The sequence below is a fragment of the Homarus americanus genome, unplaced genomic scaffold (assembly GCF_018991925.1).
Source record: "Homarus americanus isolate GMGI-L3 unplaced genomic scaffold, GMGI_Hamer_2.0 scaffold17856, whole genome shotgun sequence".
NCBI classification, from domain to species: Eukaryota; Metazoa; Arthropoda; class Malacostraca; order Decapoda; family Nephropidae; genus Homarus; species Homarus americanus.
In genome coordinates, this window is record NW_024738735.1 from 1,086,793 (window position 1) to 1,158,881 (window position 72,089).

At 41.7% G+C, this 72,089-nt stretch overlaps 1 protein-coding gene across 1 annotated transcript; it reads left to right on the forward strand.

Annotated features, from left to right (window-relative positions):
- The first annotated feature begins 15,509 nt into the window (after nt 1-15,509).
- LOC121874334 (GATA-binding factor 3-like) lies at nt 15,510-41,576 on the forward strand. Its single transcript, XM_042378456.1, has 6 exons — nt 15,510-15,614; nt 17,156-17,276; nt 27,298-28,005; nt 31,396-31,541; nt 32,113-32,238; nt 40,817-41,576. The coding sequence occupies exons 2-6, from the start codon at nt 17,156-17,158 to the stop codon at nt 41,162-41,164; spliced, it is 1,449 nt and encodes a 482-aa protein (XP_042234390.1). The 5' UTR covers nt 15,510-15,614; the 3' UTR covers nt 41,165-41,576.
- Nucleotides 41,577-72,089: the final 30,513 nt, after the last annotated feature.

A 72,089-nucleotide genomic window follows, 5' to 3' on the forward strand; every position in this document is an offset into this window, starting at 1 on the left:
CTAAAACAAAACTCCTTTCTCCTATAGGCTTAACCCCACCTTAACCCTGGGTGTACTTCATAGTGCTGAGCAGGTTAAATTGGGTCTGAGGCCATGTTGATGCTGTAGAGGCTCCTTACTAGATGGCGGTGGGCAATAAAGTTGATCTGGTTCATCCATCACGCCTCCAGACCCTTCCAGACCCTGAGCTTGTTTTCTCCTCTATACCGCCTGTTATTTATGGTGCTAAGAAATATATTGATGGTGTTTTTAAGCTTATTTGTGGTGATAACGTTACTAGGACAACAACACTAACAACCACAACAACCATAATAATAATAAGCAAGGTTGACCCACCATATTCACCATACCCACCATACATCAACAGATCTCCCTCACCCCACCACCAGGAGCACCCCACAACCATACTACAGCTCTGTCTGATGCTGTACCAATTGCGTCACAACACCTACAGTAGCTACTGATGGGGGCGCTGCTCTACAACCAAGAGTACAGTGTAAGACAAGCACCTCTTCATCCCTCTTCTTCGCTTCTTCCCCTTGCGCTCTTCTCTCCTCCATTCCTTCCTCTTATTTTCCTTCATCTCCTGTTCGTTCCTTTTCCTTCTCTCCGCTTCCTCCCCTCCTTTTCTATTTCCCTTCCTTTTCTTACTCACTCTCCTATCCTTCCTCTCTCTCGTCTTTACTCACTACGAGACATCACACACCACTCACTATGTACCATCACTCGTAACCACCCACACCATATTCTATACCACATTGCCATTATACAAACATTACACCCATGCTATATACCTACCACACTACCACCACCACCACAAAGTTCTCATCACCATCACTCAATCATTACCACCCCCTCATCAACATCACCACCACACGACCACCACCACCACTACCACACCACCACCATACCACTACCACCCCACCACCATACCAATATCAAACTACCACCACTACTACCAACATTACCACACCAACACCATCACAACCACAACATCATAACCATACCACAACCACATCACCCCTACCACCACAACCACACCACCACCCCACCATCACTACCACACCACCACCATCAACCTCTACTAAGACAACAGTCGGCAGAGACAATGAGTAAGGCGACACAAGACGGATGGTTATAACGCCTTGTTACACCTCCTTCACTCCCAACTCGGATAAGGTAGATAATGATCCTAATGTACGCTGACTATAGTGGTCCTCCTCCACTTTATTTTCCAGGTTGATTACTTTCGTGTTTTTTCTTTGTCATTCTTTTTTTTTTAGTTGTGTTTCTCTTCGTTTTGTTGTTTTTGTTGTTTATTTCTTTTTTCCCTTCTATTTATTTTCCTTTTCTTTGTTTATTTTGTTTATTTTACATATTTTCCCTTTTATTTTGTTTTCTTGTTTTTTCGTTTTTTTTTATTATTTGTTCTTTTTGTCTTTTCTTTCATTCCTTCTTTACTCATCTTTTCCTTTCGTTTTTCTAATTTTCCCCTCCCCCTTTTTCTCTCTCTTTTATGTAAGTTTTCTTTTTTTTTTACATTATATTTTTTCTTCAATTACCTTATTTTCATTTTTTCTATATATTTTTTCTTTCATCCACTCCCCCAGCTTTTTCTTCTTTCTCTCTCTCTATTCCTTTCCTCTTCCCCCGTCGCTTCATAGGAATATTAAATATGATAATAATAATAATAATAATAATAATAATAATAATAATAATAATAATAATAATAATAATAATAATAATAATAATAATAATAATAATAATAATAATAATGCTTGGTGAAAGTAAAACACTATACATCATATTAATCTTTTACCAACCCGCCCTATGTATCTTGGCACCTTCAGGCTTCATAAATCACTCTACAGTTCACCGAATTATCAATTAGTGTTTTAAATTCCAAAATAAATCACTAAATCTCTTTTACCAATCTTTTAAATCACAGAGAAATATTTTCGAATCCTGTACCAATCCTTTTATTTTTTATTTTTCGTTATTTTAACACATTTTAAGTCGTTTAACAGCGCTTCTAAATCATTTTATAGCCGCAATATCCACAAAAATGACGAAGTTCCCCCGCCAGGGATATTCTTCTTCCCCTGCCAACCCCACCATTAAAACCGCTTGGCTCTGAAATTTCCCCAAAACTCCCTTCATTTTTCCCTGAATTGGCCGAGGCTCGGGAACCAATATCGATGCTTGATGTACCGGAATAATATCACATAGACGGCTCGCCTGGCACCTTCTTGCCCCGAATCCATCTACGCCTGAGACTGGAAGGGGTCTGCTCTCCCCCACCCCCCTAACCCCCCCTTTTCAATCTGCCTGGTTGATGTGGTGGAATTATCAGCGGGTCCAGACGGCCGCGCTGACCGTCGGAGGACCAGTGATGCCAAGGCGGAGCGACACCCTGGAAGGCGGCCGTCAATCATCCCACGTCAGTCCCTTATACTGTAGGTGTTACAGCGAACGACGAATATTTTAGTGTTACTCGTGTACCCGTTACTTCAATCCTTGGCTATAAGACCTCAGTGCTTAATGTTCCTTGAGCTCACCAGAATACAGTGGTCATCTGAGGATTTTTCCCCCTCTCGATTCTACCAAAAACATCGTGAATTTCGAGTTCATCATAATCTGGTAATTTTGCCTCTACGTCTCGTGTTCACTTACAACATGTTACTTTGTTTGCTGAAAATTTGAGACTTTCGACTTAGTTTTAAATACTTTACTTCTATATCCACTAGAGATGTGTTTATTGACTTCACTCTTTAAACTCACATCTCATGAACACCAAAACCAAGTAACTTAACACACACCCACCCACGACCTCCCTCCCACACCTACCCCAACAATACCTAATTTATCATTTCACAAGTTTCTCGCTACTTTAACAGTAATGTAACCCCAAATTTGGTTACCCACTTTAGTCGTGCCTCAATTCATACTTGACTACTTCACCAACCCGCAAATTAGGTCATCCAAATGAGGTAATTTGCACTAAAATTATCCTTAATGCATTCTGTATGTCCAGAGAAAAAGTGAACAGTTTTAACTAACAGGAAGAGAAAAGGACAAAAATATATACAAATGACAGAATTTCATAACAATCATCCAGAGTGTGTGGTTCAAGTCCAGGAAAAAAGAGAAGTAATTTAGGTAATAACAGGAGAACAGGAAAACATTAAATTCTAAGTGTTTCCGCGACCATAGTCAAATAACTTTACATAATTAAGTTTACTTCTAAAATTACATGATATTTATAGATAGATGTACGAGGTGAATGAAGCCGCTGAAATTCGTATATTTGTTGAGACTCTGAAAAGTTTAATAACCATTCCCTTCTCAAGAGAATTAAATCTTATTAACTCACAGTGATGGAATTAATCAATCAAAAATTATAATTTGATTCCATATTATCAGCCGCGTCTTCTGTATTAAAGCTTTAAAAAAAGGATCCATGAAAGGCGCAATAAATTGGGTATTTCATCTTCCGAGGCCGTCTGGAAAAGCCGGGTAAATCTGTGAGCTTCCAGGAGAGACCTTCCAGCATCCTCAGCAGCAGCAGAAGAGAGGATCTGAGCTGCTGGATTATGGAAACGCCCTGGAAAGAAATACTCATTTTTTATGAGGGGCTTTGAGGATGAAGGGATCTCCGGGGTTTGTTATTCATGGTGTTTTTATCTCTAGTAGTGAAGCCGGGACGTGATGAGGGGAGTGAAGGACGTGAGGAGGGGGGTAAGGGACGGGAGGAGGGGGAAGGAGTAAGAGGCGTGAGGAGGAGGAGGAGGAGGAGGAGGAGGAGGAGGAGGAGGACGGGAGGAGGGGGTGGGTGAGGGACGAGGAGAAGGAGGGTGGGGTGAGGGACGTAAGTAGGAGAAGGAGGGAGGGGTGAGAGGCGTAAGTAGTAGGAGAAGGAGAGTGGGGTGAGGGAAGAGAGATGGAAGGGAGAAGGAGAAAGGTTATTGGAGGCGTGATCGGAGGAACAAGGGGGGTATAGTGAAGGAGAGTTTGGGCTGGTCCGTCTGATGGTGTCTTTTGTCTTACTGTATAATAGAGCTGTTCCTGACTTGACAAACAGACTGTATAGAACTACTCACACTGCAGTAATTAGCATCAACATGTGTATACTGATGTTATTCGTCCCACAAGCAATATCGTCACCTTATGTTACAACCTGACTTTTAGTGACGAATTGCAGTCGCTATATGTCACTCACCCTTTACCATCGTTCAATATTATCATCTGTTGTTAAGTATCCATCACCCATCAATCATCCCCATGATCAATCATTTGTTACTATTGTTTATGAACATCAACTATCGCTATTCATCGGTCATATTCATTCTTAATCGTTACCCATCAACATTATCCATCACTAATCACCATAATACATAACCATCACCCATTATCATCATCCATTAACCATCACCCTTCACCATCACCCATCACCAATCACCTTTCGCCAACCCGTTTCTATCATCCGTCACCATCATCCGTCACCATCACCCGTCACCACAGCCGTCAATAGCACCTTTATATCTAATTCACACTATGACACCCTCACAGGAGTGGTCTAACATCCAGGTAAAACACAGGTGAACAAAATATCCCAAAATCATAATTAAACTGCACCTGACCAAGAGACCAACTGAGGCTGGATGGTAACTTTATATCTCTAAGTTATGACTCCATGACCTTTGACCTAGGGATTGTCATAGTAACCATAGACCCAAATAGAAACATTGTTAGTCTCCGTACTTGAATTACCTGGACATCTCTAAAGGCCTGACACCACTAGCCGGCCTACTAGCTAGCCATCATTAATACCAGTGCATTTTTAAGTTTCTAGTGTTCTCGTGTGTGTTGCTCTCTGGCTAATTACTTTACCGGGATCCATCTTTATCATGTTGTTAATTACGAGAACACAATCATATGGGAGATATGATGTTCTACAGTAACAAAAATATTACAACTTAATTTCTTAATATCTCTACGAAAAGAATATAGTAATGGCTTATTTATCAGTCTAATACACTTGTTGTTTTCGGTAGTTGCAGCATTTCAATATATGGACCAATAACCATATAGTATTTGAGTATAGTAATTTATATTGAATGAAATTATAAGGGGGAGGGATAATATTATATAGTTATATAAAATTGTTACATATAATTATTTTTTTGTGTTATGACTGCCTCCATAACTTAACCTGTAACAAACACTTGGGTTTTATTACTCTGTGAATCATAACCTTCCAACGGGTGTATATTTTAATAGATCTTTTTTTTCAATTCTATACACACGTTAGTTTCTATATATACGTACATTCACACAAACACACACACAGAGACGTGATCCGCTTCAGTCCTTATACAAATAAATCTATGTTTGATCCAATTTATGTGATAATGTCTGCTGGTGGGATCCTGCAGCCCATTGTGTGCTCTGTATAATCCTGTATAATTCCAGATTATAGGAGAATCATCCGCCGTGCCTACTTGTAGCCGGGGAATTATAGATGTGTGTGGGAGAGGTGTGAGAGCGGTGTGTTGGGCCATGCGACATGTTGGTGAAGGTGTCAGGGAGATTGGCTGCATAGTGCGAGGGTTGTCTGCTGCGAGTGTCTATTCCAGCAGCCAGGGATATTGGGAGGGTCGAGGAGGAGGAGGAGGCAGAGAAGGAGGAGGAGGAGGAGAAGGGAGGGAGAAGAAGGAATAGGAGGAGAAGGGAGGGAGAAGGAGGAATAGGAGGAGGAGGAAGGGGAGGAGGAGGATGTATGTTAATGTGTGCACTTTATTATGTGTACGTTAGTAGGTGACTTAGAGACTGTGTACGTATTTTTTTGTCGTTTATGCATGCACGTATACAGCCTTGTCACCCTTCATGCTAAGGTGATTTGTGTACATAATATCTGACCCAGTGCGTGTGTGTGTGTGTGTGTGTGTGTGTGTGTGTGTGTGTGTGTGTGTGAACAATTTCCTTATCACATTCTTCTTTTACCACTATCTAGCTCACAACCATCCTCCGTAACCACTATTCTGATGGAGAAACGCAGACAAAAGACGGAAAGTAGAGGAAGGGGGGGAGGAGGTGGAGGAGGGGAGGAGGGAGGAGGGGAGGAGGAGGGGTAGGGGAGGGGAGGAGGAGGAGGAGGGGGGAGGGAAGAGGAGGGGAGGGGAGGGGAGGGGAGGAGGAGGAGGGGAGGAGGGGGAGGAGGGAGGGGAGGGGGGAGGGAGGGGAGAGGGGAGGAGGAGGAGGAGGAGGAGGAGGGGGAGGAGGAGGAGGGGGGGAGGAGGGGAGGAGGGGAGGAGGGGAGGAGGAGAGGGAGGAGGAGGAGGGGGCGTGGACGTGAACTAGAGTGAGGTGGACAGTGTGAGAGAGTGTGTGCCATTGTTGGCACACACACACACACACACACACACACACACACACACACACACACACACACACACACACACACACACACACCCTTATCTTCACCACCGCTATAGTTCTTCACCAATAGTCGCACATGACGACCCACTCTACACCTAATATTGACTTGAAAAATAATAATTGTACAGTAGACGAGATTTTCCCTGCCACGGACCCAACTTTTCCCTCGCCACGGGCCCAACTTCTCCTGCCAAGGACCCATCTTTCCCCTGCCACGGACCCATCTTTTCTGCCACGGGCCCAACTTTTCCCGCCACGGACTCAACTTTTCCCCTGCCACGGACCCAACTTTTCCCCTGCCACGGACCCAACTTTTCCCTGCCACGGACCCAACTTTCCCCTGCCACGGACCCATCTTTCCTGCCACGGACCCAACTTTTCCTGCCACGGACCCAACTTTTTCCCGCCACGGACCCAACTTTTCCCTGCCACGGACCCAACTTTTCCCTGCCACGGACCCAACTCTTACCTGCCACGGACCCAACTTTTCCCTGCCACGGACCCAACTTTTCCCTGCCACGGACCCAACTCTTACCTGCCACGGACCCAACTTTTCCCTGCCACGCACCCAACTTTCCCCAGAAGTCTTGTAAACAAAGATTCTCCTCCCGGAATCCTAAACTTAGGAGTTGCAAAACAATAGCGTTGATCATTATCGTCACTCCGTAGTTTACAAGGGAGGCAAACAGACAAGCAAGGAACCTAACATGCTGGGAGTAAACAAGCAGAATGATCCTATCCTGCCATTTATTTTGTCTTTATATATTTTTAGAGGATGTTTATGTCCTCTATCTTCAGACGAAATCACAGTAAGAGTTCCATCATAAACTGTTATATGTTTTGATGAACTAATTATGTCAAGATAGAATGATAGATAAATGAAGGCTAAAAAAAATATCTAATAAACCAAGTAATATATGGGAAGGATTTTGATGACGCAAATAATGTCCAATGAGAGGTGAGGATTACGATGAGGTAAATAATTAATAACCAATGAAAGCGAAGGATTCCGATGACGTACATAATAACCAATGAGGGGCAAGAATTCTGATGACGTATAAATAATAACCAATGAGAGAGAGGGATTCTTAAGAGGTAAATAATTAATGACCAACGAGAGGCAAGGATTCTGATGAGGCAAATAATAACCAATGAGAAGCAAGGATTCCAATGACGTAAGTAATGACCAATAAGAGGCAAGCATTCTGATGAGGTATGGAATGATCAATGACTACGAAGATTATTCCCTCTCCATCATTCTCACCATTTTCACAGTCATCATCTATCTATACTCATTCATTTCCTCACAGTCATCATCTCTCCCTCATTTCCTCTCCCCTGTGCATAACTTCAACTCATCACTCACCACCAATAGTACACGTCCCTTCACCTCCTCCACTACCCCCCTCCCTACACCTCATTTCTCACCCCTCCCACCTCCCCTTACCCTCTCCTCACACCCCTAGCCTACCCACCCACACACCACCCCACCTATTTACCTTTCCTCACACCCCCCCCCCTTACCCTCACCACCCACACCCACCATCCCCAACTGGTCACCTCCTGCGCCGCCCGGCCACCCAGCAGCAGTGGCCACCCACGCCGCCCGGGGCAGAAAGACTTGGTGACGTAGGGGAGTCACGGAGCGCCCTTCCTGTATTGCCACCCCCCCACACCGACCCACCCACCCTTAAAGCTCTACTCACCAGGACAGTTTCAAGCAAGGGAGGAGAGAGAGAGACAGAGGACGTTGAATCCGTTCCTAAGGGCGAGGAAAGGGAGAAGATGGACGAAACGGGAAGATAAAATGGGGAGGTTCAGGGGGACAGAGTGGGTAGACTTGGGGAGAGAGTTGGAGAAGCTTGGGCCGATGGTGTGAGAAAGCTTAGGGAGATAAAGCTGGAAAAGCTTGGAGAGGTTGAATGGAGAGACTTAGGAAGAGAGGGTTAGAGAGATATAGATAAGAGAGTTAGATGCTTAGAGAGAGAGAGAGAGAGAGAGTTGGAGAGGCCTTGAGAGACAAAGTTGGAGACACTTAGGAAATCGAAGACCTTAAAATAGTCAAGAATAACATCACGAAGGAGACACAGAACAAGGCCTTCGTCAGTAGAATAAAGGACGACTGGGAACGATCCTTTTCCGAACAACAAAAATAAAGAAAAAGAGAGAGAGAGAGGGGGGGGGGTGAAGTGGGGAACAAGTAGGAGTTATGGGACTGGTGTGTGCTACTGTTAATTAACCATAATGAGAGTTTATAGGACCGTTGTGTGGGGCGAGTCCTGTGTCGCTACCGTCCTGTATACACACACACACAGACACACACACACACACACACACACACACACGCGCGCGCGTACACAAAAACATGCAAACACACACATACACAAACACATACAAACACACACGCACGCGTTTACCCGACAGGCAAGATTATTTTTTTATTTACTCTATATTTAACAATACTCACTAAATGGTGAGAAAACACACACACTCCTCTCTACCAAGACCAACTGTGATGGATGAAAAGTATAAGTACACCAGACAATTATAATGGGATTAATTTTAATTAAGAGAAGTGCCTCCGCCGACAATTAAAATGATAAAACTCTCTCAGGTGTAATTTATTCAACTAAATTAACCCCTGATTAATTAGAGGTAATATTTTTTTAGGTGTTGTTTTGAAATTTTATATTCAAGTACTTCAGCAATTCACTTTTTTTTTATTACAACAAATATTTTTAAAGGTATATGATAAGATATTGTTATATATTACCTGAAGATAAGACACCCAAGTTTATTTTACTTGAATGTTAAACACCGTAATCTTAACCTAACCAAACCCAACCCAACCCAACCCAACCTAACCTAACCTAACCAAACCTAACCTAACCAAACCCAACCCAACCCAACCCAACCCAACCCACCCCAACCTAATCTATCGTAATAACCATCCTCAGTAAAATCCGTATAAGTACACTCCTCTTAATACGAAATATCTCTAACCCGAATTATCTCCGTATTCTAGGAGTAGTCCGGATTACTGAGACTATATATATACCGTATTGTATCTCACATCCCGGTCACTGGAGTCATCAGGATGGTATCAAGAGTTTGAGAATAGCTTCACTTGTGCCGTTTATTCTCGTTTCCCCAGACAATTCCTATAACGATTATTTAACATTCTTTTCGGTGATTTTTAACAATTTCTTCTATTTTATACTTTTTTATTGTTTTTAAGTTCGTGATTTTTTTTTTCCTTATCTTAGTAATTTTTTAATACATTATTTAGGGTAATTTTATTTCCCGGTGTTTTTTAAGGAAGTTTAATTTTTCCCAACACATTTATTCCTTTTTATCATTAATGTCAAAATATTCTGATTGTTGACATATCCCAATATATCCCAAAATTAATCCCACCGCGTCCCTCATTTACTGGGCCAACGAAAATATTAATGACCCCGCATGCGGTCACTCCCATAACACCTATCTCACTAATGGGACACAATAATGCAGGATTTAATCACCCCGGCCTCCCTAATAAGCAACTGCGGCAACTAACTACCCTACAACTGGGCACCCACTCAATTATAGTCAATTATGCGCAATAATTATGTAGGCACCTAATTAATTATCAAGCAACGGTATAGTAATATGACCGGGTAATTAAGGACGGTGAGAGCATAATGATATTAATAGAGCTTCCACCATTGAAACTTAATGACCAAGGGGCACATTCCCAAACATACTTAAGGTGTATTTCCAAACCCTTAACTGAGGATAATGGAGCACATCTTCTTACAGTCTTTGTGGCGCATAGACGTATCTTTGGGTTTATATGAGCCAGTTAGATACGTTCTCACATACCGAGTTGAGAAAAAGTGAGGTTTATAGTCTAAGAACATATAAGAATCTATCCTTGTGTTTTCGTTTAGGGGAATAATATGTTTCCTCATTTATCTGAGACGAAAGATATTTACCTACTTCGGATTTTTTTTAAGGGTGAGTTGAGTACATCTAAATTTTGACAGTACTGAGTCTTTGATCGTCTAAGTGTTGCCTTAACGTAAAGTCTATGAGAGAGAGAGAGAGAGAGAGAGAGAGAGAGAGAGAGAGAGACTCGGAGTATTGCCATTGTTCATGAGATCGAGTCAAGGTTGTGTCACACTCGTCAGGGAAAAACTGTTGGTAGTGTCACAATTCATGGACAGACACTATTCATGGAAGATACTCATGGTAGTAACATTATTCATGGGAGAGACTAATAGTGTGTTCACATTCTTGGAGGATACTCATGGTAGTATCAATATTTATAGGAGAGAATCATGGTTACGTCACTAATCATGAGAGAGATTCATGGTAGGGGTCACAATTTATGGAAAATATTCATAGTAGTTTATCTATTCATGGGAGAGATTCATGGTGGCATCATTGCAGCAGGGAACCGTAACATTCTTCATCCTCTGCGAAAATAATAATAATGGAAATATCAAGATATATTTGTACACAATAGATAATTATCTTGTGAAGGTAAGAATGTGATTAATATTTTACAGTATTCAGATGGAAGATAAACATCATCATTGTTACTCCACGAAGCAGGAAGTTTTCACACACACACACACACACACACACACACACACACACACACACACACACACACAGAACCATGTCAACATAGTAAAGAAGGGGATGTATATAAAGGTGAATCACTGTGGGAACTTTATCCTACAGGTGTATAGAAGATGAACTCTCGATCTAAGAAGAAGGAACAAATTAGAAGTAATGGAAATCAGGTGTTTGCGAGTCATATGTGAGGTAAATAAGGAGAAGAGAAAAATGTATGTGAGAGTAGTATAGGTAAGGCCTTAGTCCAGGATGTATAGACATTTTGAGAATACGGGAAGTGAAATATTGATAACAAGAAGATATGGTTGGTTAGGGAAGATTAACAAGGACAGGAGTGAAGAGTGTACTAGGAGAATGAGACACCCATGAAGCAGTATGGGTGTGTGTGAATGAGTGGAGAGCACAGCGTCACCTGATTTAGGGGGAAGGGCGGTCTGCTAATGGGTGAAGTGACATGGGTTAACCAGATGGGTGGTGGTTGTGGTGGGGAGCATAACGCTTCTACTACTGCAGGAAGATTGAATGAATGACAACTGATAATGGGGGAAAGTTTTTGTGTTTCCTCTTGACTCCCACCATCCTGCATTAGAGGGAGAAGGTCATTGTGAAAGTGGCAATGTATATTTATATATATTATGAAGTTTCTATTGTAATTTGTTTCAATAGTTAACCTCAACACATCATCCTGTATTAAGGAAGTTAGTGTATTACAAAAATGTTTCATGATTACTTTTTTGTTTAATAAATTTACATAAAATGTATATCAATCGTACTTATTATCTTTAAGCTATAAATATCAGGCCAAAAGTTATACACAAATTATCAAAATTATCAGTTCTCTTTAATAGGACCAAAATTATCCTCCATTTATTATTCTTTTTTTTCCATGTATAAATATCCAGTTTTTTTTCTCCTAAATCGGATGATTGTTTCATTGCTGGTAATTTTGTTTTTTTCTAGCTATAACTTTTGTTCCATTTCCATTTAAATAAATCTTCGTTTTCACTTAACCTCAACTTTATCACCACTTGTATAAAGGATACTGTGTTTATATATAAAATCAGTTAAGAATTGTAATAACCTCGAGTTTTAGCTTCACCTAGAATGTATGAAATTACGGAAATAAATTATCAGACATCATCGTCACCCGGCAATGACTTTCATCAAATTTCCTGCCACTAAACATCACTTTCTTCTCCTCCACTTCCGTCTCACCTTCACCAAACATCACAATTCATCTCCATTTATCATTATAGACTCTTCATCACCATCCTCCTAACACACACTCCTCCATCATCAACACCTTCACTGCCGATTAAGACATAAATCATGAAAATATATAAATTATGCAAATGGGATGACCACTGTATTTTACTCCACTAATTCAGTATAAACACATAAAAGTGGCATTTGCATGTGTCTGACGTTTATCATTTTTTCAACTTTTCTTCACTTTCAATAATTATGTTCTATGCTTTATATATATATATATATATATATATATATATATATATATATATATATATATATATATATATATATATATATATATATATATATATATATATATATATATAATTTTAAGGGACTTACAAAGCCTCAACACAATTTGTCCCTAACAAATAAATCCGCTGTATTGCTTTGAAGATAAAATCTCATTTAATTTTAAGAGAATATTCCCCGAGTTCCTTGTAAAATAATTAAAATTGTATATAAGAATATTATATCAACATACAGTATATAATTTAATACAATATTGACAATCCTTTCTACTAACAACGAAAAATTCTGCACATATATATTTGCTTCCACAGTTTCTTCTCTCGAATAAATACTGATTATATTCTTATCCGAAAATAATTTTATTTTTACGGTTCTTGTTTATTTCTCTCTTTTCCAGTGGTGGCTGGTAGAAACTCCCAGTTCATCCTGTGTTTGGTAAAGTTTACCTGAGACGGATTGAAAAGTGTTATATAGGCGAGTGCTGTTGTACCCCCAGGTGAGTGTTGTTGTACCCCCAGGTGAGTGTTGTTGTACCCCCAGGTGAGTGCTGTTGTACCCCCAGGTGAGTGTTGTTGTACCCCCAGGTGAGTGTTGTTGTACCCCCAGGTGAGTGTTGTTGCACCCCAGGTGAGTGCTGTTGTACCCCCAGGTGAGTGCGCTGTTGTACCCCCAGGTGAGTGCTGCTGTACCCCAGGTGAGTGCTGCTGTACCCCCAGGTGAGTGTCTTGTACCCCAGGTGAGTGTTCTTGTACCCCAGGTGAGTGTTGTTGTACCCCCAGGTGAGTGCTGTTGTACCCCAGGTGAGTGTTGCTGTGAATTCCCAGGTGAGTGCTGTTGTACCCCAGGTGAGTGTTGTTAAATTTCAGGTGAGTGTTGTTGTACCCCCAGGTGAGTGCTGTTGCACCCCAGGTGAGTGTTGTTGTACCCCCAGGTGAGTGCTGTTGTACCCCCAGGTGAGTGTTGTTGTACCCCAGGTGAGTGCTGCTGTACCCCAGGTGAGTGTTGCTGGAACCCCAGGTGAGTGGGCGTTGTTGAACCCCCAGGTGAGTGCTAAGCTGTACCCCAGGTGAGTGTTGTTGAACCCCCAGGTGAGTGCGTTGTTGCACCCCCAGGTGAGTGCAAGCTATAAAATTCCCCATGTGAGTGTTGCTGTACCAGTGAGTGCTGTTGTAAATTCCCAAGTGAGTGTTATTGCTGTACCCCACGTGAGTGCTGTTGTAAATTCCAGGTAGCGCTGTTGTACCCCCAGGTGAGTGCTAAGCTGTACCCCAGGTGAGTGTTGTTGTACCCCAGGTGAGTGTTGTTGTACCCCAAGTGAGTGTTGCTGTACCCCACGAGTGTTGTTGTACCCCCTGTGAGTGCTGTTGTACCCCAGGTGAGTGCTGCTGTACCCCCAGGTGAGTGTTGCTGTACCCCCAGGTGAGTGTTGTTGTACCCCAGGTGAGTGCGTTAAGCTGTACCCCCCAGGTGAGTGTTGTTGTACCCCCAGGTGAGGCTGTTGTACCCCCAGGTGAGTGTTGTTGTACCCCCAGGTGAGTGTTGTTGTACCTCAGGTGAGTGTTGTTGTACCCCGCGAGTGTTGCTGTACCCCAGGTGAGTGTTGGCTGTACCCCAGGTGAGTGTTGTTGTACCCCAGGTGAGGTGTTGTTGTACCCCCAGTGTTGTACCCCCAGGTGAGTGCTGTTGTACCCCCAAGTGAGTGTTGTTGTACCCCACGTGAGTGTTGTTGTACCCCACGTGAGTGTTGTTGTACCCCCAGGTGAGTGCTGTTGTACCCCCAAGTGAGTGTTGTTGTACCCCACGTGAGTGTTGTTGTACCCCCACGTGAGTGTTGTTGTACCCCACGTGAGTGTTGTTGTACCCCACGTGAGTGTTGTTGTACCCCCAGGCGTCACTTCACTGCTATGTGAGGGCACTGCACGGTGAGCCTCATCCTATTGTAGTTTATCCATTAAGCTCACGTGGATACAGAATTTCCCCCTGTTGTACCGATGATCTCAATTCATAAGGTGGTACCATTGTTGTACTACAGAGCTCACACAAGGCACATGAGCTCCAGGTTCCTGTACTACGGAGCTAACCTGAGTAGTCATGCTTAACTCCCCGCTGGCTACTACAACCAGTCCTTCTACAGCTATCAATTTCACTACAGCACGTGAACAAGTTTAGTCAAATAGCCTCCCTAAAGCAACATTCATTTCCGTTTCCTCTGTTGGGTCCGAATGAGTCCGCCCAGTCCCACATGTCTTGGCACAACAACCGCCCCATGACAGGGAGTTGGACACACCATTGTGGTTGATGCGTATCCAGCGCTCTCAGAATAAGTCCACTACTCAAAACACACACACACACACACACTAACACACACTAAAAATACTAACTAATCTTAAAACATTCTTCCTCACACAATCATGTTTACACCCGCACGTCTCTCTCCCATTACACTCTTTAAGTAAACAAACCTCTGTCTCACTGTATCTATGTCCGACCTCGCTACCAGCAAGTGAGGGAAACCTCGCACAAGTTCCCAAACACTTCCGAGAATTCTATGCGGCCGACCCTTGTGAACAACTGGGCATCATGGTGAGCCGCCTCGAGTGGCCGCCTGGTGGCAGCACCGTGCGTCGCTGGAGGAGGAGTTACGGTTTTGTGGGTGGAGTTCTTTGGGGCTGACATGGATTGCCACTAGCGTCAATATTACTTTATGATCAATTATATTACGTAGTAGTGTTTCAAATATATATAAGCAATAAAATTGAATGCATTATCTTATATTCAATACGCAGTACTTTTATTTTTTGATAATAGATTTAATTTTACATAGAAATAATTAAAAATAAAAATGCTAAGGTACACCATCCCTTGCTGACCGCAGATATCGACGATTGGGCGAGGTTAAGTGGTGGGCGTGTCCTCTGGGCTACAAAGACACACACGCGATACCCTGACCACGTTAGTTGAATATCTGCAAGTGGATAGAGCACATTGAAACGTTGTGTGTCCTTTCCCTGATAGTATTTCCTAGCTCTGATCGGGAAAGAATCAAGGTAAAAAGCATTCCTCGGACAGTTCACCGTGGAACTTAAGTTAAATGGTGTCGTTAAGTGTTTTATAGTGTTATTGAGGAGTGTGTCGGATACAGTGGGTGGTGTAGCAACTGAGTCTTGGGTACAGTAAGTAACAGGTTAATGTTCGAGCTTAGCAACTTGTATATCCCTGCCAGTACACGTGTGCTGGGCCCGGCTAGTATGCCTCTATATCATCCACAACGTCTAAGTTCATCATAATTCAATATTCAATTCTATATTTTTTTTTAATATTTTCACGAAATTTAATGAACCGGAAACAAAGAAAAAAATCAATACCCACATTGACAATATCCGGGACAACACCTCGTGGTTGTGTCATTTGATCTCGGCGAGAGAATATCCGCTATAAGTAAGAGCAGCATCCACAACTATTAGCGGTCCAGGTGAGGCGCGCTAGTGGCCGCTGTCGCACAGGTATTCAACAACACCTGCGCTTTTAACGCTCCCGGCGGGGCTGTGCTCCCCCACATTATCAGCAGGACTGGGATGTAGCACAAGTGTGAGTGTAGGTGCGTAAGTGAAGTAACCTGGCTCTACATATTTCATGGTCATTTATTGTATTATTATTTGCCAAGCTCATCATGGGCATGTTTCGTTTGGAATATAAAAAAGTATATATATATTAATAATTTTCGTTGTTTTGAAGACAATGTGGGTGAAATATTACTGTAAAGACGGGGAGGAGGACAGTAGACCTACACTCTATTGTTTGTTTTTTATTTATGTGCCTCAGCCCGGGTAGGATTAATTCACAGGTAGACGCAACACGTCCTGGCGCCAGTAAAAGCTGCACAATATATACTCGTCGCAGATGCATCAATAATCACTTTTGTTCAGTCAAAAGTTTTCTTATTTCAATTATATCATTTATACCTGATTGAAGGTGTTTGAACCGAAAGTCGAGATAAAGCAAGTAAACAGAAGTTGATGTATTAATATGGTGTGCGGGGCTCGCCACCAAGCTTACATGCGCGATAGATATATAACAAGGAAGGATGGACACGCGTATCATGGTCCTGGTAGTTAGGGTCGTCGCTAACACCTCGGATCACCTGTAGCACCTAACAGTAAGTTTAAATAACATAAACCCACTGAGAATAGGATTGGCCGATTGTGAACTCAGAGAATACTGTGTCACTTGCGCTTGAAAGTCGGAGGCGGGACATCGTGGCGCTTCCTTGTGATTATAACCCAGAGACTATAGTGTATTATGACGATTTAGTTTAGATTTTTGTAAATGATAAAATTATTAAATTTTGATTTTGTCCAATTGTTCGATAAATGAGACACTAAGTTAAACACAGTTGTTGCCATAAAGTAGAGCTAATTTATACGTTCATATATTGTAGAGTCTGTCATATATATATTTTGACAAGGATATTTCAACCTACAAGACCCACTCCGTCCAGACATTTTTTAGACTAGATATATTGGTGATATATTATATACTGTGACCTCCTGATTGACCTGGTGATTGACCCTTGTGCGTGTGCCCACAGATGATGGAAGTCGGGAGTGGTGTGGAGGGCGGACAGGCCCAGTACCCCACCGGCTATGCGCCCATGTCTTCCCTGCAGGACTTCTACTCCAACACCCAACACTGCTCCTACTCCAACCCTGGTGAGTCATGGCTTCCCCTCACCTCCCACCGTTATTGACATTATTATATATATATTTAAGATAAACATAAATTTAACAAACTCTTACAACAAGAGTAAATGTAAAAAAATAAATTAAACTTACGAAGAACATTTGTTAATATCACATTAGTGTTGTAGGGAAGTTAGAATGTATTTGATGTTTACAAGGATGAAAAAATTCTTTTTTCATGAGATGCCACCAACCCTTAAGCCTCCACATACAACACACGCCTCTGTTACCTCATTAACGCCAACATAACCTTCACAATAGGACCTCTGTTTATTATACTGTAATACCAAAACGCATTTTCATCAATACACTGTAAAAAAAAAATCCAGAACTACAATATATACAATTTTTATAGAAACTTCCCCTCATCCGTGGTCAGTGATGTAACCATATTGCCTTGACCATTGTTGTACAGTATGGTAAAACAGCTCCCATCACAGACCTTAACCACCCGGCGGAGTCCATGACCTCTTTCTCGCAAGATCATTTCTGGAGACTTGTTTTATTATTCCACTTTGGACCTATCTTGTGTCTATTTGAGTTTAATGGATAAAATTTATTTTTTTTTCTTAATAATACATATTTTATTTATTATTATTATTATTATTATTATTATTATTATTATTATTATTCACTGTTAAATCACGCCTTCCTGTGATAATATTCGAAGAAAGAATTAGATATTTTTTTTTATTGAGCGTGAAGGCTGGTGGGTGCGGCTTCTAATAGATAGTGTATGTCTCCTAACTCTATGTCTCTGGGTGAGTATAGCACAGCTTGATATATCGTAAATAATATATCTATAAATCTTGAAATACATTACGAGTACCAAACAAGCTAATATAAACAACCTTCTGCTTATTACCCCCTAGACAGCCTCCCCTTAGCCACCTCCCCAACCCACCGCCCTCCCTCCCCCACCACCCAACAACCTCCCCCAACCCACCGCCACCCACCCTCACCCACACTCCCTCTACCCCACAAGGAGACAACAGTGAGCTCCTTAATTCAAACATATAATTACAGAAGGACATTAATGCGGCGAATTAGTCCCGTCACGTAAAAAAAAAAGGGACTTAATCGCTTCCACACACACACACACACTCAAGCTGCGGCGGGAAGAGCTCTGGTCCGCCCGTCCGCCCGCCCGCACGCTGGGGACCCACTGCGACAATTACTAGCCGCAACTGTGCCGTTTATGGACCGCAAGTATTGTAGTTATGCGGCCAGAGTATTGTAGTTATGTGCCGCAGGTAGTTTTCATTATGGGTACAAGTGTTTAGCTTATGTAAACATCTGTTCGTCATTATGCGGCCTTGTTAATGTGTCAGGCGTCTGCAAGTGTCGTAACTTTGGATACTGTTGTTGTGATTAATTCCTAAGTCTCTCATTTACCGAAAATATAAATTACGTATTAAAACACTCCAGATTATACAACAACCTAACGCGCAGAAGAAAAAAAAAAGGATGCGGTGTAGAGTAACGTAATTATGCCATCCAAAGTATTGTAATTATGCCAAGACAACCAGTGTAATTATGGTCATAACAAGTGTTAGCCGGATAGTTACAGCTGCTGTCTGGCATCTCTTATCCTGCAACACGTCACCCCTTGTGCTGTCAAGATCTGTTCTCTCTTGGTGGATGGTGTGATGGGACATGTGTTGACGCCGGGACACGGATCATGATGACGACGATGATGAACACGAGCATAAATACATCTTAATTACAACTCCCAGGAAGCTTGACGACTCACCAACCCGACATTTAACAGCTGTTGTGGTGGTTGTTATTGTGGGTTATGGGAGTGCTTTAACGCGCTTCATGTTGGAGGAAAATTACCGGGAAGTTCTTTTAAGACGTAGCAGTAGTAGGGAAGGTTTAAGTAGATGGCCGTAGCGTGACCTGCTGTAGATAGTAGGATTATATCATTCGCGTTTGGAGTAAGCGAATGTAGATGGCGCCGTGGGAGTAAGATCAAGGTCCTTGTTGGTGAGGTTTTTAGTGGGAGCTGCGGCAGTGACAGCGGTAGGAGGAGACATCACATACACTCTCTCTCTCTCTCTCTCTCTCTCCTCCTCTTTCTCTCTTTCTCTCTCATGGGTAGACAAAAACCTGTGTAACGTGAGGAGAGGACATACGGACCAAGAGCGAGGCCACAGTAAATTGTAAGGCAGCGCAGCGTAAGACGTCCCGCGGCCTCCCGAACGTCACTACCGCCACCCACTACAATATGTCACACCAGGTCCACCACCACCACCATACTCCCACGCACACACACACGCACACACGGATTATGACGATTATGACGCATTAATTGTCTCGTGTTATATCGCCAGGAAGAGAGGAGGGAGGGGAAGTAATTGAGGCGAGGGGCAACTATGTCGAGGGATGAAGCAGCGTTAAGAGGGATGGAGGTGCAGGGTGGGTGATGGTGGGAAGTTTGTCTTGCTCCCGGGGGATGTTTTGCTGCTGTGTTGTGTAGTCAGTTGTCTTCTGCGTATGAATTAAGGATGTTAATATATATATTGATTTGGGGATTACAATGGGATCAATGTTACTTTGGTGGTTTGTGGGTAGTGTTAAGGATTGACAAAAACGTAACTATAAGTAACTAATCACTCTCACACACACACACACACACACACACACACACAATATAAATAATAAAATCAACATGTGTCTCTGTATATTGTAAGCAATTATCTAAACATATGTCAAAACATCTTTTAAAGGTCACTTGTAGATAAAATAAACAACTCTTGCAAACAACATAAAGTAACAGTTATGCTTGTCAACAATAGCTGCCACAAACAACACCCCCCCCCTTGATAATATTTACCTCAACAAAGAGTTACAAGCATCTTCCACCTTCATTGTCAACAAGTGTAAATAAATATCACAACCAGATGTGAAAAGCCATTACCAAAATAACATGTTGCCGATACTTAATGAAAGGATTTCCTTCAGTCAATTATTTCAACTTATAATTACACAAAAACTAGTAAGGTATAATACTGCTTCTGGCTAATGAACCAACCATCATGTGGCAAAAGTATATTTGAACTGAAATATAAACAAACATAACAATAATTATTTAATGTATAGTTTCCTACGAGTATTTTAATCTATACTATAAGATACTTTTTATTATTTTCCTATTACTGTATATCCCCTTCATACAGTACCAATAATATCTTCTCATTCACCTTTTTTATCTATATTTTTTTTTACCTTTCCTTATTTTCCTTCTAATTCTTTTGAACATAATTACATTCACACTCGCAAACAAACACAGATATCGACAAACAAACCTTAACACACACACACACACATACACTTTATTTTTTTTTTTTACATATAGTTAATGTATGATTTTGAACACGTCATCTGCTGTACACCTCCCGGCCATACCACGACCCTCAGCCTAAACCCTCCTCAGCTGCTAACGCATATAGGGGCCATAATTCCCTCCCCCGGGGGTCCAAAAGTTACGTAAATCCGCAAACACTCGGCCCAAGTTAATCTCACTCCTGCCGGCGATACCAGTAAATCCTGAGTAATCCTCGTCGCTCCAGGGATATCTGCTGGAAAGGTTAGGTAGGTGGGGGGTGGGGGGAAGGGATTTAGGGAGGAAACTTTTCATAATTCATAAGTTTTGTAGTTTATAATTTATCATATCGGTTGGGAGGGATTTATCGGATTTTCCCTCAATTTCTTTTTTTGTGAAGTTGAGGGAGTTTTTTTTAATTCGTGAGATTCATTTTTATTTTTTTTAATTCATAAATCAGTGGGATTATTTTTTTCCCATTAGGGGGATTTTCCTCATTACTCATAACTCCTCGTTACTCATAGGTAATTTTGCGTAGGATTTTTTTAGATGTGGATTTACCTCATAAGTTATAATTCACTGGTGCTTGGATTTTTTTATTTCTCCATCTTAAGGGATTTATATCGTAACTCAAAATTAATGGATATTCATCTCATAATCTTAGCTCATAATTTTCTCTCTATTCCATTAACGTGAAGTAACGTTTTATGCTGTAATTCATAATCGCTCAAAAATATACCTTAGAGTTTTTTTCTTTAGTAAATTCTATTATTTTCTTAATATTGAAGAAAATAACAAAATAATCGTAGATGACATAACTGGATGGTTCGTATAATATATCGTAATATTTATTATTTTTTTCGCTATTTACATTAACTTTTATTATCAATTTTTTTATAATTTATCGTTGGTATTATTTCTTTCTACGTGTAATCATATAACGAACCCTCTAACGTACCTTCCTCTCCATATAGTTCGTTTAATAGAGCTTTTACTGTAATGCTTAAACTTATAATTTTATACTTTTATTTATTCGTTTTATTACTGTTTTTGTTAACTTTTCTTGATTTATTTATCTAGTAAAATAATATTATTGTATCTACGTTTTATTGATTTTGTTATTAGTTTCTTATTATATATTATTTTTACAACGAGTTTATGTTGCTTTTATTACTAATTTGTTTACCGTTTATTTTTCATTCATTAAATTTTATTTATTTTTATACATCAAATTGTTTTGCTATTCTTATTACTGATGTTATTAAATCTACTCGTTTTTATCGCTATATTTTTATTATTAATATCTGATAAATTTATTGTTAATGTACGATATTCATCAAGTTTTATTATCATATTAATATTTTTTTTTTCATTGAGATGTTTTGATTCGTTCATGAAGAAAAAAATATTATAAATCACCAATAATTTAAAACAAGAAAACACAATGTCTTATTTGTCTTGATTCTCAACTCCAGTATATTATAATCTTTTGTGTTTTAAGAGTATAACAAACACATGAGATATTATTCATAAAATTAACTGACCTCCAAAAAAATATATACACAATTCCTCACCTTTTACTTGAAATAATTCTGGTTTGTTAATTCTATATTTTGTTGTCTGACGTAAATTAATTATTAAAATTAATTAGATACAATCATATTATTTGGGCCGGTGTGGGTGTGTGGAGACGTTGGTCGCCATGTGAATATTAGACAAGACAATGTTTCTCTCTGACTGTCGTGTTTATACTGACTGTTCCGTCATCAGACACCGACTTTTATATTATTACATAGATATATCTTAATCAACTTCGAAAAAAGTATCAGTTCTTTAACAAATATAACAAAATACTTATTAGAGAACGGTAACTTGATATATTGGAAGAAATGTATATTATTTTTTCTTTTGTTTATAATTATTATATTTGCGTCATAGTGGCTTTACGCAAAACCTGCTGCCATTTTTTACTTGTTCCGGATACTCGTAACTTTTGAGCAACATCACGGTAATTTTTCTTAATGAGCAAAATGTAAGATAGAGTAAACTAACACTGGGGTAACATCGGGCTGCCAGGTAGAGGCCTCTTGGGTAAAGGGATACTCGTGTACAAGGCTACTCGACCGGGTATAAGAGAGAGAGCCGGGCACCCAGGGCCGTGGTGGGAGTACCTGCGTATCCCGAGCTGCCACCGCCCTCAGCAACACCCTGGGCCCCTCCTCCTGATGGATCACGGGAGGGCGTGGGGCTGGAGGAATGGAAGGCTTCATGTAGGGTCAGGTGACTAGGTCGTAAAGGGCTGGAGAAATGAAGGAGCGGCAAGTATGGCTGCGGAATATTGTTTGTGTTCATGGTAACGAGCGACGCTACGGCCCAGATATTTCGGAGTAAACAGTTTAAGTTTAATTATCGTCATGAGAAGGTGTGAACTTCACTATATGAGTACTACATTATAGTCCTGTAAATCTAGAGCCACTTTCATAAACGTATAAGTAATAATATTTTAGAGAATGTCTGTCTTAATACGAGAAATGTAACTGTGTCGCTCAGCGCGGCGGCCGAGACTGGGCGCTGTATGGTACCATTGAGCGACAATCACGGTAATCACATACCTGGCGGGGACTGTGTCAAAGGTCACCTGGCGTCGCTAACGAGGCTGTCCGCAGGTGTGGCCAGAACGAGACCCGCTGTACGACACAGGTAGAACGGCTGTAGTAGCAAATAAATTAATTTCTCAGTCACCTGTAATAGTCCCTACCTGAGGCACCACGCCCCTACGCCATTGTTGTCCCAAAATGACCATTCGTCTTCAGTTTTCCTTGTAAATTCAATTTGTCTCGTGGACGAAACGGAGCGAAACACTGTGGCATCCGCGGCGGACAGCAGGATCTGATGTATTGGCGGTCTTGGCTACAAGTTCCCTCGGCTTTTATCCACAGAAAGCCTTAAGCCTGGAGGCCAGGTTGGGACTGAGGCTCTTACCTAGCAGCTGGGGAGGTAAACACGAAGAGACGGTGTTATAAGCATCTTACCTAAGGGAGAGAGAAAGCGACGTGGAGGTCGAGCAAGGGAATGAAAGCGAGAGGGACATCCTATTCGCTGGGGTAAACACGAGAGAACGGTGGTGTGAAAGAGATGGTGAGGGAGAAGAAAAAATTGAGGAGTAAGAAGGAAGGAAAGAATGTGGGCACAAGATATTGAGAGACCGTGAGAGAAAAAGAAAGACTGAAAGGGAGGAAGAGAGAGAGAGAGAATGGGGTGTTTTACGAGTGGGTTTAAGCGTAGAATTTGGTGGTAATAAACTCCGTCAGTAGAGAGAAGCTCCACACCCGAGGCCAGCCACCTCCTCACTGTAGCTTTTTATGATAATCTACGAGCAATGAAGAGGAGGAATGTAAGCACTGTGTAGAAGCTGTGAAAACCTGTGTCTATATCGCCATTAGCCCGTTTCTATAGATATTGGTCTGATCCACCATAATCTCTTTTTTAATAGATTTTTATTCCCATTCATTCGTTTTCTATAGCCACTTATGCTCTGCTATTAACTCATTTCTATACACACTTATCCTCCGCTATTAACTCATTTCTATACACGCTTATGCTCCTCTATTAATTCGTTTTCTATTGACACTTATGCTCCCTTAATAACTCGTTTTCTATAGACACTTATGCTCCGCTATTAATTCGTTTTCTATTGACATTTATGCTCACTCTACCATCAACCCATTTCCCGTTAAGTTCCGTTCAATACATTATCATTTACTCATTCAAATAAATTTCTCAAATATTTTCGTCATTTAAGAATCCAGCACAAACTCGTATAGAAAACAAGTACAAGTCACTCGTATACATGATTTCTCCGTTAGTGACCAGTTTTTTCCCCGTCAGCGAGTGAGTGAGTCAATCAGTCAGTGGCCGAGTTGGGGTATAGAGCTACTGACGCAATGAAGATAATGCTATAGTTGTTTTTTGGGGGTGTTGATTTGAGTGGCTCAGTGGGACGGTGTTTTGTCTTATTCATTGTAGTGCGATGTTCAGTGAAGGGAGTGATGAAGAATGGGTTAAAAGACAGCATAGAGGAAGATCAGAAAGTCGTAAGTGAATGAAATGAGGGAAAATTAGATAAAAAAAACAGTAAGAAAAAACAGGAGATAAGGAAAATTAGAGTCATAAGAGATGGGTAAAAAATATGAAATTGATAAAGAAAATGATTAAAGAGGAGATAATGAAACGAAGAAATAGACGAAGACGTAGAAATAAATATGCATAGAATAAAAAAAAAGACGAAAGGAAAGTAGAAAAAGTCGACAAAGGAGGAGGAGGAGGAGGAGGAGGAGACAGGCCCCACTGCGACACCATCACCTTCGACGTCCTCCTCACACTCGGGTTTCTCGGGATTGTCATAAAATCAAATCGTGTTGGCTGTAAGAATGTGGTGGTGCGGCGGCTTCATTGTTGTCGTATTAGGTCCTGAGTGCTCCCACAGTCTGAGGGGATTGGAGCCGAAACAGGGGATTAGACCCTCTTTTGTTATGCTTTTTTTTTGTCGGAGCGATGTTGTTTACCGACGATATTTCGTCTATTACTTTATATAATGTGTTTGTTATTTTATCTAATTCGTGTGGCCTTTTCTGGGTGTTATTAATTTGGTCGCGGCTCTCTTACCCATTGTTTTTTTTTAACATATTTTGAAGGAACTACTTTTTCAACAGTAAACAATAATGTTTTCAGTTAAGGGCGATGCAGTAGACACTCTTGAGAAAATAGATGTTTGCGGAAGGGTCGAACAAGAAAGAAAAAGTTCTCAGGCCATTTCTGCCTCGGGGTGGGCGTCGCCCGAGGGTTGGCGAGCCATAACTTCAACTTAGACCTATTAACTCTGAAAGCCTCCCACCACAGTCATTGCCAAATACAGATGTTAACTGTCATTCCCCATTACCCTCAGCTGAGCTCCCCCTCTTGGAAAAAGTAAATGTGTCTGAGGGAAATAAATGTTTCGCGGATGTTTTGGGTTGGAGCGGTCATTCTTTGAGCTGGGCGTCTTCAAGAGCGGCTGGGACCAAGACTTGTGGTTTTGCGGCCTTTCCCACACTACTCTTGCTGGGGAGGGGAGGAAGGATGACGCTTCTTGGCGCTTCTGTTTCTGAGGATAATTCACGAATACGCGTCTTGAAGTATCTTTCTAAAACGATATATTTAAGCCAATGAAATAATACATTATGTTATAAATATTTGATAATTACGAGTCAGAAGAGCCAACAGGAACACGATGTAGGAGGGAGAACGGGTCACGCTTCTCTCACTAAGTATAATAACGAATATCCATTACCAAATCACCTTCTAAAAGCAGCACGAGGCAGCCAGAACGACCGTATATTATGACGTAAATGTTTGATAAATACAGTAGAGACTCGAGAGGCAGCAAGGGGAAGGTACTCTGGAGTCGACGGGATGAGTGTTCAAGGAAGAACTAATACCTCGGCGGGCCTCGGGGTCACGTGGGAGGCACCAATCACTTGTAAGGGCGTCCATCCGTAACTCCCGCGCCCCTATAATGACCTGCCATCAGTGCCCACGCATTAGCACCCTCGTTTGGCCTCACCCGGCACGTGAGGCCAGGGAGGCTGCCTGAAGATGTGGAGCTGAAGATGCTCTCTCGCTCTCTCTCTCTCTCTCTCTCTCTCTCTCTCGCTCTCTCATTTTTTATCTTCATTTTTTTTATTCATATCCCTTCGTTTCCATTCGGATTGTTACAAAACTGACTTCCTAAAAGTGAAGGAAGTCCGGAAGGCCGGTCTTTGACTTTCCTTTCACACCACACAAAGAAAACAACCCGCAAAAAAAACATAGCCTTCTCCCCCTCCTCTTCCCCCCCTCTCTCCCCTTCCTTTTCCCAGTTTCCTTTTCACCCCCTTCCTTCCTTGTCCCCCAACCTTCCCTCCCCGACACCCAGACAAACAATGGCATCGATTACAAGGAAAACTTGGAGAGGTCCCAACAAGAGAAAGCACACACACACACCCACCCACCCACCAACACACACACAGACCCCCCATCGCCACCCAACTAACCACGCGCTTCCAAACAGTACCAGACAATAAGACCACTAACCACCCAACCGCCGAGGCCCACACTCACACTTCACACCACTGCCACCCACCTGCCACTCAACCCGTCAATTGACTGTCAACCTCCATTCTTTGTGAAATTGCTCAGGAGCCGCAGAGAAAGAAACATTGAGGGGAGAGTCGCTTGTGTAATCCAGATGTCTGTGGTCCTTACTGTGAGGCTCGCGCGAGGTTTGGGCGGGTCAGGGATTAACATGTTTTCCTGTGTGTGTTTTTTTCTCTTCCGGGAAAACATTATTATTATTATTTATTATATTTGAGTGTGTCACGGTCGATCTAGGAAGGTTGTGATTGTTTGTGTGACGTTACATAGTGAATGTTGTACCGAGGTTATAGTGTCGTATGTTATATTTCGTTGGTTGTAGTATTGGTGATGTGAATTTTGATTGATTACAACTGAACGCTAAGGATATATTACTTAATGCTGGTGATGAAAGAACATGTGTGTATATTCATTAAGGGTAAGTGTATGTGCAGTAGTGAAGGGAATTTGAAAGTAAAAAAAAAATAATGTATATTTTTGTTTCCTCCGCAGGTCGCTTCGCCCAGGGGGGGATGTACCGCTCGCACCCCCACTTCCCCACCCCCCTCCACTCCTGGCTGGGCGCTGACAAGATGGCCGCCGCTGCCCCCTCCGCCTACAATACACCCGCCTCTTCCTGGCACACGCCCTTCGCCAAGACCTACCAACCCACGCCCACACCCGCCCACCAGACCCACCAGCCTACCCAGGGGTACGTCGGATATGGGTACCCACCCACACCGCCAGAGGAGACCCCCACAGCAGCCAACACCCAGCAGGCACCACCACCACCTCCCCCACCACAACAGCCACAGCCCCAGGACCAGCCCATGAGCACCAGCCCCATCCCACAGCAACAGCCACAGCAAGACACATCTGCTGCACGCATGACCCCAGACCGAGTGACAGCCTCGCCAGGGGGCGGCGGCGGAGGCGGCGTTAGCGACATCAAGTCCGATTCCGCCTACACGCCCGTCTTCAGTTCCTTCGCCTCCAAGCCCTCACTCTCCCTCTCTCCCACCCACCCCACCGCCCACCCCACAGGTTACCCGGGCTACCACACCCATTCTTCCATGGACTTCGCCGCACACACGGGATACTCAGGCTTCTATCCTTCGTCGGGGATGTCCTCCATGTTCACGAAGCCCTTCTCCACCGTCCCCGCCACCGCCATCTCCCCCTCCCACGAGAAGTCCAAGAACTCCAAGAGATCCAGCACAGGTAAGCACACGTTCGTTGTATCTCTTAGCAGCACGAGCGTCTGTGTAAAGGGTCTTTCCATAGTACTGTAGCTCTGTAATAGTAGAGGCTAGGAAGTCTCAACATCTCTCGTAGGGTCTTCATAAACATACAGCATCGAGTCTTTCCTAGAATCTTTCGTAAGGAATATTTTTTATGTAGATTGACTATCGTAAGGCGTCCTGCATTATGTATCGATGGGTCTCATAGCAGGAATATCTGACGTCTCACCTGTAGAAGGGTCTCCTATTTACCCAGTCAAACTTGTGTCCCCATCACTTAACTAACCAGCCATTCAAATTCCCATCTCCACTACTAATCTTATCCAACTTCCAATCCTAGCACTCAGTTCGCACTCACTCAGCTAATTAAACACTCATTTCCCACTCAAGCGGTTTATCCATCACTCACTTCACACCCACTCAACTTATCAAGCACTCACTTCACACTCATTCACTTAATCAGACCTCCGTGTCTCCACCACTCACAAACTTCACCTAAACCTCCCATCTCAAATAGTCATTCGGATGATCAGCTCTCCACCCTCCACTCTCCCACAAATCCCTCAATCAACCAGACGTTGTTATCCTACGTTAACTGACTCTGGTAGTGATAAGGCCATCCCCTCCTCACTTCACCACTCCCCTAAACCAATTAAATCACGAGCAGTCCAGCAGAAGCACCGCTAACATTCCATACTAAACACACACACACACACACACACACACACACACACACGTACCAAGCCACGCACAAACACTCAACCCTAATACTATCCCCTCCCTCCCTCACCCCCTCCTTTTCCCAGTCCCTCCTTTCCCTCCCCCTCCCTCCATCCGCCAAATGCGTGTTCAACATCCACAAACAACATTAATTTTACTTCCTTACGCCACCGTTCGCCGAATTCGCGCCAGTGCTTAATAAACTTGGCTAGCGGGGAGGGAGGGAGGGGGAGGAGGCGCACGGAAAGGGTAATGACGCCAACATTAACCATGGTCGTATAACAGTGGACAGACAACCACTTGATGTTGTTACTCGTCTGCCAACAGGATAACTGAAGGTCTGTTGTCTAATGTTTGTCTGAGGCTTTTCCATGATCCATCTTCGCCACCATGTTATCGCCTACTGACATAGCGTATCATTTTTGTTGTCATAGTCTTAATGATGATGAGGGTTTTATGAGATACACTAATGAGGATAAAACTACTGGAGTGATATTCTTGATAATGATAATAGCAGGAGTAATGTTAAATAAATGAGGATTATAGCCAAAAAAATAAATAAACAATGAGATTCTCCCACTAATATTAATAAACAGATTCATAATAATAATAAAAATAAATAATAATTATAAGAATATTTTCACCCATAAAATAACACTGAGTGATATTAATAATAATAACTATGATAAGAGTATTGATGCTGATAACGATTAATAATAAAATAAATAATAATAGTTCAATAATAACAACAAATATTATTAGGACTAAATATAATAGTAATAAAATTTTCAATGATAATAAGTTATAAATTATTTTCATAACCATAATAGTAATAACTATACAACTCCCTTAACCCACTATAACACGTCGGGGGAAAACAATGTCATGCGTCAAAGGAAAACAATATTCCCAATAACATAACCATTACAAATAATTACTTAGGGGAGGGGAGGAGGTACGGGCAGATACCCATTACCCCATTACAGAAAAAATAACATCCACTTAAGCGATAATGGAGACAGTAATCCATTCTTTAGGGTGATTGTTGTTATGAGGACCTGGTCGTTATATGTAAGGTTAATAATAGCCGGTGGTTGTGATGCGTTTGTTGTGGACACGGAGGGGCGGTCGACGCGAGGTACACACACACACTGACAATAGACAGGTTCGTTCGTTTGTTGTCACTGTTCGCTTCTGTTTGCTGGGATGATGTTTTTGTCTTATTTGATTCCGTCGTTTTAATCCATAAGAGGACTGTAGAGTATTCTTTATCCAGTTTTAGAGTACAACCGACCACTCAACACGACAGGTATACATTTCATTATTGTCGTAACCTTGGTTCTCTCTCCACCCTTCCTCCCACCCCCTACCTTCCTCCCCCCCGCCAGTCGTTTAACCTCACAACACGACAATCACTCCCACCAATTAATAGGAGAGTCGTTCTATCCCTCCCTCCCTCCCTCCCTCCAACACGACATTCGTTCCAGTCCCTCAACACCTCATTAACTAGCTACTCACACCTGATTATCCCCAATTACCACCCCGGCCTCCCGTCATTAATAACACCTTGCACACTCTAATTGAAATTTAGGGTAAATTATTTGATCTCTCCCCTCTTTACACTATCCTTTACCCTCCTCCCTTCCATTTATGCATTATACTATCCGTTCCTCTTCCTTCATTTCTCTGCCTCTGAGCCCTCTACTACCCAGTCTTCCCCTCCCTTCAATAACACTCCCAATTATCCTCCCTCCACCTCTCACTACCCCTTCCCTCCACCCCCCGCTACACCCTCCCGTCCCTCCACCACCTCTTCCCCTACACCCCCTGAGGGCATGAGTAGACACCCTGTGGGACCTATTACATGTGGTTTGCGTCCCTCGTGCGTCCCTGCGGGGTTCGGCTACCTCGAGGCTGTCTAATCCTATTACCTGGTCCTGTGTCGGGCCATTAATATCAGTTCTATCTCCCGTAAATGAGATCTTAAAGGGACTCCAGAGATTTGGCTGTTAATTTACTCAAGAATTAGAAGGATAATTAATCTTTTTCTGTTTGGAAACAAAATTAACAATTAGAAATAAATGATTACTTAATGTCATGGGCTCCTCCTGGTCACCCTGGGCTATTTGTCTAGGGTGTGTTGTGGTAGTGTTATTGCTGCTACAGCTGTTGGGACACCGCGGGACACCACCACATCACTTGTGGACACCCTGGGACACACACGCACTGTAGTTAATAACACTGTGGGCCGCGTGTGGCTGAGTGATGCTGTCCTGGCGGGGAGGGGTCGTGGCGTGGTCAGATAAAAGGACAACTTAATTTTAAGTAGCGGATATATTGTTAATTTATTTTTATTAGCAATTTTGATAGTTAATTATTCTGTTGGTGTAGAAAACGGGACAAGTCGTGCCTAAACTTTGATGTGTTTATAATTTATTTTACTAACAAGTCTTTTTAACGGAGACGTTCATAAAAAAGAAAGGCGTGTTTATTCAGGGAAGAAAATATGAATATTTGACATGATTTCGAAACCATTTTTTTTCTACACACACACACACACACACACACATACATACAGTATTTATCCGATATTTATTTAACTGTTTCCTGAGCTAAATAACTTAGTGTGTTCTTTCTTGCTTGTTAACAGAGGGCCGTGAATGCGTCAACTGCGGCGCCACGTCGACGCCGTTGTGGCGACGCGACGGTAATGGTCACTACTTGTGCAACGCCTGCGGCCTGTACTACAAGATGAACGGCCAGAACCGACCCCTCATCAAGCCCAAGCAGCGCACGGTACGTCCTAATAAATAAAATGTGTCTAATCTCCCCCAATCATGTGTTATCCCCCAATCATGCCTTATCCCCTGAATCATGGGCCGCCTTTCCTATCGGTCCATCGGCTCCCACTGCCATTGATTAACCTCAGGACAGCCAGGGGAGGGGCGGGGCCACTGGAACTCAACCCTTGTTTGGTCCACATATTTTTGAGTGGCGTCGAGGGATGATTTAGTCACAACTGTATTAAAATCGGTCACAAGTTCCTCCCTCCTCACACACACACACACTCTGTCCCGTGGTTGTTCGTCTTGTTTACGGCCTCACCCTCCGGTTATCAGCACTCACCCTTGTCTTTGATGGATGTCATGTTTTTAACAAGGCTGCTTCCTCTGAATTATTTCTTACGTGACTGAGTCTTGATATAAATTCTTAATATGATTCACAGCTTTTTAGTAACAGTTGTATTTATATATAATTTGTTGAATTTTCTGATCACGAAATTTTTCTTCATCGAACAATCTCTCTCTCTCTCTCTCTCTCTCTCTCTCATTACGCCTTTTTCTAACCAGCTTATCTCTTCCTACAGTCCGCCAATCGTCGTGAGGGAACATCTTGCGTTAACTGCAAGACACAAACCACGACGTTGTGGCGACGCAACCAGAATGGAGAGTCAGTGTGCAACGCCTGCGGCCTCTACTTCAAGCTGCACAACGTAAGTCTTGGCCTCTCCTGTGTTATATGTCAGAGTCTTTATGTGACGAGGTTCCGCAAACGTCTGACCCTCCTGGTAACTCTTCTCCCTTGTTAGATGTTGTTCCCTGGAAGTGTCGAGTTAACTCATGTGAGGGAGGATCTCGTTGTTAGATGTCGGACGTAACTAGTGTCTGGAAGTCTGTTGGAGAGAGAGAGAGAGAGAGAGAGAGAGAGAGAGAGAGAGAGAGACTTAGAAAGGTCTGTCCTGTTACATAGGCACGCCCGTGGCCGTCACTTTTGCCTAATACTGTTGTTCACGAGTACTTTGCATCACCCTCTCTGGCTATCCTGGGACTCCTCTACCCCACTTACTCATTCAGGACACATCTGATCTCTGACCAACCTCTTAGTCAACTATCCAGTAAGAGTAACGCGTGAAAGATTCTCATCTCCCACGAAAGATAAATCAAATAGAATAGACAAAGCCTTGATACCGCTAGTGTTATCTCTGCTAATATACTTGAATACCCAACAAGATCGACCAACACTTCTGAGGTAGCGTATTAAACCTCCCTTAAGCATTGTATTAGGGAAGGCATGAGGAAATTATATACTGTATACAATTCAGTTCAACGGTTTAATGTTAATTCACGTAAACATCTTATGACCTTCAGTCGGAAAAGTAACGGGAGTAAAAACACAGAAATACAGTAAATGAGCAGTTATTGTGTAAGGGAGTGTTGTATCGTGTTGCTGACCCCTTCAAGGTTCGACACAATAGTATGTGTGTATGTGTGCAAAAGAATTATACTTCACCGTAATACCGGAGAAAATGTAACGGGACAAATAACCAAGGAAAGGAAAACACGCCAAAAAAAAACAATGTGTCCCCCTACGAGTAGACATAAAAACACAAGCGTCACTTTGACAACACTATTACTCTGTTGCATAACACAGCTGGGCCTCATAAATCATTATGAACCTCAATATCTTTCCCCTTCCCCCTTACCTTCTCATTTCCCCTTCCCCCCTTCCCCCAACCGCCCCTTTCCCTCCTCTCCCCTTTCCCTCCACCCCCTCCCCAACCCGTCCGCCCCCTGTGTGAGGGGTGTAAGTACACTGGCCGTCATAACACGATAATATGATCATAACAGCTCAGTGTTTTGGTGTGACGCTGTGGAGACCGCAGCCCAGAGCCTGAGTCCCAGTAATCAGCGAATGTTTTGCCACGGGTCAAGACGGCTTGATTTACCTGGCATTAACGGGGGGAGTTTCCGCTTTATTGACGCCTGATGATTATGACTCTATCATCCCGAGTGTGTGTTGGGGATTTAATGCCAGCCCACAAATCTTGAGAGATCGTCTATATTTACCCTCGTCGACAAATTATGGTGATCGTGGCTGATGCTAATGTGGGCAGTTCTTCTTCTCGGTGGGGAGGGTAGTGTGTGGGTGTGCGCTGTGGGAAGACGGCCCGGCATCACCTCTCACACCGGGGGTCCTCCTGTTCTCAAGGTGAACAGGTGGAGGAAACTTGTTCGAGAAACAGTGTGAATTAGCTTGGAAGTTTATCATCTTACCTGACGAAGTAAACTTTTTTTTTTTTTAAGAATTGAGAAAAAAAAAGAGTTGACCTGGCCGCTTTATGGACCCAGAGGAGCGTGAATTAGAAGAAAAATGTGATATATTAAAATAGAACATTCTAAAGCCCCCAATGAATAAACAGAAGTAGTCAATAATGAAGCACCTGTAACAAAAAGTCAGTTGTTGCTCTCAGTACGTGAACGGACGGGGAGGTGGAAATGGCCACCTGGCGGGGTACACAACACAGTCCACCATCTTGCCTGTGACTCCCACAGTGCAGAGCAGTGAGTCATGTCTGCTTGCCACGCCCCCCGGCTCTTCTGCCACTAGTCACTATGTGCTGGTTTATTATTGACAGCCTGTGCATAGCTAAACCTTCGGTGCATTGTGGCTCACGACTGTCATCGCCCCGGCATTGCAAATTATGACTCTCTGCTACCATAAGACACTGAGCGAGGTTCATTTTCCTGGTGCATTTTGGACACAATAGACTACCGTCATTAGGGCCAATGTCGCCTGCAGGCAGGAGCGACACCCGCTGCATAATTATTCAGAAGAAATGGAAGATATATCACCGCCCTTCAAACACATGTTCCTTGAAAACCAGAAGCCTCCATGTGACTCCCGCCGCTGGCTAGTACACTTCCGCCTCTCTAGTCTCCTACCACAAGGCTCAAGTTGCCCGGGTAGGGTCGGGTGTCGCGTAGGGCGTAATTATTCCAAAGCGATGTAAAATATAGCGTCTGCCGTCAAACATCTGTCCGTGGGTAGACTTACTTACCTCTCACGTCGATCGTCAGGGCATCGTCTTACATACACACACGCGTTCCTGTTGTTTCTGGTCGTCGTGAGTGGGTGTGGGGTCGTCCTGGTGGTCTTGGTAAGGTCCTGGTTGTTTCTGGTAGTCATCAGTGGGTGTGGGGTCGTCTTTAGGGGTAATCATGGTAGCTTTGATGTATATCTGGTAGATTTTTGGTTGTATTGAATGAGAGCTGCGTCGTCTTAGTATTTAAGGAGCGTACTTAAGAATCGTTGAATTATTATCCTGATAGATTTTGAGTCGTCCTGAGTTGCCTTGTGTTGTTCGTAGTCACTCTGGCAATTCTTTGACAGGTGTTCATATAAATGGCAAGTCCTTGTTGTGAGTCAGTATTGAGTTTGGCAGATGTCTCTTCCTGTCATTCATAGCCGCTCAACATACTGTACGTGTTTGGTAGCTTTGAGTTGTATTAGTTATCCTGAGTCGCTCCTAAGTCGTCTCCAGTCACTACCCAGCTGTTGTTAACCCTCTCTGGTTATCTCTGGTCGCGGTGGTTGTGGGTGAGGGGTCGGAGTGGGTGTTAGCGAGATGTCCACATGTTTGTGGTGACGCCCCAGCTGACTGATGCCCTGGCTCACCTCCTCCGTTCTACGTCTCGTAACTTACTTGTCAAAGATCAATACCCTCGCCTAGAAGCTTGAATTTAATATATTTTTTTTTATTTGCCACGGTTTATATTTTCCCTCAGACAATGTTTCTACGGTTTTCAAAATATTAAATCACCGTAAAGTGGCCCGGACGGCTGGCCTCCCAACCATTTCACTTTTTCATTATTTTTCTCCCCTCTGAGACAGACCGCAAAACACTGGCGTCTGCGTTTCCCCTTTTCTCCTAATGTGCCTTCGTTTCCCCGTCTTTACCCCTCTTTCTCTAGTAATTATCATCGCCAAAACCCCTCATTTTCAGCTTCGGGTTACGAGCAGGAGTCACGGGTATGACTGAACCTGGAAATGTAGAAACGTTTTTGTGGGTCACTTTTTTTTCTATCTTGTTTATGCCTTGAATTCCTCGATATGGTCGGATGAAAATGGGAACTTGAATGTAATTATACAGTTGTTTTCTTTTATTACAGTTTTTCTGCTACATTTATCATCAATTGTTCTCATACATCACAGGTGAAAAATAAACGCGGTAAAGTGAGGGAACAAAAAATGCCAGGCTAGACTTCAAAGGGGAAACTAAAACGCCGAAAAAAATGCGGGCGGGCGGCGGGGTGGAGCGGCAGAAGTGGTGGCGCCGGCCCTGAAACTCGATATTACTCATGCTTGTCTTCTTCCCCTCGCCTCATCTTATACCAATTTTTAAATTCACCCTTCTATATAATTCTGATAGATTTACATTTTTTATGTGAAAATGGAAAGAGTTTCAAGTTTATAAACTATTCTTGTGCAATAATGATTTTTTTTTATTCTGAATTATAAAATCCAGGTGATTGTCGTAGTGTACCAAAAACAGAATTTTTGCCAATATCCGTCTTTCCCCTTCCAAGCCTATCAATTATTCCCGTCACCCCCCCCTCCTCCTTTCCCATCAACTACCAGTAGACTCACTTAAAAGCTGGAGTGGCCCTTACCGCGAGTCATGTAAATGTTTGGCTAGTTTGAAAAGAAAACGCGCCGAACAAGCTTGTCCGGACGAACCGCCTAGCACGTCGGCTCTTTTGTTTACTTCTAAGGTTTCTCGCGGGTTCTTTATTTTCAGGGTGGTCGAGGAGCCGCGCGTCAACCCTGATAACTCATCCATTTTAATCCAGTAATATCACTCTAATCGTTATCTTAATGTTAGTTTTAGACATCCACATGTGTCGGAGATTTGTAGACAAATCAGTATCTATTACAAGGGAAGGATAACCCCCAGGAGGAGATAAAGCTCTCCTAACCCATCTCCGTGAGGTGGTAAGGGTAGGCTTATGGTCTCCCGCCGCGCGTCGCTCCTCGTCACATGACCGCGGCACGCGATACCCCCACCGTGACCTGGCTGTGACCCCAGAGCGTGCCCTAGGTCAACCCAGGCGGTCACAGTGGCGTCAGAAACACGCCCCAGTGTTTACACTCCATTCACTAATGTGTTTACGTCGATTCAGTTATTTTATACTTTGCTTACATTTGATCAGATGATTAGTCGAGGGACACAGTAAGCACTTAATATTTTGTAATTCATAATTAATTGTCAGCCTAAACTAAAAATTATGGCTAGTTCAAATGCTGATTATATACAAGGGGGATATATACTGTGTATACCAACAATGACTCCCCCCCCCCCCTTCCCTATGGCGTCACATCCGGGCCTAGCAGCTTCCGTAGGCGTCTCTCTCTCTCCTCAAAAATCTCCGTCAAAGTGACGTCGTTCCTGAAAATATCTGGGACGTAGAGATTTACGTGCCTGCACTGTTACCAGAGCCTCGTGAACCCTTCCCGAGGGAAAATGTGTCCGCTTATAACACTTGCTAATGACACGTTGAACCAGGATCTTGTCAAGAGGCGACAGTGTATCATATTACTGTAAATATAAAACGTAGACCGAGATGACCGGAGGATTTGGAGAATATCTCAATTAGTAGCGTGTGAAAAAGGAAGTACAGTGTATGGTGAGGAAGTATAACTAGTTGTGGCATCACTGGGGGACGTACCTACCCCGTCATGCTTCTGGTAAGTCTGGCGACGGCCGCACCGCCCTGGCGCCACGGTCTTGTCTCCACATCCACTCCCACGGCTAAGACTTAGGCTCCACCGTTGTAGCTGATCTTGAACTTTCTAGTTTATGGCAGTATAAAAGACTTCAAACAGAGTTGTTTATGAGCGAAGAAGATATTCTGCTGGTCATTTTATGTGAAGTTTGGGTTTATTACAATTGGATAATTACCACTGTGGGAAAAGTTGAGGAAATCGGACAATCCATCTCGCCCTGACGTCGGCTCGGTTGAAGTTGGGGAAGGCTTGCGTCTTGCCTTTTATCTTTTTATCTTGTTTATCTTCTTATTTCCTGCTGTAGTGCTCGTGTCGTCCGGATGCCGAGCAGACCTTATGCCAGTCGACGAGCCTTGATAACGACGCAGTGCAGAAAAGACAAGAAAATACCTTGAAAAAATCCTCCATTACCGGGAACCAAAATACGAGTACAGGAGTCATTCATTTGTGTGTGTGTGTGTGTTTGTTTGTTTTACACGTCACATTTTTTCCCCATGAGTGAAGTAGAGAAGTAAATAATTAAAGTGTGTGTGGAGGAGGTTAGTGGTGGTGATGGTTGGCAAGGCTTGTTTGCTCAGAGAGAGACACACATTATGCACGGATGATCTGATACCCGCTTCCTGTACACCTTTTTGTCCGCCCGCCTCGGTTCAACCTCCGTTTTCTGTTAAGACTCCTCTCTCCTGCCCACTCGTAATGGCGCACGAAATTCCTCCGAAAAAATCGTAATGGCTCACGGTCTGTCTCTTTTGCATTGAGATGGTGCGGTAGTGGACGGGTAAAAAAGCAACGTAATAAAGGTTTTTTCCCCCGGCGTTTGACATTCAAAAAATGTCTTCACGCCATAAATTAAGTTGGAGCAATTTGTTTAACAGTCGAGCCACCAGGATCGTTTAGTTAATATGTTTGGTATAATGATGCTGAAATTATTATCACCACATTTGGAGGTAGAGAAAAATACAAATATATAAACTTACTTGTTAAGAGCCCCGAGGCCTCCCTCCCTTCTTTCCCTAACCCCACGCCCTCTGGACAACCTCACCCCACCTAATATAATTTCTCGCCACCGAGATTCATATTAGTCACGTCCCTCACTCACTCGTCCCTCTCTTATCTCTCCTCTTTATCGAAGCATCTCCCACCTGCATTCTTCGCTGGCCTTTCAGGCCTCCACTCCTAATTAGCCACAAGACTGATCAAAGAAAATGAGGGAGAAGCAGGATGCATTCTAGCGCGCTCTTTAGACTCCTCACCGACATGGGACATTTTGTAAAAAAAAAATTCTTTGTGATTCACAGTAGCTAGTATTTAGATGTACTAATTTTTATCTGTAAAGTTACTGAGAATTATTTTGGTCCATGTTTAATTTTGAGCGCTCGCCGATTAGCATCTATCTTAAACTCGTGAGATTTTTTTGCCTTCAGTTTTTCTAAGACAAGTGCTCCTTAGTGTGTGTGTGTGTGTGTGTGTGTGTGTGTGATTTTTTTATATAATTGGAATTCTTTTCAAGTCAAGATTTTTTTTTACAATTAAAGAGTCTTCTAGGAATGACGGCGAACATTCGTTTTTTGGGGGACCAGCGGTCTCTTGACGTTACTGCTGTTGGTGGATGATATTATTGAGACGAGAGATAGAGATAAGGCAACACAAATTCTTTAACAAATAGATGTTACAGGGATGATCGAGTTCATTGATATCTTTTATAATGATTTTGTATATATATTTACTTATTTCTGCATTTTTTATTCTTGGTTTTTTTAAATACGTGACTTATTTTTAATTAGTCTTTCGTAGACTAACACCTGTCTCCTACACGATCGTTCTCTTAATTGTTTCTATGTTCTTTAACTTACACTTTCCCTCCTTATATTTTTCTTTCTCGTGGAACTACCCTTCCTTCCCCTAGCTTTCCCTTTTACTTATACGTCATCGTCTCCCCCCTTCCCACCTTCAGATTTCCCCTTCCACATAGCACCATTACCCCTTCCCACCGTCCTATTTCCCCCTTTCCCATAAAATTACCCCTTCTCTCTCTCCCCTACCCTCTCTCTCTTCCCTCCCCTACCCTCCACTTAACCCCACTGGGAGGAGATTAGCGGCGAAGTAACGACTCATTTTGACTCGGGCCCACGACCCACAAAGGGAGTTCACCCAAGTGGAAGCGAGCCGAACGGACGGCGAGAATGGCGGGTGACAAAACTAGGGTGTGGTGGATCGTAAAGCTGACAGACAGACGTAGACAGGTCAATACAATCCCCGTCCACCGCCTCACGCCCGCACAATACCTGCCCCATCCCTCTCCCTCTCTCCCTCCCTCCCCACAGACCAAAAAGCTCTACCGAACTCAATGCCCCGTGCGGCTACCTAGGCTAATTAACGTACCTGTTCGATTTTCCTCTCAAGGAGGTTCAGGGAAGAGGGTCGTCTTGGGTGACTTCGTTTTCGTGTTGGGCGTCGATGATGATGATGCGGCCGCCACCTAGCCTTTTCTCTTTAGCTTGTGGTCTTGGGTAATCGTTTGTTGTCCCTTCCGTTCCTTTTGTTTTACTTGGCGTGTCTCGTTTGTTTTGTGTTTTTCTGTTTGTTTATATCCTTTATCGCTTGATATTTTTTCTCTATGTTCCTCTCGCCGGCCGCCCAGCTCTCAGTGAAGGCTTGCCGGTAGCCTGGTAACTAACAGTCCAGTCGTGACGTCTTCCTCGGCCGTTCTGCGGTAATCTTGGTGTGAGAAATGATATGCTGCTCTTGTGTGGGTAAATTAGACTTTGCGGTCCGTGGGTGGGACGCGGGCGTGGGCAGGCGAGCGGGGCACAGGTAGCTGCTCAGGTGCGTGTGGGCGTGGAAGTGGGGGGGTGGTCACTGGTGGGGGGTCCCGCAGACCACAATAGGACCTCCCCGGGGGGGCTGCGACCCCGCCGTAGGGTGCCCACCCTGACACACACCACCACAATACGCTCAAATGATGCCCACTTCTACCTGACGCCTGTATGGTAACCCGCTGGGGCAGGAGAGTCGGGGCTGTGGGCCTTGTAGCGGGCGTTAGCAAGGGCGGGATTGGCTTGGACGTGGGTGCTGCCTCAAAGTTAATCTTGACGTAAGGTGTGGGCGGGGGGCCGCGGAGCGTGGCCAGCCAGGCAGCGGGGACAAGTGCGGCGCCCCACGGCTGCTAACCTGACACTGATGGAGGATCCTGCCTTGACCTCGCACGCCCGCGCCGCCCACACACGCCCACATGTCCACGCACTCTCTACACTCACTACACCACACTATTTATACATTCATTTTCCAAGCACTTTATTCAGGTCTAATGGATAGCTTCATGATTATGCCAAATACAGTAAGGTGATACAGAGAGGCGGGCTCACTGCTTCTTACACACTGATAGATATGTACTGTAGAAGTACTTTAAGAATGTATTATTTTTTCCCGAAATCAATGTTGAAGGGTTCAGTTGTGACCGTATATGAACTACGATAATTAACCAGCACCTTTTCTCTCTCCCGCAGGTTGCACGGCCGCTATCCATGAAGAAGGAAGGTATCCAGACCCGCAACCGCAAACTGAGCCAGAAATCGAAGAAAAAGAAGGGTATGCTGGGCTTCCCGGACATGTTGAAGCCTCTGGACAAGAGCGGCTTCGGCGGTTTCGGGACTGGAGGCTCTGGGTTCGGCTCCATGTCGCACTACATGTACGGCGGCCAGATGCACGGCTCATCTATGGCAGGAGGCTTCATGTCGGGACCGCCCGTGCACGGCATGTCGGCCATGTCGGGAGGCCTCGGAAGCCTGGGCCTGTCCTCCGCCTCTGCCGCCTCCCTCGGCTTCAGTTCGGGCTTCTGCACCGTGGCCGCGTAAGACCCCGCCCTAAAAAGACGCCCAATGGGGAAGAAGGTTCTTACCCATAGAGCCCGACACCCCATTGGATAATGCCCACAACGGGTAACTTTTGGGCACCCGCCCGCACAGTGTACAAAGGAGCGCCTGTAGCTGTTGCAGCAGAAGTATCTACAGCAGCCGCAGTGAAGGTAGCAGCAGTAGGAGATGAGGAAGAGACAGCTGAAGCATCAGGAGAAACTGTAGTAGCAGCTGTTATGTTGGCGAGCGACCAGTGTGTGTGTACAGTGTATATAGTGTACCATAGATCACATAGAGACTATTTAATGCATCATCATTTTCTTGTCCTTAATGTTAAGTTGAGCATCATATTGCATATTGTAATATTGATAAATGTAATTATGTGATACAAATAAAGAGAACCTTTTGAGAATACTTGTGTTATTTAGCCCGGTGCCTGTGACCACACTCGTGCAACTCACCACCACAGTTGCCTCACCACACCACAGCGGATCACAAACCCCTTCATCACCACTACCACATCTCTGATGCCACGCACACGCACACGCACACACACACACACACACACCACAGCTCTACAACAACATCCACACACCACCACCACCGCAATCACACACCACCACCACCGCATCCATCACACACCACCACCACAGCAACCCACACACCATCACCGCACCCACACACCACCACCACCGCAATCACACACCACCACCACCGCAATCACACACCACCACCACAGCAACCCACACACCACCACCGCACCCACACACCACCACCACCGCAATCACACACCACCACCACCGCACCCAGACACCACCACCGCACCCAGACACCACCTCCGCACAGACACCACCTCCGCACCCACACACCACCACCACCGCATCCACACACCACCACCACCGCACTCACACCCACCACAATCACACACCACCACCCCAGCAACCCACACACCACCACCGCACCCACACACCACCACCGCACCCACACACCACCACCGCACCCACACACACCACAAACAGGAAACACTACCTTCCTTTTCATGGTAGGGAGAATCCTTTCTTGTCCCTCCCCCCACCCACCCACCAAACCCTTCCCCATTGCTCTCCTCCTCCTCCTCCTCCTACCTCTTCTCCTCCTCTTTCTCCCTCGCCTCATCCTCCTCCTCCTCCTATCTCTCCTCCTCCTCTTTCTCCCTCGCCTCATCCTCCTCCTTCCTCCCCTCCTCTTTCTCCGCACCCTGACAATGGTTGACCTCACACAGCGGTCCAGTAAGACTGTGTTGGCTGCTCACATAACAAGAGGTGTTGAGAGAACCGTAAGTAAGAATGATTGTGAATGAAAGTTAATCGTTCGAGTGTGGACCCGATCTTGTCCACCCACCCACACACACACACACACATGGATATTAAATTTTCTGCACTCGTAATGACATTCACCAGTACTTATATGAATGTATGTATGTATGTTTGTATGGTTTTAATCTTACAAGTTCATACGAGTCTTCATGAACATTTTATAAGAAACAGGTGTTCTTTTGTTCAGTACCGAGTTCAGAACATCAATGGCAGTAGTAGTCATAGTGTTTCCATTAAGAGTTCTCCCAAATAGTTACACCTGACAGAAACCAACTACAACAACAACATCCAATCACAACTAACAACAACAACTATAGGGGAGAGTAGAACAATAATGTCATCAATAATTACAACCAATAACCATAATAACTACCACAGACAAATAATACACCACGGCAACAAAGATTATCATCACTATCACAATAACACCACAACCACCATCATAACCACAACAACTATCACCACAATCACAACTCTTGCCACAACGATAAAAAGCAAAGCAATTTTTATCACAACTTCAACCATAACAACTCATCAACCACAATATAAATAGCAACAATTGGTTTATTGCCATCATTAACCAGAACGATTGTGATCACAACCAGGACAGCCTTATAAAACAACTGCATCAACCAAAGCAGCTACCACAAGCCAGCACAATCGTCACAGTTCCACCCATTGCTAAAAAAATCAGCCGAAACTAATCAACAATTACCTAAACAACCAAAACAAATATCTAATCAACATCCAAAACAATCACAATGACTATCATTTTATAAAGGCAACCTAAACAACAGTTACTTTAACAATAACAAAAATTACTTAAGACAACAACAACAACAATCAATAACACCACCATCAATGTTATTAAGCTTTACCAATAGCTACAACAATTACCACTACCACAACCACTAGGAGGTTTATACCACCAAGTCTGGTAGGCTCCACCAACAAATACTGTGAAACCAGCAGCCGGTCATGTGAGACACGAGCCGCCAACCTAGGCCGCTCGGGCCAGGGACACACACGACCTAACCAAGACACCAAAACAATAAATATATGTCCCCACTCCTTCATTTTCTTACAAAAGAGAAAATTATATCCTTAAATTCTTCTAAATGTGTAGAATTTTTATGTAAAAGGTTGGGATGCTAGTATTGAAAGTATGTTGATAGGTTTTCAAGAGACTTAAGGTGGCAACAATGAGTGAAAGATGCCGTTCCGGTGGCGTCGTACAGGAAGTTGTTATTATTTCTGAGGACAGTGAGGGTCTTGTGTTGACGCCGCCACACACACAGGAGGAGGCTCGCTTGAGTTATGGACCTGTGAAGCTGTAAATGCTCGCCTCCAACCCTCCACCCTAAACGTTCGACATTTCTGAGTTACTGATGCATAAAATGTGATTCAAAACGTATTCTTTTTGTGTAATATCTACTGGTTTGTACCATATCTTGAAACTACTGTACAGGGAAAATTGCAACTTGTCTGAGTTTAAGAAGCATAGAAAGGAAGTTAAACGTATTTTATTAGGGTACCTGTTTATTATATTGATGCCTCCACCTATACTGTAAGTTAGACAATCTTGAATACATTAACTATAGTATTTAATCGTTAAAAGGTGTAACTATCTTAATAACGGAAGTTTATTGAGGGGTCTGCTGTTAAACCCTAAATGTTCAGCATAATTTAGCATAAAATGTATAGTTAAGTGTATTTGCAGGGGTGTGGGAATACTTTGTGTAGTTTTCTGTAAGTTGACTACGATGTTTCAGGGTGACTTACTGTAGGAGTTAATGCACAACAGTAGTAGGAGTTTAATTATGTTTGGTAAGCTGGTGAAGTACAAAACGTAAGCGTCAAAACACCTGTTATTTTTTCTTTAGGTTTGTTGTCTTGTTTATCTTTACATCTTCGACTTAGTGAAGCATGAAATATGAGTTAAAACTTAAAACACTTATTTTTTTCTTATTCGTGATGGGTTTTTTGTATTAATGATTCAGTAATTACAGGACAACAATTTAGTTAGACATTTTCTATCTAAATATAATTTATATTTTTATTTAACGTGTGAAGGTTCTTTAATGGCTCGGTAATTAGTCCAATAATTTCGACATTTTCCAAACAAATACGCGGTAAGACATATTCTTTAATGTGACTTATCAAAATACGAGGATTATGAAAATACAAGTGAAAACGCGTACATTTTATGATAGCTGGAGGCTCCTTAATAATCAGATAGTTACTGAATAATAATTTTTATATTGTCCAGTCATTGAGAAAATTACTATGTTAAATATAAGCCAGGCACAGAGTTAAGTGACTGGCTACAGCATGTTCTAGCGCCACCGGCTGATTCCTGGAGAACAAAAAAAGATAAATAAAATGTGTAGATCGAGGGGTAATATTTTTCTTACAATTAGACACCGACGGAAATGTCAGAAAATTTCCTCTTTTTTTGGATAATATTTTTCGATGTATTTTTTTCCTTCTATGCCGAGAGAGGGTTGTGGTGTTTGTTGGTGATGGAGCCTATCCTTTCATTGTAGTAAGTATTTAGTTACAGTCGGTATTTTTGTCCTTAGTATCTGCTACATTCTAACTAGTAGTGATTCTTAGGTTGTCACTTCTTCACATATATCAGTTAGTGAAGTGTAATCGGGGCTAATTACATTGTTAATTTTTTTCGTCATTTCTGGTGTTACTTACTGCTTTAAATTGAGGAATTTTGGATCAAGTGAAGCGTAAAATGGTGCATTTAGGATATACATTATTATAGGAATTTGTGAAGCATTGGAAACGATTTGGACGTCGTGGAGGAAGATATTCTTGGACGTGTTAATGATCCACTTGAGGTATAAAGTATAGGCCACCTTATTCATGTAATTGGACATTTTTTTTTCTTCGGGATCCCTGGGCATGAAGTTGGCTTTAACTTCGAAGAAATCACTGAAGATATTCTTTTGTTTACTTACACTGTTATGTGCAAAATTTAGGGATTGTTTATAAGGCTGTTGCCTTTTTTCCCATCAATCAGGAGCCGAAAAATTCAATAATTTTGAGCCCTGAAGAAAAAAGGACCTGTTGTTTAATACCAAAAGGTCTATGATGTTGTGAGTGGCCCAAAGTTCAGAGACTTTCAAAACATTAACTAGAGTTGAGAAAATAAACACCCTTGGTTATTTCTGATCTCTACAGGGATCAGATGCGATTATCTATCATGAATACCTGTCAACACGCTAATGAGCATGTGCCTGCTTGTTAATCAAACACGCCAGAGCTGAGAATAATAAATTAGTCAGGCCATGAATCCTTCAAGAGGAAGTAGTTATTATTCCCGGATAAAGACGGGGTCTGTGCGGACAGCCAGACCACACCAAGGGACGCTCATTTGATTAACGGGACAGAGAAATTGTAAACATTGGCCCCTCGAGGCTCTTGACGTTAAAAAAAGTGATCCAAACTATAGAACATTTTCTGTTCGAGTAGCTTTCGTAAATGTTTTGAAACCTTAAATAAGAATTGCTTTTAGATCGTTGTCAGGAGAACCAGACTTCATGGACTCTCATTTGATACAGCGTGATAGGCAAAGGGTAAACATTGTCCACTTGAGGGTTTGATGAGCGAGGATGGTGCCCGTGGAGTGGTTTCTGTTCAGTTAGTTGTGTTCAGTAATGCTTAGGATCATATTTTGGTTCAGGGCGATAGTAATTTTAACAGAATGTTTTTTTTTTCATTGTTTTTATTGCCTATCCCAGAAGTAAACTTAATACAAATGTATATTAATCTATATCTTTGAAATAATATACGATTCTTGGCAAATGATTCTTTCAAAATACAAAATCATTATGTATGTTTTGCTTCGGTTTTAAATCCAATGCAAAATACCAAGAAGAAAAAAGAAAACAGACTTTAACCAAAATTTACCAACAAGCACTATTAGGAAAACACAGGACAATCAGCCACTTCAGAGCGGTTGAGCAAGTAAATGTTGAAGGCAGTGCAATGAGACACTGACACCGAGGCGAGTGGTGTTATATCTCTCGTGTTATTTTGTCAGAGAAATGTCATTCATTTCCACACACCATCAACCCCTTTACTTTTCCCTGTTCCATCCATTCCCTTCAGCTTCGTTAATGCAGAAAATATCATCACATGTACAAGGATATTAAGAGAATCACAATACAGAGTACACCGTATACCTATAGTGTAGATCATAAAGGTCATTTCGGGATGATGTAATTATTTATCTTTTAATTGTCTTTATTTATTTCACTATTATCTATCTATTCGCATATTTTTTTTTTTTTTATCTTCGTCTTTATTTTCGGATTCTAACACTACAGTAATGATCTACGATAAACAGATAAATTTAGTCTCTACTCGTGTTGTTTAGTCACCACACTTGACCATGACAGCTCGCCCTCACAATGCAGTGTCAACAACCCTCCCCCGTGACCCCACCCTCAGGCACCACGGGGAGATAGACAACATGATAACATCGCCACCCACTCATCTCCAACGATGGAAATTATCTCCCGTTGAGACCCATCGCCTGGGGGTAACAGTTTTCTCACTCTGGTCAAAAAGATGTTCAACCCCAATCACCATTAAAAGTCAAATTAGTAGGTTAAGATGATGGAATTTTCATCCTTAGATGCAGTCGTGTTCTGGGACCGAGGCGGATGGGGCAGTTTAAGGTCTGAATGGTGGCACTATCCGGGAGAGTGCTACCTCTGTGTCAGTGGGTCATGGTGGGGTGGTGCCAGGGGATGCCAAGGGAGGGGGATCAAGGGGGTAGTGCCATTACCCTTAGTGTCAGTGCCAATGATGGAAGACTCTACAGAGGGACTTACCCACGTATTAAGATAAAGATGATGACTAGAGGTGGACTCTGGGGAGGTCTGCGGTAGGTAGTTGGTGAGACGAGACGGTAAGGATTGGGAAAGAATGAAGAGGGAAAGAAGGAAGAGGGAAGGAAGAGAAAGAGAGGGAGAGCAATTGCGAGATAAAAAGAGAAAAAAATATATAAATAGTATGAAATTTAGCCCATATAATTTCTTCTATTATTTGTCTTTGTTAATAAACTGTCAGTCTTGAATCAACATTTCTCCACATCCTTCCCCCCCCCTCCCCTTTATCCCTCCACATGTCCCTCATCCCACCGTCTCTTGGGCCTCCTTGACCAACCATCCCCCCACATCTTCGTCTCCCTCGACTCTTAACATCACTCCTTACTCTTCGTTCATAGTTCCACCTCTACACAACACTTCAGACAGCACTAATATTAAACCCTAAAATAACTATCCATATTACCTACCATCCACCGTGATCTCATCCCTGTTAGTCAACTGTTGTAGACTCTATTGTTTGAGTGAACTGTTTACTACCTGTGTATTTAGCCAGAAAAATGTAGATATAGAGTCGATAATAATAACAATATTACCAAGGCAGAGCCAGTTGAGACCCTGAGCTCTCTTAATGGCACCTGATATATATATTGAACATATATTCTCGAGGAAGTATTATGTAACATCTAGTATCATCTAGAAGAGTACAAGTAACAGGGTGTTAGTAAGAACATATCAGAATGTTACCACGATTATCATTTCGCTAGAGATCATTGTGTAGGATAAATATGAGGAAAAAATAAAAAATACGAAAGTCAGAAAAGAAGATGACAAGTGTGTGGGAGAGGAGGCTAGCCAGGGTGAGTCAAGAAAGTGTGAACATATTAGGATAATGACCAACATAAAACTGATAACATCATTTTGTATAATAACCTTAATCGTTCGATCATTTTTCAAGTTATGTAAGTTCATATGTCATGGAGGAATGATCGGAGACGTGTGAGAACAATAAAGAAATATGTCAACAGAGCCCCGGTGACACTCTCCCTCGTACATACGTAAATAAACATATAGGAAACAAATACAACTTCAAATTTTCCATGTGTGTATAATTTGTTATGTATGTGTGTATGTTTCAGGAGACGACGACAAGAAGAAGAAGAGGGCACAACAATAAGTGTAAATATCTTCGAATTTTAACATTTCCAATTTAACAAATTGTTAGTTGGTGTGATCAGTTTTTTTTTTTCAAGTAAATCATTGTCCGCACAACTCTCTTCTGTGCAGCGATCAGGGGTTGTGATTTTGTGGAGCCGGAGGTCTCCAAATAGTGTGTGACATGTATCAAGTGTTGGTAAAAAAGATCATAATAGATATCTTTCATTACTGCAAGAGTGAGTGACTGACGAGTCTGATACAGGATACCGCATTGTTTATTGAATTGCCTGTATGTGGTTTTTCCAGCTCAGTTTATCATCAACAATAACCCCAAGGAATTAAGTATTTTGTTCACGTTTGAGAACTGTATTACCAAGGTAAAGGGAGTCCAACTCTGAAGGTAAATTTTTCCTTCTGTGAAAGATCGTGTAGTGGGTTTTGTCGAGGTTTAAGGTCAGTTTATTACATATTACCCAGGTTCTGGCTTTAATTAATTCAGTGTTCATAGTTATTAAGGAATGGAGATTTGAGTTGCTGTCATAGAGATTACTATCGTTTTTAAATAAATTGTATTTTACGAGTGTGCTGGAGTGGACTATATCGTTTATGTACAACAAGAACAATACAGGACCGAGAATGGAGACTTGAGGGACGCCATACAAAATTGGTGAGGAGTCAGAGGAGCCAGATTGATGATTATTATAGCAGACATACTGCTTCCTGTTAGAAAGATATGAGGTAAACCAATTGTGGGATAAGCCCCTAATTCTGTAATGTTCAAGCTTTGCCAGGAGGATGGTATGGTAGACAGTATCAAAGGCTTTAGAGAGGTCCAGGAATATTTCTACTGTGAACTGACTGTCATCAAGGGGGTTTAAGATGTCCTTAGCAAAGGATAGAAGAGTACTCCCAGGTGACCTAGTTCTAAATCCAAACTTAGAGTCTGTAAGGTTGTTATTGACACTGCAAAAGGAATTTAGTCTACTACATGCTAGCTTCTCCAGTATCTTACTAAAGGCTGCGAAGACTAGCGGGCGGTAATTCTTGAAGTGTTATACTTAATATCAACATATTGCGCGACACCACCACTGTGTCGTGACGTATTGACGCAGTGTCTAGTATAATTAGGGATGTTATGCAAATGTTCTATATCGTCAGTGAGTTTGGTCTCACAGAACCCAAGTACATCAAATTTGTGGGCAATAGAAGATAAACACACATCTAAAACGGTATCTAAGTGAAGGGGAATACTGATGATGTTATAGCCAATTAAGGAGAAGGAATGAGGTAATAGAAGACGAGAGCTAAACTCAGGAGAGTCAGGAGAGTAATAGTTAGTTGGGGTTGATGTAACCCAGTGAGTTGTGTTAAAAGGCATCAGGGTCAATATGAGGGAGTATTGTGTCGACACCATCGGTGAAGGGGGGTGAAACACATACGGTCCAGTACATCTAAGGGAACGACACTCGCATCATCAGTGTAGGAATATTGGTGCTGATTAAGTTACAACAAAAACTCAGGGTCACTGAGGTGGGAAAAGGAAGGTCAAAGAAAGTTATAATAGTAGGGGGGGGGGGGGTAACGTACTCACTGGTGCTCGTGTCATTATAAGTTTTAACATGTAAATACTGATCAAACAAATAAGCAAAACCCAACCCCCACCCCCAGCACACACACAGACTGTCACTCACACGGGCACAACATCGCGTGTGGATAATGTGCCGGTTCATTACATCTTATGTGTTCCTTACTTAGACCATGAGTGACTGTGGTCATCATTTTATGTTTCTACGTGGAAGATCACTACTGTAATTATACACTTAGATCACCGTCACGCACAGTACAGATGGATTAGTTTCACTACAGCTCGTGAGTAAACAGAAGCATCGTACAGGCTGCGTGTTCCTCATTATGTTCATGGGTGTCTGGTCGTCAGTTCCTGGAAGCTGACATCTTGTTTTTATCTCAGAAACTTTCAGTTAGTATCTGTTTTATCTGTAGAGTGTGATCTAAACAATATGTTGTGCCTTTTGTGGTGTATTTTAATGAGGATTATCATTATGGGACTATAGTAATTATCCTTGTCTTTACCATCATAATCATTTTCTCTTTCAACTCATCAAAGACATTAATTTGGTACTAAGGGTTTATGCTTATACATACATCAAGTAGAGGTCATATCGGTGGTTTGAGATGGTGGACCAAGAATTGATCTTCAATAACGTTATATGCTGGTGACTGGTGCTAGGAAAGCCGTGGGTGCACTGAGGAGCCCGCGGTGTAAATGGTTCAGAGGCAAAGGAGATAATCTTAGGGGGAGGGAGGTGTCGAACATGGCTGATAAGGAGGAGCACAAGGGTTACGGGGGTAGGACCTCTGCTAGCTGATATGAGTTTTCTGTCAGTCAGTAAAAGTTTTCATATAGCTACTGATGCACCTAAAAAAAAAATCTAGTACAAATTATTAGGTCCAGTACATTATATATTGACAGGTTGCCCTTACTAGAAAACTTTAGATGGTCGAGACGTTGATAAATTACGAGACAGGTGTGAGAATTATCTCTGTTCTACATCCTACATCTTACGAATATTGCTACAGTTTACGTTTACGTTTGTAGTTTTCCGTCAGTTGTATGTTTTATGGGATCATAATGCACCGAGCGTTACCCCGGAGCGTGAAGCACCCACCTCTCATGCCTTTCACCTGTTTACTCACCCGAAACTCGGATCACAGCATGACAGGAGAGAGAACCTTACTCGTTCGTTTCTTTCAAGAATAAAAACACAAAATACATGAAGACAATAACACATTTCACTACATCAGTTTACTCCCAAATCTCCATATTTACATGAACCATCCCTTAAGCATACACATCACACAAACCAGATCGTAAAATAGGAGCCTTGGACGATCGTTTACGATAAAATAAGAGCCTAAAGGAACGTTTACGATCTGTATTTACATAAAACGACAAATCAGGCATGCCAACATTGCGCGCGCTGCCAACCTTACCGCGTGACGCCCACCTCCATAATTAAGCTCATATGCATCCCGCTTCAGCTGGGGATATAAAGAGAACTTCATTAAATAAGAGGAGCGTAAACTCTGCAGGGGCCCGCCACTGCTGGACGCAGGAGAGGCGACCCCAGCGCCACTCTCCGCGGGCGGCTGATTTGGCATTCATTGGTATAGCCGCATGTGACGTCATGACGCACATATCTATATATTTATCTATCCATCTAGATCTATCTCATCATCTATCTTGCTATATAAGTAGGGAGGAATTTATGTAGATGGGGATGTGGTGTAGACCCTCACGCGGGCAATTTATATAAACCATCAATTGTACCCCGCATGAATATTGTATGTTTTATAATGAGATATAAATGTGGAATATTGGTGGTAGATTGTAAGGCTATTAATGTACCAGAAACTAACGCTCAAAACCACCAATGACGTTTCTTGTTTTATCATACCATTGCCCCAAAAATACAATAATCAAGATAATGATAGAGAAGAGTTTAACCTTGAATGTATGAGAACTTCCTCGTTTATGCCAACATGAAAGTAAACATATGAAAGAAAGGGTTGGAAAGACATTTACGACGTGAGAAAGTCAGCCAGAGGTCAATTATGGCTCCCTTGATCCATCAACCACTAGTTCAAAGAGTCAGAGTTGTTGGATTTATAGTTAGGATCAACTCCCTCAACCCTCCCCTCCCTAAAACACAAATTATGTTGGTATTCCCAGCTTGTGCTACAGGTCTGAGCAATACGCAGTTTGCCTTTATATTTATTTTTATGCAGCACTCATGCAATCTCGGGGTGATAGTCCCCGGGCTGGAGACTCATTAAATAACCGATGTATTTGATTATATTTACATTGGCATCAAATTATTAATATTATGTCATTTACAATAAAAACATATCAAGGAAGTTTGGAAACTACATTTCTTATAAATAACATTAATGTGTGAATGGCAATAAGTTAGTCGGCAGCAGGTCCACCTACTATAAACATTTCCTGTTTGGTTATAGTTTTAATTCAGTGATGCATACAGGACTAAAGTTAATAAACTAACTGATGTAATATGGGTATGTTTTTGTTTATATAATATTTTACCATTTAACGCATCAACTGCAAATAACAGAGTCCCGGTAACGGGTCCCTACTTCGACACGAGGTGCAATTCATGTACAGTATAGTCGTTTTCGATGAAATATTGTTGTCAACATAAAGTAATAACTGCTGTTTATTATTTTAGTGGTTTATGCGTGCTGTCATTGGCAGGTTAATCAGTAGTTGTAGCCCTGCATAGGTCCCTCTCTTTATTATAATTGAATGTGTAAGGAAGTGGGTTTCCTCCACAAAGTGGTGCAATGCGTTTAGTATGGTAGCATTATGTTAGTGTTAAGGTGCATGCCATGAGGACTCCTGCTGTGCCTCCTCGTGACAACACAAGGTAACTGGGTGCCTCGTGGGCCCATGCTGGACCAGCAAGGGGATCTCGGAGCAGCAGTGGACCCCAGAGGTAAGGCACATGGATCCACCAGCATGTAGAGACACCCTGGCGCCTACCAACCTCTGCCCTATTGCCTTGCAGATTGACCTTGACAGGTATAAAGCTTCGGGGTAAACCCCGAAAGAAAAATCTGTCGTGGGGCCCCACACCAGGCAGACATGTTTACAGTGCTCCAGTAAGACCCCCAACGACGGAACAGGCAGAAGAGGTGGCCAACACAGGAACCCAACAACTATACCGGTGGATGAATGCAGTACAAGATGGACAAGCGAAATCCAACAAACTGGGCTACCGGCAGTCCATCGCAGCTCTCCCCTTTCCCCAGTTATTGCAGCTACCTGCACCACTGGATCAGGAAAATGGAGAGCCAGCATGTGTGGTTACAGCTTGCACTCCAGCCGCACCACATAACTCAACTCAGACACGGCCATCGTTCAACTCGTCATACTTTCTATCATCATCAGATCTCCTACACCCCCAAAGTCCAGTGGCGACAGACGAGTGGCGATGGGAACAGGCAGAGATGACTGGTAGGAGTCTCTAGTCACAACTCTGCACTTGGGCGGCATAGATAAGATGGTCGTTTATGCACTGAGATCTAGGCACCAGTGCAATCCAGCCCTGTCTGTGTAACTGAACAGCTCTTCCCAGGAGCCATTCAGCTCACCCCACATGGGGAGGGTCTAAAGAAGGTGCCCTCGACATAGCCTGCCTAAAAACAAAAAATAAATAAAAAAAATAAAATAAAAAAAATTGACTGAGCAATCACACCCAGTAAGATCATCTTACTGCGGTCGAAACAATCACAGATCAAAGCAAAAACAAATTATACAACCTCTTATGGTCGCTGCATGAAATGTCAGAACCCTTTTGGATACTGGAACATCTGAGCGTCCTGAATGAAGAACCGCCCTTGTGGCAAAAAAGCTGTCCGGTATAATATAAGCACAGCAACCATTAGTGACTCCTGGTTCCCAGACGAATGTAGAGTCGCAGAACAAGAGTCCAGCTATACCTTCTTTTGGAAGGGTAAGCCTGCTGCAGAGAGAAACCACATTTATAAAGTTGGCTTTGCCATTCGCCAAACCATCTTACATAGGCTAACTATAATGCCTGTTGGGGATCAACGAGCGCCTCTTGACACTCCGACTCTCACAGAATTACTCACGTCATGCCTTATTCATCAGTGCACACGCCCCAACGCTGGATGCAGAAGAATGACATCAAGGAGCCTTTTATGCCGACTTTGACTGAGTGCTAACCCTTTTTTTTTTGCACCCCCCTACATCCTTGTGTAAGGTGAAGCGCAGAAGTGTTAACCTCTGTCCCCAGAGAAGAAAAGGTGACCTCTTAGGTGACCTCAATGCCAGAATTGACATATTCTGACTTATGGCAGGGAACCATAGGAGAAAATGGAGTGGGCAACTGTAATCCCAACAGCCTACTCCTCCTCAGCAAGTCTGCTGAGCACAACCTCACTATCACCAACACCTTGTTTAGGCAGACCAACAAGTTCAAGAATTCTTGGCAACATCCATTATCCAAACATTGGCATCTCTCAGAGAAAGAAATCGCCGAGATGTTCTCATCACCGGGGCACCACTGTGGCGTAGATCATTGTCTCGTCAGAGCCAAAATCTCCCTTCATGTCACCCCAAAACTATCAAAAGCAACAAGCCTTCAGAAGAGGTTTCAACATCAGACGACTGGAAGATCAAGAGGTGGAGTATGCTTTCAGAGAGCAGCTCGACGATGGGTTGGTAAACAACCCAACAATATACAAACTATATCCAAGTGCTGAATGGGGTATCCTCAATGATGTCAACACAAAAACCTGCAGCGAGACTCCCGACCAGATCTAAAAAAATCAGCAAGATAGGTTTGATAAAAAAAATAGCCAGGAAATCGACGTACTCGTCAGTGATAAACGTACTGCCCTCACTGACCGGCTTTTATATAGAACAGGTGGCGCCTTCTGTCTGTCATTTTGAGGACGTGGACTACTGATTTGAGACATTGTCATAAATACCACGTGATCCGTGAAAATTATTTAAAAAAAAGGTGAAACTTTTCTACAGTTCATGTGAGTATTCTAAGGTAGGAAGTCCTACACACATCGACAATCCACGGGGGAAATCTTCAAGGCGATGACACAATAAATTATGTTCTTTAGAAATCAAATAGACCAAACCAGCAAACCAACGTACATGAATGATGGGAGTCAAGATCTTCCTGAGTCCTTGTGGAACCGATAAGGACCTGTGGAACCAACAAGGACTGGATGAACCGACGAGGATTGGTTGAACCTACAAGAACCCATGGAAGCAATGAGAACCTGTAGAACCAACGAGGACCTTTGCAAGACCAATTGAAACCCTTAAAAATTTCTAGAGTCTAAATAAGTTCTTCTCGAGACTAAATAAAACTGATGACATCCTCCAGAGGATTGGTTAATACTTGATTTTCTTCTCAACCTCAAGTAACAGAGAAGGTTGTACTGTAGACTGAGGTGAAACAACTGCTGAAATTTTGAGGAATTTGGTACACTGGTGAAGGTCTGGCAGGGGACGTCTTTAATAGAATAGCCAGTTCCACTTCGTATGTACTAACTTCCAAAAAGTTATACCAAAAACAACAAAAAAAGTTATCACAAAATTGTAAGAAAGTCTTGGACGATTTAAGACTTAACAATTACCGTGATCAGGGCCAGTGTTGAGTCTGCTCCTAATCTATATGCAAATCCCCCAAAATACTCGAATTTGGGGGGCATACATTTCTATCTGGAGTGCATTTGTATTGATCGGAAAAACTACATTGTGTTTGCCTGCGTGCTAAACCGAGAAAACCTCACGTTTCTGTGTACAAAAAAAAACATTCGGATTGATGAAAGGGAAAATGTAATCTGTTTAAAGAAATGCTTTGAAGTCCTTTCCAAAGGAACTAAAGAAACAAAAAGTAATAATATTTTGCTTTTTGCTACATTAAAGGAATTGCATAATCTTTACCAAGACCTGAAAAATATTTAAACTGAAAAAAATTACAACAGTACTGCAGTACGATATACTAATGTACTTTTTTTAATTCGCAAAGAAAAGTAAATCTCTCAGATATACGTATCTACTCAGTCTTCACACGAAAATGAAAGCCTTGCATTTATACTGAACAGAAAGATAAACAATATTCTCTTTCTTCGCATAAAAAAGTGTTGCACTGAAATTCATAGGTAGTTTATCTGTACCTAATAAAAAGTTACATTTGTATTGTACGTACTAGAAATTAGACCTGAACTTTAACTGCAATTAAAATGAACTTCATATATCAAAATTATATATTGTGAGAAGAAACATATATATATATATATATATATATATATATATATATATATATACACGTCATCTGCACCTTAGTATACACCTTACCAGGTATAACTCATCCAAATATGCTGAAGTTTCAAACAATCAGAACTTTGTACTTACCACAGACGCTTCTGAAGTTCTAACCTGTAAAAGAATAGGCCAGTGTTAAAACAAATTTTTACTACATTAAGCTCTTTACGACATCCTATAAAACAATAAACCCGAACACAATACAATAATTGTATGTCTTTGACACTACTGCCATGATAAAAACACAATCAATCAATAATAAATTTAAAGTAATGCCACACTTCGGGTATTATACCAATGACCATTCCAGATAATTAAAAAACAATAATAATTCATCAACCAGTTTATAATATATATGATTTGATTTCTCACATTTACTAGTAACAGATACATTTGTCTTTAAAAAAAATATGAAAATTCTAATACAATTAGAACTTAGAATTATGTTGTTTTCAAATGAACAGTAACAATAAGTTACATCCCATTGGTAGCAGTGAGCTGATAACTTGTTTTTAGTCAATGGAACCCTTAACAACTCAATGTAACAAAATTGGCAGTACAGTACAATACTGTTGAATTAATATGCGTGTCCCTTGCTTTATGAAATTATCAAGAATATTGCCAATTAATTATATTACAGTATGTTATTTTAGTTTGCAAAATAAACAAAATCATTTTATTTAAGAACATTTTTGCAGTGCTGTTTGGTATAATAATTTATTTATTGTTCAGTGATTTACTATATGATCATCTATCAATTTAATCTTAACTTAGTAAGGCCGAGCTTAAAACTACTAGGTAATTCTCCTTATCATAATTGTAATTCTTAGTTTTTCTAAATTAAATTAAAGTATAATTTAGTGTTTTGCCTTTATCATGCTTTTAGTTTTATCTTTCGTGTTTCAGTCAAGCAAGCGGCCTTCCCTCTTGAAAAAGAAGCCTTACAACAACCACTCGTACTTCACCATTCAAATCTGGCACCACAGATCAAGCTGTTTTGTTTTACGTTTATCTTGCCCAGGCCTACCTACTCTCCCGCGTTGCAGCATTACAGTTACTAAATGGTAACCCGAATGTACAGTCTCGTTCAAGATTCTTCGAACACTGCTAGAGACAGCTGGCAACTCAAGGTCGTTTGTTTACTATAGTACGTAGTATAATATAATACGAAACAACAAAGCCCAACCATTAAATTAAGCAACGGGGAACTAAGTAACCAACCACCGATAACCTTTTACAGTCATCCATAATTTTTACTAGGTACTATAGTAAACAAACGGCCTTGAGTTGCCAGCAGTGATCGAAGACCACAGTAAATAATGACTGCAGATGCTCCAGTGTACCAGACAATGTGAACCAAAACAAGGTCGCCTTGCGAGATCCGGCAGTGCCGTAATTTCATTAAATAATTTATTTCTTCACCTCCAAATCATGTAGTGATACGAAATTACCGCCATATGATCAGTGTTTGCAATGTCTATACCCAGTTATTTCCCTCTTCTTTCATGCCCATCCCACTAGCAAGTAATTTATATCTGAATGATAGGCTAAAAATAAAAATAAATAAAAATGCTGCAATATTGTCATTTTGATTTAATTACTCAGTATCATCCAAACATCTGAAAATCTGAAGTAATTCTGTAAAGTTTTACTGGTGCTCACCGTCTCTTCCGCCAGTACCAAATATTCTAAGTCTGTAATCTTTCATAACTTACCCGACCTCACATAAAATACAACAACTATTTCCTATTTTATTTTCCCCAAATACAGTATAATAGCATTCCTTTCTGATAAAAGAACCATTCCTACAGTGTAAACCTGACACTAGTGGCAGCCTTCTCCCTCCACCCGTTTCGTAAGTAAAAACTGATATCTCGGAGAAAAGAATTCCTCTTCCATTTTATGTCTCTTTCTCGAGGTAAGAAAGCTTTTATCTTCTGTGGAGAAATTTTGTCAGGTGGCTGCTAGGGCTGGAACAACATCATAAATATTACCAAAAATAGTAAAAATACTCACTGGTGGTCTTGCTGGTGGAGTCATCCCGAGGTCACTAATTGTCACTTAACCGAGATCACTAATTTTCACTTAACTGGGATCACTGATGTTCAGTTAACCAATATCACAAATAATCACTAAAGCGAGATTGCTAATTGTCACTTAGGTGAAATCATTAATTATCACTTAAACTTATTTACTTAATTAAAATTGACTGAGATCATTAGTTTTCACTTAATCCAGATCAATAATTTTCGCCGAACTGAGTTCACTAATTTTCACTTAATCAAAACCACTATTTATCACTTAAGTCGCACAATCAATCAATCAATTAACTCAGAGTACCGTCCTCATATCTGAGGGTTGGCGGCCACAGTCCTCCACTCTAGACGTTCTCGGTCTGTTTTTAACAATCCTCTAAGGTTTTGTAACTCTTGTTTGTTTGTTTTTCTAACCCTGCACTTCATTTGTTTTCATGTCAGTCTAGCTTATTCTTAGCACAAATATTCATTAAGTATCTCAAAACAATATCACTCGCAATATTATCACTGAAGACATGATTGATATTAAACATATTTTTTTCCAATAAATTCGGTTCAGAAAAGTTTCTTTCCATCACAGCTGTTGGTCTTGGCAAAACATTTTAAACTTCCTCACTTCTCACCTTTTCACAACTTAGCTTTGCCATAGCTTTTATCTTAGATGTTTGTAGCGCCATTATTCTAGCAATGTTTTACAAAGTAGATAAAGGAATCACTTCGTGGTAGTAGGTGTTGTGGGAGATATAGAAGGTGGTGTCGTCTGCTAGGAGGCGGCCCTTGTTGGTCACTGGTGGACGTCAACACTCAACAGGGAACACTCGTTGTCTCGCTAAATTCTTCAACTTTTTTATATTTTATCGTCTTAGGTTTGTGTTTCGTTGCAGTATATGAAGAAATAATATTAATATAATTATTACAAATAGATGGGTGAAAAAAATCTATCAGGTGTCATATATCTTTGTAGTAATAAATATTTAATATCGTATAGGAAAATTGTGGGTACAAATTGAACATGTTTAGAAAGACATGATTTAACAGTTCATGAAATATATTTTAAACGATCTAGTGAAACACATATGATTATAATTTTACATATAATATTACTATTAATACTAAAACTAATACTGATATTAATATTGTCACAACCATAAGAAACTTTTCGTGTCTAGGCGACGTGGTTAACATTATGGCAATATGTCGACTTGACTCACTTGTTAAACCTGACGTAAAAATTAATTGTGAAGAAATTATTGTAGGTGTATGAATGTTTGTTTTAGGTTGGCATCAGGGATCGTTCAGGATTAGAAAAGAATAGTGAAGACAATAATAATTATAAGTTGAGATGGAATCGGGGTGATCAGCTGGTTTGTGTATATAAATAGAGGTTCATCTATATCAGTTCTCTCTGATCGTGGTAAGTTTGCTCCTAATAAGACGATTATACCTTGAACTCATGATGGTATAATATCAACAACAAAATCTAGCAGCCCTATCCTGTACAAAAATATATAAACAAAATTAAATATCTGGTTATGAACACCCAGGAGATGCCTTTAAAAGAGTTTGTAACAGTAGCAATTATCTTATTTCCCGATCGATTTGTTTCATAGTTAAATTTTTAATGTATTACAACTAATAAAGCTGTCATTTCAGCACTAGTGTTTAACAAATATACAGACGTAACTAAAGTTCCCTCGGCACAAAAGTCCTGGCGCCTCTCTCGCTGTTCACGAACCCCGAGATTCAGACTCATGAACCCGAAGCAGTAAACACTGATTCATTATTCTGTTTTTAAATGCTTCGGGTTCTTGAGTCTGGATCTCAAAGTTCGTGGTTCAGGAGAAGAGGCGACAGGACTTTTGTGGGTGACTATACGTACTTGTGGGTCATTTATGTGGTTGGTTTATAGCCGCTGAATTCTTTTTTTTATCATAATTTACGCCAAAATAGTGGAGACAGCCTTCTAACAACATGACGAAAACACTATACCGTAATACAAAGACAAATCTGAGTATATACATGTTAAAACCACAACCTCCTTTAACTACATGATGACAGGCACTGAACAAAGTTGTATAGGGAATTTGTTTCAATTGTGCATTCCAGTCAGGCGAGCAACACTTTGTCACGTCTGTCTGTCTGTTTGTCTCTCGCTACCCAACACATTATTCTTTGACAAGTCAGAATATCAACGTTGCTTAACAAACGACTCTGTCCTAACACTTCAGCCACACCCAAGCTAACTGTGTGATGTTTGTAGAACAATGACTGTCTCAAGACACTCATCCATCCCCCACCAACACTGCACTAAGTCCGTCCCTGGAAATTTACACGGTAAAAAGACGAAATATGAGGATAAAGTGGAAGGAAATTGCCAATGAACGACACTGTTGAAAGTTAAAGAAAATAGATCGCGTTCTTTTGTACAAAACACACACACACACACACACACACACACACACACACACACACACACACACACACACACTAACCTTCAACCTTACACTGAGAAAATTATAGGCAGACACCATTTACCTTCCCGTGAAAGAGTGATTATTTATCTACCTGTAAGAGTGAGATACACCATTAAAATGGTTAAAGGTAACTAGAATGTAGAAACATTTATCATCATATTTGGCTAAGCTGCTGTACATAGACAGAGAACTTATACAATATACATAGACAGAGCACTTATACAATGTACTGTACACAGAATAGACAAGTACAATCAATGTACTGTACATAGAGAGAGACCCAGCACACGTGCAATGAAAATATATGGTCAGAAATGTTATAATGTTCATAGGCAGCACAGCTATACAATGTATATAGACAGTACAGTTAACAGTTAGTCGATTCGACACAGGATTGCCCAGACAGAGTTCCCGTCAAGTTGATTCCACTTAGTTTAATGATTCTGGAAGTAATAATAAGAATTAATGTCTAGTCTTCATTGGGAAGTGTCTGTCGACTCGTTCGACTCGTTTTATATAATTGCATTTTATTAATTCAGAAAGAAGAGTGCAGGTACAGGTGCAGGTACAAGTTCAGATACAAGTCCAGGTACAGGTACAGGTACAAGTTCACATACAAGCCCAGGTATAAGCACAGGTGGCAATTTCAGGTACATGTACAAGTTTAGGCACAAGTTCAAGTACAGTTACAGATGCAGGTACAAGTCCAGGTACAGGCGCAGGTACAGTCTCACCCAAAAGTTCGTTAACTCTCCCAACCAGCTATTGCTGCATTGCCTGCTTCAGATGTATGAACTTGAGTCTGTTACTTCAAACCTTTAGATTCATTCGTATCGGTTTCATGTTCTGGTTGGTACTGAGACAGTTTCAAACATCTGAAGCAGGCAGTGCAGCAATAGCTGGCTGGGAGAGTTAACGAACTTTTGGGTGAGACTGTACAAGTTCAGATACAGGTCTAAGAAGAGAGGATTCTATGCGTTCCACAGTGCAGAAATTTGTCTCAGTATCAATCTGCAACATCATTCACAGTCTTGTGCATACAGAAGGAAAAGAAGCTGAACGCATGAAAATCTTTCGTTTTTTTATATTAGACCTAAAAAAATTGTTTAACAATTAACTGATAGGTGAAGTCCACTTGAATACATACCTGTTAAATTATCATAATTATAAATATCATTGTTATTATTATTTATACTGTGTGTGTGTGTGTGTGTGTGTGTGTGTGTGTGTGTGTGTGTGTGTGTGTGCCCTTTGGCTTCCTCGCTCCAAAGGTTAAGACATTAAGCCTCAAATTTTAATCGTCAGTCTCACTTATACTTAGTCTGTTATATTTGGCTGTTATTATCAATTTCACGCTCATATCTCTTATCTAAGATATATCATACTATGTTATCGAATATCAGTAATTATCTTGTGTAGTATCGTAATATATTAACTATACCACAGATACCTTCATTAATTCATACTAATCAACCTTTGAAATGTTACACTACAAAAAATAACATCTTATATGTACTACTCTATTGTATCCAGCGTCTTAAGTACTGTACCAATGATAAATATTTAGCACCAATCATCATTTGTGATATCATAACTACACCTCAAGAACGGTATCTAATTCGCCCTTACGTATTGCCTCTAATAACTTAACTACACTACAATAATAATCAATAAAAGGCACTAATCTTTTGGTTTTCATGTCTTAACTACACTATAAACATATTCCTAATTCGTGCCCATCTAGTGATTATAATGACCACAACTGCTGGCTATGCACAGCTGTATAGATGGAAGCTGTCTTCTTGAACATAAGCAACTATCAAAATATCATCCTGTAATTACCAAGGCCTTAACAACAGCTCTCTCTGCCAATTACTCCAATACCACAACTTAAAAACCACTCCTCATGCGTATCATTAACATCGGTATCACCGTTATCGGACTCAGAAACGATCACAAACTCAGTCTGAAGTTTCCAGCGCGAATATTCTCTGCCACAAACGCTAAGTCCAGATTCTCAAAGTTTATTACGATTAATTTTCCCCTTCATGAGGGATAAGAGATCGCTTGTACTGTACACGCTGGAGGAGATTTGGTCACTGCTTCGTCGGTATCTTTGTACAGCCATTGAACAAAACAAATCCTCTTTCATAAATACATTTGATAGAGAAAATTATCTATGAATCCTTAAGGAACTTCAGCTCAAAACTACAACAGACCCCTTCAATGTTACTAATGGTTTATATACTAATATATTCCTCATATACTTCTCCTACACGTGTTTGATATATAAGTAACTCTAATGCAGCAAACCTTTAAGTTTACCTGATGGCAGACTCCTCACTTACATCAGGCGGCTGTATTTTGCATTTGTAACTCTATTACAGATAAATGAGGATGTGGTGGCCGATTGAATGCAACGCTCGCCTCCTGTCCTAAGGGTCATTGGTTCACAGCCAAGGCACCTCCAGCACACCCAGCTGTGAAGGTGGTTGAATACAGTGCCGACCTCACTGCCTCCTTGTGTGCTGAAAAAAGGCTCGAGTCTTAGTGTTGTATCCACTCTGAATCGACTAAACTGTCAGATTTATGGGTCCTTTAGTCAGATACTTCATTTAGGTACCCATATGTTTAATTATTACTAGTACATACTAATGATAACCTGATTAAATATTCCATACATTCTACAGTCAGATGCCTTTAACATATATTTATTATTACTAAATGATAACAAATAATGTGGATGAAAGTGAAAGGCACAACACAAAAACTCAACCACAAAGTGTTTCGAATTGATGCTGCGATAAGGGAACTAAATATGTGATCCTCATCGACTCATAAAAATATCAAGTGCTCGACGCTGATCGACGATTCTGACCTACAACACGAAATATGTTAATAAGTTTTTGAAGACTCGATAAAAATCTGATTAATCAATTATCGACCTGATCAACGGCCACAAGAACACGAATGATTTCCTGCAATTACGACCCGGCTGAGCAGATGCAGACGGTTGATAAAGGCAAACGTTGGTACGTAGTGCTGGGCGACCTGTTCACGGGTGTGGGAGAGGAACTTGTGGCTCTCACTAGGACCTGTTCCTGGGAGTGTGTGTGTGTGTGTGTGTAAGAGAGAGATAGGAACTAGTACACTCTCACTAGGCCCTGTTCCTTAGTATGTGAAGGAGAGGATTTTAATAATTCTTACAAGGAGGAATACCTAGCTAGTATTTATTCAGGGATTTGAATTACGTATTGGTTTAAGGTGCCGAGATGACCACATAGAAATACTTTAAACGAACATAATTATAGGTTAGAATAAAACTGAAAAATATTAGTAAATAGTATAATCTCACCCATTATATTACTACATAGACTAATCCTACCCTTTGTATTTGTTAATAGGTTAATTCTACGTGTGATATTTGTAAATAGAGATCCCAATTACAACGAACTCCCACACATTTGTAAATCACTAATCGTCACTCATGATAATTGTAAATAAGTTATCCCGCTCTCAATGACCTGGATTTTGATATATATTTATAAGAGAATATTGCCATTTACCTCCATACACATATACAGTACAAGTATGGAAATGAGTAATCCCACTCTTGGTATTTAGATAACCTCCTTAATAATAAATTTTCATTATACGTTGCTTATAAATAGAAATTCCCACTCATGATAACTTCCCACATTTGTAAATAGATTCATCCCACTCACATTGTATGCCTATATGTTTGTAACTAGATACTCCCACTCAAGATGCACCTTCATATATTTGTAAACACGAGTCTCTCTCTCCCTAAGATGTTTCAATCTACCCAAGATCATTATTCAGGCGGTGATAAAGATCTGGTCTGGTCTGGTCTGGCTCGAACCGTGAGAGACCTGACTCGCTCCGTTATCTCACTTTCTAACCTGCTCCAGTTTTCCTGATGGTCTCTGTGTGTGTGTGTGTGTGTGTGTGTGTGTATTCTTATCACCTTTAATATCTTGCTCTTATAGGCTGAGACACATCAGAAAGTATAAATTTATGTGAAAGAGGGAAGGTGGAGTCATCGTCTGGGAATTTACTACTACTACTTTTCTTGATTTCAAATTACAGGTTATGAACGAAGGTAAAAATAGTGTTAAATACAGAAAATATTCATGTGAGTTTGAACTGTGCCAAGTGAGTGTAAAGGTCTTTGATATAATGATCTTGAGCGAAAGTTGTCAGGAGGTTGGGAGGTGGTGCCCAGTTGGTGTGAATTATTCGTTGCTCTGTTTACATTAGGAAATTCAGTGGTTTTAGGTAATATATGTAAACTTTTCGTTGTGTCTGGTTTATGGTTGATTTTCTTGAATGTCTGACAGATTTGCAGAATGACTGACTGACTAACTGACTTGCTGACTAATGGAGTAAATTTCAAGTTTTTTTTTTTTGTGGGGGAGGGGAGATTACCTCAGTATAACACAGCTTACGATACTTCCTTGGTAATTTTGATGTTATTTATTTTTTATTAAGTAGTTATCAGCACGTGCTACTTAAATCACTTATTTCGTTATTGTTTATTATTGCACATGATGACTGAACATCCTAACGCTACCTAGGAGGGGGTTAGGTTATGTTAGGATGGGTTAAGTTAGGTTAGGTTAGATTAGGTTAGATTAAGTTTGGTTATATTAGATTAATTTAGGCTTAGGTTAGGTGAGCATAGGCTAGGGTTTATAATCATCAGGTGAGATAATCTGGGCAGCCTAATCAACAGGTGTCTCGTGTTTTTGTTTTCTTTGCTTTTACTCTACACTCTGGCAGCTTCTAATAAATAATGTGAATGTTGTTTTCTTTGAGGCAACTGTCAGTGAATGTTGCTGTTTCCATGAAGACTCACTTCCTTGTTCGTTCACACCTGGTTCGCCCGGTCTTCTTTCGACCACACCTATTGCGTTTCAGGCCTCGCTCATTCAGACCTCTCAAGATACGTTCAGACACGGTTCGTTCAGACTCGGTTTGTCCATTTCTCGTTTGTTCAGACCTGGTTCGTTCAGACCGGGTTCGTTCATTTCTCGTTCGATCAGACCGGGTTCGTTCATTTCTCGTTCGTTTAGACCTGGTTCGTTCATTTCTCTTCCGTTCAGACCTGGATCGTTCAGACCGGGTTCGTTCAATTCTCGTTCGTTTAGACCTGGTTCGTTCAGACTGGGTTCGTTCATTTCTCGTTCGTTCAGACCTGGTTCGCTCATTCCAGGTTCGTAAATATCTGGTTCGTTCGTCTATAGATTTGATCCAACTAAGAGGACGAGAACCAATGAAACACAAGAGCTCTACCCTCGTCCTGTCCTTAAAAGAGGGAAGGGAGAGGAAGGGAGGGGAAGGGGGTGGAGGAAAGAGGCTGGAGGGAAGGGGAAGGAGGGAAGGGGATGGAGGGTAGGGAAAGGATGGAAGGGGAAAATTGGGAAAGGGAAGAGAGAAGAGGAAGAAGGGTAGGGGAAGGAGGGAAGAGGAAATTGGGAAGACGAATGAGGGTAGGGAAAGGATGGAAAGGAAGGAGAGGAGAAGGCGGAAAGGGAAGGGAAGTGATGGGAAGGAAGGTAGGGGGAAGAAGGAAAGGGGAAACAAATGAATGACAACCAGAGATATCCGCAATAAAAGAAAGACAGAAAAAAAGAAAGAAAGAGAGAGAGAGAGAGAGAGAGAGAGAGAGAGAGAGAGAGAGAGAGAGAGAGAGAGAGAGAGAGATAAACACATGAAATAATCACTCCGAGAAAAATAACACTCAGGTATGACTAATTAATGACGATGAGAGATAAGATAAATCACTCAACGATGATGATAATGATGATGATGATGATGATGATGACGATGATGAGGATGGGAGATAAGATACAGATGAGCCGTGATAATCTCAAGAAACAGGAGAGATGTGTGTGTGTGTGTGTGTGTGTAGATGTGTTTTTGTTATTCGTGTGTTGACACATAAGAAGGTCACTGCCTGAATTCATGTACGTATTTGCGTTTGTGTGGGATGGTTTAGTCTATATAATTATCTGTATATGCTTTTCAACATGTGTGTCTGTATGTACTTGACCTTTTGTGTATATGTATGTAATATAATGTATGTATGTATGTATGTATGTATGTATGTATGTATGTATGTATGTATGTATGTTGTGTAATCGATTGAGTATATGTGTGTTTTACATGTACCTGTTTACATGTGCATATGTGTATGTTTACCATTGTATGTATTAAGTACTTAAGTATATGTATGTATGTATACAAATATATATGTGCGTATTTCTCTGTGTTAAGAAGAGGTGTTAAGGCAACAGTTACTAAAAACATCCTGATCACATTACTGAGACAGACAGACAGACAGACAGACAGACAGACAGACAGACAGACAGACAGACAGACAGACACGCGATACATCACCCACACTAATACAATAATTAATTAATAAGGATGTCGATGGCTGAAACGGTGGTGAGTGTCCAAGGTTGTATGCCCAGTTCGAGGCTGTCTGGACACATAGACCATCTTTCCTTTTAGGTCTTAGTTAACAGTTCCACCAACAGGGTCTTCACTCTTATAGCCCTCTGACGTTCAGCTTGTTTCTTCCTCTCAGAACCCCAAGTTGAAGTCATGGCTGGAGTATTTCCACTTGAGGTTAACTTCACGGTTGTAAGACGTCGGTTTTAGTTAGTGAATTTATTTCGGTTTTCCGGTGACACATTTTCCAATAAACGGTTCGCAGCCATATAGCCATATACGTCTCTCTCTCATGCATATTATTATTCGTACATATTGTTATTCATCTTTTTTTTGTCTTATACCCATAACCCTAAAGGACCCTCGAAATCCCTCACTCGTGTACACTAATTAAACGAAAGAATAAAGGAAATTGCGCCAAAGTCTGGGTTTTTCCCGACGGTGTCAGCAGATAAGAGAAACCACAAACTTGTCTTTCCGGGAGGTCCAGCGTCTCTCTCCTGCAGCGTCCCCGAGGCTTGCGACAACCGCCCTCCCGAGCCTCGCTGTCGCTGACGGAAAGATCGTATCTCACCTCTCAAATCTTGATTAAGCGAGTTCTTGACGAAATAATTGAGACGAGTTCAAGGTTTATGGAACCCCTTATGAGGTTTCCGAACACTAATATTTCTGGCTGGAGCGACGGAGAGAATGTCGAGGCGTCCGTCTGAGCAGCTTCGTCGACTAGGAATTGCAATTGGGTTCCATCTGAAGATCCCTTAACGAGCCTCAACATGCAGCAGCCCGAGTGGCCTATGCACTGGCAACCTCGCTGTCACCACATTGCCTCTCATTATACTACTGCAGACTTATCAGATCGTCCCATTTATATTGGTATCACTGTCAGGTTGAGCTGCGTTATGTAAATGAGGCGTGTGATCGCCCATACCACACAAGACGGCCTCCGAATTGTGTGGTCCCGGACCCCCCACCGTTGGTACCCCTGCGGTGTTTCCCGCCCTTTTTTCGAGGGAAATTTGAAAAGGTGACACAGGTGACAAATAGTGTGGGGAAGGGCAGGTAGATGGCGCCAAACCTTACCACTTGATTTTTTTCTCTCTCTTTTTCTTTGTATAAATTTGTGGGAATTTTAGTTTCATTTGTTGGCAAGTTTATATTTGTATATAAAGAGCATCGTCTTTTTTTCTTGCCTTTTTGCCTTTTCCGACTCATTGTTATCTCTAAAAGTCTAATATTTGATAAGTAATCCATGCAGAAGAAATCCCATAATGTTTGCAAATTAAAATGAATTCCATAATGTTCGTTGATTAATACAAAAGCACTTTTTTTTTGTCAAATATTCTATGTGATGAAAAGCGAGACAGCATTAGCGAGGCTCGTGTGTACATAATTCTTAACATGACAGACACCCTTCGTATGATAACACAACGAAGCAAAATACAATGTTCAAAAAATTGATACTTATCGGGTGTTATTGCCATGGCGGGGGAATTTATTATCAATTATCAATTATCTTTACGGCACTACAATTGATTATAGCCATGTTGGTGCATAACTTACGGTGATAAAACGATAAATGCCGTTGAAAATTATCTAATTGCGCCACACACAAGAAACACACTACTCGAAGACGGAACTCAGCCGACCATAGAAGAAATATTGACCTCGAGGAATGACAGTGCTAACCCACGATAACAGTATTATCAGGAGTCAGTATTGCTCCCCCCCCCTTCCTCTCATTCCTCTTATCCTCCCATTCCGTCAAACACTTCCCCATCTCTCCTATCCAATTTATTCTTTCTTCCTATTCATTCTTCCATCATCCCCCTATCCCATTCACCATCCTCTTGTTCCTTCTTCCCTCTTGACCTACTCCAATTCCTATCCCTTTGACACCGGCCACCCACCGTCACTCCACACACACACACACACACACACACACACACCTAGCTGTTTGCTGCCATTTTCTGTCTATTTTTCTATATATTTACCACAACCCACCACCACTGCCACCATAGTCACTACCATCATCATTATCACTATAACATCAACGCTAACACCATCAATACTATCAATACCACGATCGTCACCTTCACCAACAACCTAGAGACATCATCATCAACACCACCATCACCACAACCACCCACCATCATACTACCACCACACAAACACTATTACTACTACCAATATCACCATCGTCACCAGCACCACCCAAATACCATCATCAAGTCACCATTACCACCTGAGACTCCCTTAATACCGCCTGTCACTACATCCTTACAGTAGCCACTATACCTAGAACTACCACCACCACCTCGTCTTACCACTTTTCTCCACCACCTACACCAACCACTAGCTCCACTGTCAGTACCTATACCTACCACTTAATACCACACCTTACCACACTTACCTCTCCCACTCAGTACCACCATTACCCCCCCCCCTCCCCACACACTCACTCATTCACCCCCTCCCTTAACTTCCTCTATCACCACTTTACAAAACTTCCCTTAAACCACCCCCTCCCCCCATCACTTAACAGCCCCTCCCTCATCCACCCTCTCCCTCAACCAGCCCCTCCAACATCACTTACCACCTCCACCCAACACTTATGCCACCAACTCCCTTTTCCTTGCTATTCCTTACCTCCCTCCCTCCCTCCCTCCCTCCTTCTCTCTCAACATTCCATTTCAGCTGTGTGATGGACCCGATGGGCAATATACCTGACAGGTGGCCAATATCCAAGGTATCAGACAATCATAGGTGTAATTAATATAACCTTGAGACAGAAAATCGTAGAAATATATAAGATACGCATAAAGGAGATATTAAAAGCCTTCACAAAAGATGTTTCAGGATATATACCTGTTCCATTTATGCAAGTTGTGAAGTGTGTTTATTACTTCACCTTTTTCTGCTGTTGAATGGTGTTTAAGTTTTTATATCTCTTGTAATTCACCATAACCTTATAAGAATTACGATTTGCTGTTAAATGAGTCAGTTTTGTTTCCATTTCTAAATAGATTTTACTTAGTTAACACTTTTTTTTTTCTAAAGCTCAGAAGAGAAGGAAGAGAGAAAGTGAGAAACAGAGAGAGAAATAGAGAGAAAGAAACATACAATCCAAGCCTCCCAAAATATAGACAATCATAACAAGAGTCTTATCTTAGGAGATAAAGTTAATTGGACTCTCCTCAACATAACGTATCGGACCTTCTCACGAACAGAGTCTTTTTGCACATTTTCTGATTCCTGTTTTCTTTTCTATCGTAAACTGTGCTAGGTACACATTATCCTCATGGACACGTCAGTTGCATTACACAAGACCTTTTCTTAATTTCAAGGTATAGGACTCTTTTTTTGGAGGGGTGTGTGTTGGGTGTATCACCTGTCATCTTAAATTGGGAAATGAAGTGTCATGACCAGATAATAACAATTCTCTCATACCGTGGGAGTTGAGGGGTAACTGGTGGGGTGGTTCCCTGCTTGGCCAAAAATGATGTCAGTGTCGAGTATCGTGTCGAGGAGGACTTGAGGGTAATATTAATGGTACGGATTTATTAATTTCCCCCCTAATAGCTCTTGACTATATCACCTGATGTAAACAATGCTCTTACACGTTTAGAAATTATGAGAAATATTGCGGTGAGGTTCTGTCTCCTCTTCTCTTTCTCTGTTATGTTTAGTTCTGTAATGCCATCCAATTAATGTGACAATGACCCACTTTGTCTAGGTGCTGGTCACAACAGATTACAGGCCAGGTTTGAGGGTGAGAGTGATAGAGTTTACTACCGCAGAGCTCTCTACTGTATCTTAATTTTAACCACAACAGACAAGACGCCACGCTGAATAAATTTAACAACGACACTAGTGCGATCCCTGACTGGTCTTTAAATTTGTTAAAAAAAGTAAAACTATCACGTGGATACGACAACTTTATTAAATCCATTAATTTTCCCCTTAGAGTTTCTTCATGCCTGACCATGTTGTGTGGTAATTGGGGACCTTCAAAGACACTACCTCCGCCACTAATAATCTTATTATAAATTTTTCATTGACAGTTTGCGTTTACGTGTACGTGAGATGTGTGTAAATAGTGAGTGTGTCGGCCCCGGCCAGCTGGCGGTGCTGCCTCCCTCCTACCATCCCGGACGCTCATTGTTGGAGCAGTTTCATCTGTAAACTTAAATGCCTCTATAAATTCTTATTCAAGGACATATTTCCTTTACCTTCTGTACTTACACCTTAAATTGTTCACTTGGAGTATGTAATAGCCTTTGATTGTCTTATTTTACCATTTCAAATCTTAAGTTTCGTTCATAATTTAATTTTATTTGATTATTTTCTTTTTCATTTTAGTATAAGCCAAGTTTTACATAACACGTCTTTTGGGGGGAACTGAACCGATCAAGAGGTTCTCTTAGTGACTGCATGAGACGTGCTCACACCCCAGCCACAGGCCACCAGCACAAGACCAACACTCAGAGCTCATTACATGCAGACAAGATAATCAGGGACACTCATTCACCTGATTACTGCTGCTCCTCACCCTCTGTTTCTCCCCGCCCCTCCTCACTCCCCGTCCACCACTCTTCACTTCGTTCATTCCTCACCCCCTCCCACTCTACTCACTTCGTTTCATTCCTCACCCCCTCCCACTCTTCAC

Excerpts from the sequence above, each read along its gene's own strand:
- LOC121874334 (XM_042378456.1), top strand. The coding sequence starts at position 17,156 with ATGATGGAAGTCGGGAGTGGTGTGGAGGGCGGACAGGCCCAGTACCCC. Across the intron at positions 28,006-31,395 it reads CTCCAAGAGATCCAGCACAG|AGGGCCGTGAATGCGTCAAC; the intron begins GTAAGCACACGT and ends GCTTGTTAACAG. Across the intron at positions 32,239-40,816 it reads TCTACTTCAAGCTGCACAAC|GTTGCACGGCCGCTATCCAT; the intron begins GTAAGTCTTGGC and ends TCTCTCCCGCAG.